We start from the raw sequence: 72,089 nt of genomic DNA on the forward strand, positions 1-72,089 counted from the left end.
GTTGCTACGTTGGCTTTGCCTGGATGGTGATGGATGTCTGTATCATAGTCTTTGTAACGCCCCAAAATAAATATGATAAACCCATCTCACGAGCAGAAATAAAGTTGAAACAAAGTACTTTCATTCATCAGAGTTAACATACAAACAGTGACACATGCGTTATACATTCATAAATAACTCATCATGAATCTACAACATGTGTTACAAAGAGTAAGAAGTATTGAAAGCTAAACAAATGTTCATATGCCCTAGTGGCTTACATCTTTCCAAGTCATTGCTTGGTTACAACAAAAATGAGTCTAACTCAATACAATTAAGCCCTTGGCTATATAGAGTAAATACAATCAAAAGGAAGCTCTTGCTACAAGTCTCCCCAAACTATTGTCTTGGCGGAGGCATATCTCCAACACCTGAAAATGGTTTTTCCCAAATATGGTGAGCCAAAGCCTAGTAGAAACAATCTAGCACAATATATGAATCTTAACAAAGATATAAGTATGATATGCATATACAATGCCCATGATAAAATCATTCGTATTGTTACAAGATCATAATATGCCAAGTTTCATATCTCAAGCCATTTTATCTTAATTCATTTCATGACAATTTATTTCATCTAAATCCGTAAGTCAAGTCCATTGTTATCCAGACAACCCAACTGAGGCTATAACTCAGTGGTTCTCTAACCAATACAATCATTACACAAACACTTCAATTTGTCATTTTATAAAAATTTCATCCGCGAGAATCGATACCCATGTATACGCGCGGTTTTCGGGACTTTCACCCTGGACACACAAGCCAACTTAATTCAATGGAGTCCATCCCCTTTCTTCTCCCAAACATAGAGTACATTCCCATTCTCCTCCCAAACATCATACATATAGAATGTATTAAAACACAGTCATATTCAATGACAACAAATAAGAGATTAGTTTCAATTCACCTAATCCTCATGTAATTTCTACAATAATCATAACTATCCTCCACTGATAGCCCAAAACAGATATTTCTAAATAGATATACAATCTTTAAAACAGATAAACTATTCAAATTTCCATATGTGAGAGATAACAAGTATCCAACTCCACCCTTTATATAAACATTTATCCAATTTCACATTCCCCATACCAATTCCATTATTTATACAAAATAATTATTTGAAACATTTTAGGACAAAACTTCATTTTCTTCCAAATCTAATCCATGTGTCAAAATCAACAAATTTAATACAACACATCCTCATATCTACATCCATAACCATTTTCAATACCTTCATTTGAAAACTCCTCTTTTGATTTTAAACCAAAACCCTAAGTTTGTCTAAAATCCTCCAAATCTCAACATTATTTACACAATCCCCACCTCAAAGTTAGAAGACGAGCAAAGCAAGGAGAAAACTTCAAAGATGCCGAAATTGACTTTTGTTCGAATCAAAATGAAGCTCTTGAGATGCTCTACCTTTTCCCTAAAGACACTAGGGTAGAGAAACCAATGGATCTAGGTGAAAATGTAGAGAGAAGTTGAGTTTTAGAGAAAGAGGCTCTAGATCTAGGGTTTTGGGAAGAAAAGAGATGAAAAAAAGAAGTGAAAGAAGGCTGTTGTGAACTGATATACGCACAGTTCGCTCGAGCACAAGACACAATAAGTTGTTTCGCTCGAGCGCAAGAAGTGACGCTCGAGCGCAGAATACACACATCCAGTAGTTTTACAAACAATAGACCAACGCTCAAGCGCAAGAAAGGCTACTTGAGCTGAGCGTGCTCGAGTGCAGAAAGAACCGCTCGAGCGTAGAATACACTCTCCCAATAGTTTTGCAAACTTGCAAAAGTACTGAGAGTTTGCAAAGCTCGCTCGAGCGCAAGAAATGTCGCTTGAGAGGAGGAGCAAAAATCTGGGTAACAAGAGTTTAGAAACTAAGCAACCAACTTGTCCCAAACGCAACCACAATAATCCAATAGCCAAATTTAAGGAGATACAAGGGAAGCAAGATGTGAACAACAATATGAAACCATGAAACCCGAGTCCGGGATACAACAAGGGTCGGGTCAAAACCGGAATCGCTATAGTCTTTCATAAATTCTATCAATCGTCATTGTCGCATATTCAGTTCCTTCTGTATAAACAAATATTTAAGACTCTTGTGATCAATGTAAATCTTGCAGGTTACTCCGTAGAGATAATGACGCCAGATTTTGAGAGCAAAGATTACTGCGACCAATTCCAGATCGTGGGTCGGGTAGTTCTTCTCGTGAGTCTTTAGTTGACACGAGGCATACGTAATGACTTTTCCATTTTACATAAGGATGCAACCCAAACCATTGTATGAGGCATCGCTATAAATTACGAGCCCTTCTATTCCCATAGGAAGTGCTAGTATAGGAGCTGTCACAAGTCTGTTTTTTAACTCTTGGAAGCAACGTTCCTGCTTGTCATTCCATTCAAAGGGTGTGTTATTCTGAGTTAGTTGAGTCAAGGGTGATGCTATCTTCGAGAAATCCAAAACCAAGCGTTGGTAATAGCCTGATAGACCCAAGAAACCTCTAATTTCAGACATGTTAGTAGGTCGTGGCCAATTTACAATTGCTGTAACATTTTGGGGTCGACTGAGATGCCATCTTTGTTAATGATGTGACTGAGGAAGTGTACACTAGTGATCCAAAATTCGCATTTCTTCAACTTGGCATAAAGTTTATGATCACGTAGTGTTTGCAGAACTGTTCGCAAGTGTTGCTTATGGTCCTCCAATGACTTGGAGTATATGAGAATGTCATCAATGAAAACGATGACGAACTCATCAAGGTACGGTTTGAACACTCGGTTCATGAGGTCCATGAAGCCGCTGGAGCATTTGTGACGCCAAATGGCATGACGAGAAACTCGTAGTGCCCATAACGTGTTCTGAAGGCAGTTTTTTTGATACTTTTCGTTTCAACTTTTAGTTGATGATAGCCGGAATGCAAGTCAATTTTCGAGAATACTTGGGCGCCTTGAAGTTGATCAAACAAGTCATCAATTTGTGGTAGGGGGTACCGATTCTTGATGGTGACGTTGTTCAGCTCCCGGTAATCGCTGCATAACCTTATCATGCCATCCTTTTCTTTATGAATAGTATTGGAGCTCCCCATAGTGAGGTACTTGGTCAAATGAAGCCTTTCTCCAGTAGTTCCTTGAGTTGGGTCTTCAGTTCTTTCAATTCCATCATTGACATGCGGTAAGGAGCTTTTGATATTTGTTGTGTACCAGGTTAGGTTTCAATAGTGAATTTGATTTATCAGTCAACTAGGGTACTAGGTAGGTTTTCAGGAAAGACATCAGGTAATTCTCTAACCACAGGGATTGCATCAAGTGTGGGGGCCTCTTATTGATTATCAATCACATAACAAATATAACCATAACAACCCTTTCTTAGAAGTCGTTGGGCTATCATGGAGGTTATAACACATGGAGGGGTGGACACTCCAGTTCCATCAAAGACAAGCTCAAGTTGGTTTGGTAACTAGAGAGAGACCTTTTTGGCTTTGCAATTGATAGAGGCGTGGTTGGCAGCTAGCCAATCCATTCCTATGATCACATCAAAGTTAGAAATGTGGAAGGGAATCGAGTTTACATACAAGGTTTTGCATTTTAAGGATATAGAACAAGATTTGTACACATCAGTACTAAGGGCAAAATTACCAGTAGGAAAGGACACAGATAGTATATATCCTAAGGGTTCGGGTGTTGATGCTAACTTGGAAGCAAAGTATGGTGTAACAAAAGAATGAGTTGAACTAAAGTCAAAGAGAACATGAGCTAAATGACCACAAATAGAAAGTGTACCTGATACCACGTTCTCTGTAACTTTTGGGTTTCCAAGCACTAAGGGAAAAGCTCTTCCTTGGCCTTTTTGGTCCTTCCTCACTCCTCCAGGTACCACGGGTTTTGGGGCTGGTTCAGAGGGGCTTGCTATAGGATTGGTAAGCTTTGGACAATCTCTCAATAAGTGGCCAATTTGTCCGCATTTAAAGCATGCTCCCATGTCTCGATGGCATTGTTCCCAATGAGTCCTTCCACAAGTAGGGCAATTTAGAATAATGCCACTTCTGGAGTTAGTAGGACCTTGATTGCCTGAACTAGTTAAGCCCATATTACCTTTTTTGGGGGCATAACACCAGATCTTCTGTTGTCTTTTTCCTAAAATCATTTTTTTTAGCTTGTTTCCTCGGAACACTAGGCTTTAATCCATTTTTCCGTGATGTATGCTTGATCCACCACTCCTACATAGGTTGGCATCTTTAGAACCTCAATCTTGTTTCTGATGTCATCATCTAAGCCAACTTCGAACTTCCTAGCTTTTTGAGTTTCGGTGGGAATGACATACGTCGCAAATCGAGGCAGTTGTGTGAACTTACTTTCGTATTCGGCCACTGTCATTGTTCTTTGCTTTAGGTGTGTCTTTTGTTCTTGTAGTGAATCCGGAAAGTATTTTTCCTAAAATACTTCCAAGAATCTTGCCCAGGTCACGATTTCTTCTTTTTCCAGGGTAAGAAGTCATCATTCCTATGCATCATCTTTGAAGGTGAACGTGGTGAAGGTTACCTTCTATCTTTCTATACAAGGAAGCATGCAAAAAATCTTCTCCATGTCTCTAACCCAAGCTTATGCTACTTGTGGGTTTTGATTGCTGATAAATGTGGTGGGTTTTAAATCCTAGAACTATTTTATTATAATTGTCTTTTCTTGCCGTTTGGGTATTCCATTATTTATGTTGGTTTGCAGAGCCTGCAAAAAACTAGTAACTGCTCTTTCTATGATTTGCTCCATTAGGTTGGCAACGTTGACCGACGATCCGATTCCATTTCCATCGTTAGCCATTACTACAAGGTTAAAACGATTAGCGGAATAGTCTAAATTTTTTTTTTGAACTAATTGTTGCATACTTAATTATCGCAATATTACTTCTATGATTCACAAAGATACTATAACAGCACATATATAATTTACACAACACTTGTCTTACTTATGCATAAGGTGTTAGTGCAACATACTATATGATAGTCAGAAGTTAGTGTCTAATCCTACTAATACAAAAGTAAGGATTAGACTAATCATGGTTAGTTTACAAAAGTCTCCTGGTCAAGGGTCTAAAATGGACCATTAAGTACCCACGAGAACTGACTCTAAAAGACTGGGCCATGAAACAGTCCTGCAAACTTCTATATAAGGGACTTAAACTCCCAACCATTATGCTCTATCCCAAAACAACACTATACAACCTGGACCATATAGACAGGTATGTCGTGATCATATCCCCAGAACTCCCGTCCAGCAATCCGTACAGGTACCTCCAAGTGTGTCGTATTATTAGTGAAATCCATAGCTGGAACATGGATAATGTGCAATGGGAAAGGTGTCGTAGTACGTATGTGGCTATTGGGGTACGCGTGCCCTCTCCTCTTAGCAAAGCCCGAGGGCAAAGGTGTAACCAAAAAGTGCGGATGTCCTAGATCTGGCGTAAGACCAATAACATGGGTCAACCCAATGTATCTCTTGTTTGTGTTGCCACGGCTAAGTCTCAAAAATCAAAAATCTGGGGGTTAGCCTATAAGTATACAGGTCTCCCCACGAGCCGGTCAAGTCCTGGATGGGCCTGTCTGATGATACTCTCTAAATCTTCCCACCCCTTTAGCAGATTTGGGACAAGGTGGGCTCCCGGGGGCTTGAATTAGAATAACCCTACCAGATTTTTCATTCCCTACAACACAGGAAAACTTAACTTTTTTTTTTTGTAAAAGCTCTGATACCACTTTTGTCACGACCCAACCTCGGTACCCAGGGATTAGGTGTTGCAACAATAAAAACATAATTCTAAAATTTTTGTATTAATAGCGCAAGCGGATAAAATAAATGGGTACCAAAAAAACAAATTTATTTAAAAGAAAGACATTCATTTGGGCCTTATTTAATTACAGGAGTTTGATCAGGATTACAGATAGTGAATAAAATAAGGAAAAAAAAACTGCGATTTATTCCCAATCTCGATCTCGCTAAATCTCATCACCTGAAAGGAGATAACAGTTATAAGCATACGGCAGAGTGAGAAATATTATACTAAGAGAATAAGGGCATAAAATTCACCATAGATAATTATTTAGGCTAAAATAGTGAACAATTCAGATTGAATAAATAAATTATTTAAACAGAAAAATTTTAATTCAAAAATCATATAAGCAAAATAATCATAACCACGGTACAAAACAAAACATGGGTCACCAAAGTGACAATCAAAATAGAGGTCAATGGATCTAGGACAAACAAAAGGCCACAAAGTGACCAATCAGAAGCCAGTGGTTTATTTAAGTCCCCCAAGGCATGGGACTCTCGTGGTGGTACTTACAAAAATAACTATTTATATAATCATTGACAAATAATTTTTAAAATTTAAACAATCATATCCATGGGTTTTAATTTAAGCAAATATAGTTCAGAAAATAATCAATATAATTCAAATATTAACATAACTTATAAAACATGAATTGTATAAAATAAATTATGGTAATTCGAGACATACATAAAATATGTTATGGTGACTCAAGGTATAATATAACTCACCTTAATGGTGACCCTTACTATTTTCTTCCTTTCTATTTTTTGATTCCTGCGATTTACGGACTTATTGTGTTGTTGCTGTTGTTGTTTTTTTCCTACTCACTAGTTACTGTCCCCTCTCCCCTTTATACTTGGCCCCAAGGAGGTGATTCACCTTTTAGCCCCATGGTGAATCACCACCTAGGCATTGTATTTCTTACAGGTGGCCAAACTAGAAATAGGTGGCCTAAGCTAGAAATGCCACCATTGTATACAGGTGGGTTAAGCTAGAAGTGCCACCATGATACCACCTTTCCCTTAATTCCATTATGGCCCCAAAGATTTTAATAATTTCATGGCTATTTTGATTAGGCCCCAAACAATATATTAATCACATTGTTATTTTTTTGGTAAAACTAATGCCTCTTAACTAGATTACATTTAACGCGTATAACTGTAAAATTTATGTTACTTAATTTTAATTATTTATTTATTTTTATTAAATTAATTAAACAATTGGGGTGTATAGACACCCCATTTTTGACCGACCTTAAGACTCAGACATTATCGTTTGAGCGCTCGATGATTGTGCATATTTGTGCTCGTTTCGAGTTTCTGGAGTTTTCGGCTGAGTGTCTTGCCTTCGGGCCTCTGAACTCTTTGTGTTTTGGCTTGGTTTGTAGACCATGCCTTGTTTTCCCTTGCCTGGAGGGAGAGAGAGGTCTGTAGACCGCTTTTTGTGGTCGTAGACCACTTTTCCCTCTTGTAGGCTAGTTTCCGATTTTCGGAGCCTTTGGCCGAGCGCCTTGTCTTGCTTCCTTTTTGGTTTGGTTTTGAACCAAACTTTGTTTTCCCTTCCCTGGAGGGAGAGAGAGGTCTTGTAGACCACTTTTTGTGGTCGTAGACCACTTTTCCCTCTTGTAGGCTAGTTTCCGATTTTCAGAGCCTTCGGCCGCGCGCCTTGTCTCGGGACTGCATACCGTTCTCCTTTTGGCCTGGTTTTCGAACCATGCCTTGTTGCCTTGGTCTAGAGGGACACAGAGGTCTTGGAGACCACTTTTCCCTAGTAGACCACTTTTGGTGCCCATAGACTAGTTTTCAAGGCTTCCGGCTGCGCGCCTCGACCCCCGGATTCTTGTCTTGCATCCTTTTTGGTTTGTTTTTGGCACAAACCTTGTTTTTCTTGCTTGGAGGGTGGAATGATGGTTGGAGACCAATTTCTCTCCCTGAAAACCACTTTTCTTCCCAACCAGCCACTTTTTTTGGTCTACCAGCCACATTTTTTGGTCTACAGCCATGCCACCACCTTTCTCTCTCTGTGCAGACCACCTTCCCCCCCTTGCCGACCATTTTTTGTCCTTACAGACCACTTTTTGTGGTTGGCCGACCAGTACAAGTAGCTGGCCGACCACTTTAATTGGTCGGCAGCTTTCCTGCACTTTCTGTAGATATTTTCCATGCCAGTTGTGCCAGTTGTTGGGCACAGAAAGCATCCTCCATACACGTGTATGGAGAGATTGATTTAAGCTCTTAGCTTGTTCAACAAACTTGATGCTTGTTTTTCTATATAAGGGAGCCTCCTCCCTCTTGATTTAGGTTCAGAATTTTGCCTTGGAGTTATACATACACTTCTATCTCTATATTGCTCCTTTCTCTTCATATTTGTGCTTGAAAGTGCCATTGCTTCACACTTTTGCACACAAACACATAGTGATACACCACACTCTTGTTGCTAAGGCACCTTGAAGCTGGTTTTGGAGTTTTTGGATTGCTTTTGGTCCAAAAAGGCTGCTGGAGTTACTGTCTTAAAGTGGTTCTTCAAGGTGAGTTTCTTACCTCTTTAAAGCTTTGTGTTCATAGCTTATTTGGTCCTATTTGCATGCTTCTTTAGGCTTAACTTTCTACTAAAAAAAGTTTTGGAGAAGTGGTTTTGGAAATACTCTTCAGATCCTGGGAGACGCTAGTGATCCTCAACTAGTCACCTAAAAAGACACAAACACTCCGGTCGGGGGTGCCGGAATTAGCACTCCGACGGACAAGTCAGTTCTTGAACTCAAAATAGCTTGTCTTCTAAGTTAATCAAAAAGTTATTGTTACATACCTTTCTAAATCTGTGGTTCTTGTATTTATACTTGCTTTTTAGGCCTCGGGCCTGAGCCTACTTTTATCCCATTCCCCATTTATTTATTCGGAACTACTGATCTCCAGCTATTCGGCCTTCCTAACGTATTCGGCATCCTAGTCACGCAATATGGAGCCGAATAATATCTGATTTCTGGGGTACGCACCTTCCGACTCTTCTATTTATTCGGCTCCCACAATTGCCCCCCAAGCACTTTACCAACGACAGTTGGCTGGAGTGCTTGGTTCCGAATTTCGAAAAGTCAGAGCCAAAATTCAGCGGTTGGCCTCATCCTCATGTGGATATCTAAGCGCACCCTTTTTGGTTGTCGTGTCGACTTCCCACCCCCTCGTACGTGTCTATTTATTGCGATTTAAAATTTTGACGTCCTTTCGAGTATGTATTTTATGACGCTCGTCGCTGGATTGCCTTTTGAATCGTCCCTACAACTCTCTTCTCCGATATCCTCTTCGTCCTTTATAAGTTCTCTCCTTCCTTGCTTCGAAGACTCTTTTTGGTTTATTCCTTCCTTGGCATATTCTTATAAACTGTTGGGTATGGCGAAACATTTAAAAGACCTTCTCTCGTCAGATCGAATTGCTGGCTTTAAACGCCATTTCTCAATTCCTGATGATGTCCGTCTGTTGTTTGTGGCAAACGACACTCTTGATATGGAGAGGGAGGACAAAACCACGATTGTCTTTCCTCTTTTGTCAATCACAGAGGGTGGAGTCTGTTTTCCCCTTCACCCGTTTCTTAGGGTTGTGCTTCGCCATTGGGGTTTAATCCCTTCCCAATTCAATGTGAATTTCTTTAGAATTATAATAGGGGTTATAGCGCTCAACCGTCGCCTTAGAGTTAACCTTGGCTTTCTAGCCATCCGGCATTGCTATGCCTTGGCTAAGTTTTCTAGTCGGCACGGGCGTTTCTTCCTTAGGGCCAAGGATATCGACCATCAGCTAATTACTATGCTTTCCAGTTCTGGGAAGTGAGTTGATGATGTTATAGTCGTTGTCCAGGGTAACTGGGAATTTGGCGAAAAGGAGGATCACGTCAACCCTATTCCTAGACGGAGGGGCGAGCCAAGTGGCCGATTGCCTTCTCGCTTTTATTATTTGTTCATTTTTGTTGTAAAGCCTCTTCTTTGAAATGTTACGGCTTGGCTTGTGCAGGGAACGATTTGAAGAAAGTCCTGTCTTCAACTGACGATGCCATTCTTTCGGATATCAAAGTCGCGCTCAAGTATTTCGGCCGTTGAAGTCTTCAGAAACAAGGGAGGGCGGCCCACGTTTTGCTTCGTTACGAGCTGATATATACGACCTTCTCGACGGCGGAAAATATCCCGGTTCCGGAGGGTGAAGATTCTCTTATCGCTCTTATTTTGTCCGATTTCAAAAACTTGAGGCAGGTTGGTTTTGAAGGGTCTGATTCGAAGCGGGATGTAGCTAATGTTACCGAATCAGATCAGTACGAAACTGAGTCTGACGAGGTATTGAATTCGGCAGATTCTCCATCCACTTCGGGCCGAGGGGATCTTTCACTTGATGGTATTTTTCACGGCTAAGAGGATCTTCCCGCCGCAGGCCCCGAAGACATGGCCAGGTTAAGCCTGACAAAACTTGCCAGGAAGGCAAATGCGGAAAGGTTGGCCGCGCGGCGAAGAGCGGAGGCCTTTCTGTCTGAAGTACCACCCGCCACTGAATCTCAACTCTCCCTGCCTGTTAGCGAATCAGAGTCCTTGCGCATTATTGAGGTAGAGACGGCAAAAAATTAGAATGCCGAATCTACTTTGATCGTGCAGGCCGGTCAAGAAGTTGAGGAAAAGGTAGAGAAACGCCTTGCCGAGTTTGAGGCCGGCTCAGAAGAACAAGGCGGCAAACGTCCTCGATTAGAGGGATCGAATGTGATCGTTCCTTTTGTCATTCAGTCGATGATAAAAAACATGCCAGTTTCTTTTGATGTTTCGGCGCTTAAAGATTAAGAAGTCGCATTCAGCTTGGCTACGTCCGTGTCGTTGCCGTCTGACAGGGAGGCTTTCCGGGTGGAACCAGATCTGAATGTGATAGCACTAGCCGCCCAATCGGCACTTTTGGTACATATTCAGACTTTGCTTCACTTAATCTAAATACTGTTGAAGTTATGGTTTTAAATTTTTGTTTTGCAGACCGTCGGAAGGATAGCCGATATGGGCCGTCGCCATCGCGACGCCGTCAAACAGATTGGTCGTTTACGAAAGAAAGTTGAGGGCCAGAGAAGAAGGGCCGAGGTCGAAGCTTTGAGGGCGAACAAGGAAGCAATGGTCAAGCCGAAGCCTCTAACAAATCACTATTCCCAAAACCAATACCAACACACTATTCCCAAAACCATCTTGATTCACCCCACCAATACCAATACCAACACACTATTCCCAAAACCAACTCATTACCTAGATTCATACGCTATTTACTTTCCCCTTTTATAACCATTCCAAACCTTCCAAAGGATTAATGAATTCATGGGATAGAATAGTGAAGCACATAATGTATGAATTAACACTTCCTGAAATAATTAAAATTCATTTAATTTGTGAGAATAAAGAGAAACAATAAATTATAATCGAGATAATCTCAAAAGCTTTCCAAATCCACAAGTTTCCACTCATCATACATCAACAAGGTAATCCAAATCTCATAATCCACTTCTTTATGTCTAACATCATCAAATTTCAAGATTTGAAAGTCAATTTCCAACAAAACATCATTTTTCCTCAAAACCTAAAACTAGGGTTTGGGCACATTTGGGGCTTTTACACCCTTTCTTAGTATGAGCTAATTCTCAACATCAATATTCACATTCCATAAGGGTTTATTTAAAATCTCAATAAAATTTCAGTAAAACTCCATATATTTTAAACATAATGATCAATTTGTGAACAAAATCATCTCACGAGGCATCATAGCCACAATAATACCACATAATCATTTCAAAATAAGAAGATACTAGGTTAAAGTAACCTTACCTCAAGGATGAGAGCAAAATGAGCAAAGTTTGAGGAGGGCTCTTCGTAAGAATGAAATCCAATCAGTGAGGATTGTTATCTCTACGTGGTCTTCGCTTTTTGCAAGGGGTTTAGACTTGGATCTAAGTGAAGAGTGAGATATTTAGAAAGAGAAGAGGAAGAGGAAAAGGAAAAAGAAAAAGTGAAGGAAATGATCCAAAAAATAACTTTTAAGTTGTTGATATCGCGCAAACCGCTCAAGCAATCGTTTCACCACTCAAGCTGTAAACTCAAATTCCCAGTATTTTCCAGCTGTAACCAAGATACTGGATACTCCCACCTCTACGCTCGATCAATAACTTGACCACTCAAGCAGTCCCTTTATTCTCTTAGTTTGTAAAACCAAATATTGAGAGTTCCTCATATCCGTTTGAGCGGTCTTTTCACTGCTTGAGCGATCAATTGGGAATAGGTTGTCACATCTGTCGCCTACGGTTAGGGTGCTGCATTACTGGTGAAGGCTCATTAGCAGTGGTTTCGAGAAGAATCCATTAAACGACATAAGGTTAATGAGCAATGTAAGAGTTCTCTCCAGATGTAGATGTGTATCAGGCAAGGAATGGTGATAAAAAAGTCAGTAAACCCTAGGATCTTATATATTATAGGGTAAGGTGGGCCTCGATTGAAACCTAGAGTTGGTATGTCTTACTCTTCTTCGTAATTTCGATCCCTTTTTGGCCAATTGTTGTTTAGCTTTTTGTTTCTCTAAGCAGGACTATGAAAGACATGATCGAGACTGGCTATGATGCTGGGGCCAGCAGCCTTGGCGCAAGACTCTTCAGGAGGGGAAGGACTTTCAACAGTCATGGAAATGACTTCTTTGCCCCTGAAGAGGATGAGGCCTAGGGTTCGGTCTTCTTGCCCTTGGTCGAAGGGAGTTCGCAGAACTTTTCACAACCAAAACCATTGTTGAAGAAACTGGTCTTGTAGAAGACATTTCTACTTTGTAGATGTATGTAGTGTAGAACATAGAGAAAAGAAAGGGGAAAGATTATTTGTGATGATGGTTAAGGTTAGGTTATGAATGTATGTATATATATGTGGGTTCTGATTTCTTGGTTTTTGGTAGTGGTTGTGGGGGTTGAGATTTAGGGTTTTGGATCTGAAAGAGAGAGCCCGAATTAGAGAGAGATAAATAGAGAGCTTGCCATTGTGTTCTTCATTTTTGACAGATACATTTAATTTGGTCTTTTGTTCTTCAATCAGTGAACAAATGAAAAAATTTGAGAGTGAATAGATGAAAAAATTTGAACAGATCATTCTCTCTCTCTCCTCTATGTATATATATATGTGTGTGTGTGTATATATCACAATTTAAATAGATAAAAATAAAAAATTAAACAAATAGGAAAAATAGGCTTGTGAAATTCAACAGATAGGGAAAAATAAACTTAAATTTTAATAAATAGGGAAAAAAATAATTGAACAGATAGAGAGAGAGAAAGTGAGTTTGTATGTGAATTTTCTATTTGAACAGATAAAGAGAGAAAGTGGGTTTGTGGAGATAGAGATAAAGAGTTGGGTTTTGAATAGAAAAAACAAAGATTTCAACATTTAGAATAAAATAAAATTTTCAACAGATAGAATAAAAAATTCAACAGATAGAAAAAAAATTCAATAAAAGTTGTTAATAAAAATTAAAAGGGTAAAATTGGAAATAAAATGTCTTAAAAAATGACAAAATGTACTTCTCACCATAATATTTCACAAAGAGCGTACTTTTGACCAAAATAAAACACCCTGCGGACTTAATACCTTTCATTCTCTTTAAATTGGATTTTTCACTAATTTACTCATTTTTTACTCTCTCTATATGTTCAATTATTTTTTGGACGTCTAAGATCTATGTTGACTATAAATTTCTTTTAAAACTAAAATTTTATTATTCAACAAAGTACAATTTTACCATTCAATTAACATTTAGATGGTAAAAATCTACTATGACTACCGTCACCATTGCAAATTACCATCACCATTGAAAATATTGAAAGAGAAATTTATTAAAATAATGATATTATATTTTTATAATGTAAAATTTTACTGTATAAGTTTAACATGTGAATGAATTATACACGGATGGTCGTAAACCATTAAATAATGACAAATCAGTCTCTGTGGAACAATTCTCTCTTTTGTTGTGTTTTTACCTAAAACTCGAAAGAGTGTATTATTCTTTCTAAATACCTCATCATCGTATTGGTATTTTTTCATAATAATATTAAAAAATTATAAACCAAACCAAACCAAGCCTTAAGTCCCATCAAATGGGGTTGGCTACATAAATCCTTATTCTCCACGCGGCCCTATCAAAGGCCATTTCATTAGTCAAATTAAATAAATTCATATCTCTATTTAAAACACTAGTCAACGTTAATCTAGGCCTACCCCGTCCCCTAACACTTCCATCTACCGTTACAGCATCGCATCTCTTCACTACTGCCTCTGTTGGTCTCCGTTGAATATGACCAAACCATCTCAAACGATTCTCTCTCAACTTATCTTCTATCGGTGCTACTCTTACCCATTCCCGAATACACTCATTCCTAATCCTGTCTTGTCTAGTCTTACCACACATTCACCTTAGCATCCTTATCTCAGCCACACTCATCTTATCTACATGTTGTTTTTTGATTGCCCAACACTCCGTCCCATACAACATAGCTGGTCTAATAGCCGTTCTATAAAACTTACCTTTTAGTCTAATGGGTATTCGTTTATCGCACAATACCCCAGACGCACTTCTCCACTTACACCATCCCGCCTTAATCCTATGGGCCACATCTGCATCAATCTCTCCCGCCGTTGTGATAATCGACCCTAAATAACGAAAATGTTCACTCTTAGGCAATTCTTGGTTCTCAATCTTCACTTCTCCTCTGCTTTCATTGCTACTGTTACTAAATTTACACTCCATGTATTCTGTCTTAGTTCTGCTTATCCGGAATCCTTTAGATTCAAGAGCTTTTCTCCAAATCTCTAACTTTGTGTTAACTCCTTCTCTAGTCTCATCCACTAGCACAATATCGTCTGCAAAAAGCATGCACCATGGCACGTCATCCTGAATATTTATCGTCAACTCGTCCATAACTAAAGCAAAAAGATAAGAACTTAAGGTAGATCCTTGGTGTAACCCTACAGTGATAGAAAATTCATTTGTCTCTCCAGCTAGCGATCTAATAGTGGTCACCACCCCTTCATACATGTCCCTAATCACGTCAATGTAACCTTTTGTCACCCATTTCTTCTCTAACACCCACCATATTATATCCCGGGGCACTCTGTCGTATGCTTTCTCAAGGTCGAATAAACACCATATGAATGTCTCTTTTCTTTTCTTTATACTTTTCTATTACTCTCCTCAAAAGATAGATCGCTTCCATTGTTAACCTACCAGGCATAAACCCAAATTGATTCTCTGACACCTCTGTTATATCTCGCAATCGGCGTTCCATCACCCTCTTCCACACTTTCATTATATGACACATTAGCTTGATTCCTCTATAATTGTTACAATTCTGGACATCACCTTTATTCTTATAGATTGGCACTAAAATACTCTTCCTCTACTCATCTGGCATGTTCCTAGTCAACAAAATTTTGCTAAACAACCTAGTCAACCAACCAACTCCCTTTTTACCCAAACACTTCCAAGCTTCAATAAGGATATCATCGGGTCCTAAAGCCTTATTTGATTTCATCTTCTGAAGTGCAATTTCCACTTCAAAGTTCCTAATCTTGCGATAGAACCTATAGTCTTGGTTTATCGTATTACTGGCTATTTCCTCCCTTATTATCGTACCTCCATGTTCCTCATTTAATAGTTTCTCAAAATAATTCTTCCATCTTTCCTTAATTTCATCATCCTTCACCAATACCTTAGAATCCTCACTCTTGATGCACTTTACTTGATTAAAATCTCTTGTTTTCCTCTCCCGTATCTTAGCAAGTTTGTATACCCTCTTCTCTCCCTCCTTACTATCTAGTCTAGTGTATAGGTCATCATATACTTTCAACTTGGCCTCTCTCACTACTTTCTTGACCTCCTTATTGGCCAATCTATAGCTCTTAAGGTTTTCCTCAGTTCTATCCTTCTGCCACTTTTTAAAGCACTCTTTTTTTGCCTTAACTACCGCTTGAACCTCTTCCCTCCACCACCAAGTTTCCCTAGAGCTGGGTCCCGTTCCTTTCGACTCTCCAAGCACTTCCCTTGAGATTCGCCTCATACAATTGGCCATCGAGTTCCACATAGTGTTAGCATCACCTTCTAAGTCCTAAGTACCTTCCTTATCCATTCGATTCTAAATAAAAAACATATGTACTTAGGACATATGTACCCAATAAAAAACATATTTCAATTATGGTGGTCGATTGTACTCCCTTTTTTTGACTAGTTCTATCCTTTAACGTAGGACAAGGCACTCTTTTTCCCCTGTTTCTTTCTTGAGTTTCATCGTCTATTTTCCTTTTATTTTTAGCAATATATTCCTTTTTGAGTTTTTTTTTTTTTTTTTTTTTTTTTCAATGGTGCTTATATATGGTATGATGTTCAGTTATTTTGCCCAAGCCCAAGCAAGCTGAGAATTCAAACCAAGCATGAAGAAGAGCTCTGTAGTGTTCAGTTTCAAAAGTGATGAACAAGCATAAAGGAGAAAAGTGGTAAGGAAGTTTGCTGATTTTATTAACTCTTTTGGTATTTGGAAAAATAAATGGTTAATTACACTAATAGTCCCTATAGTTTGGGCCTTGTGTCATTTTGGTCCACGACTTTTCAATTGTGACACATTTGACCCTGAATTTTGAATCTTGTTCCAAATAAGGACAATTGAAAATATTATTAAATTTTTCAAGGGTAAAATCGTCAATTTGATAAAATATAAATTAATTTAACAAAAATAAATGTCAAAAAAATATTTTTAATTTTTTAAAAATTATTTTTATCCACCAATGATAAAATTATGTAAAATTAATAAAAATTACATGATTAATTTTTTAAAATTAATTTTATATGATCATCATCCAAACACATAATAAAAATTAATTTGGCAAAAAAAAAATAAATGTCTAAAAGATTTATCAATTTTACATAATTTTATTTTTAGTGGGTAGAAATAATTTTTAAAAATTCAAAAATATTTGTTTGGCATTTATTTTTGTCAAATTAGTTTATATTTTATCAAATTGACAATTTTACCCTTGAAAAATCTAATGATATCTTCAATTGTCCTTATTTGGAACAAAATTCAAAATTCAGGGCCAAATGTGTCACAATTAAAAAGTTAGGGACCAAAGCGACACAAGTCCCAAACTATAGAGACTATTTGTGTAATTTGCCCAAAAATAAAATTAGAATTAGTGCTATGTGGCTTATGTATTTGTTCTTTCCTCCACATTCATGTCAGTTTACTTGAAGTTGGAGGAAAAAAGGCAAGCTAATGAGAGCACGCTGAAGCACACTAGTATACTTGTGTTTTTTTACACAAAAGCACACTGAAGTTTGATGGTATACTTGTGCTTTTTTGTTCGTTGACGTTAAAATTTTGAAACTGATCATGGAGAAATGGTTAGATTCAATTACTATATAATACAAAATCAAAATCATGTAAATTTTTAGCTTCTATACCCATATTCATCTCTTTATGTTAGCATATGAAGACTCCCATTTTGTTCTACCAGTTTGAGCAAAGCCTTGTTGAGTTGGTCTGTCATGCTATTCTTCTTATTTTTTGTATTTTTTTTTTTAACTTTATATAATTCCTTCGCTTTTGTCTCATCAAATGATTTCCCTTCCCTCTTCTGTTGTTTTGTCTCATCAAATGCAGGATCTATATGTAGCGTTAAGGTTTTGTGAATTAGTAGATTCTTCAATGGGTTTCCCCAGATTTTCAAATAATGATTAATGGTGTCATCAGAGTGTTTTTAAGTGATGCAGTTGTGTTCTTGGTTAATATATAACTCATTTGATTTGCCTTTCTGCTGGAGATGGTGGCACTCATTTTTGCCTTCATTTTCTGTTATTTTCCTATATTTTTTTGGCAAATACATGATACCAAGAAGACAATTCCAAAAGTACTCTTTCTACATGCAGAAAGAGGAAAGCTGAAGAGATGAGAGATTAAAATAGAATTGCAAGTGCCCTTTGAACAAATTTCTGATCTCCTTGATCCTTCATTCACAAATTAGCTAGTAAGCTTGGTTCTTCCTTGATTTTTGGAGTCTGGGAATAATCTTAATATTATTTTTGTTCAATTATGCTATTTCTTGTTATTTATAGCTGCAGAATTATGCTAAAAATATATTTTCATATTTTGTTGGGTAATCTTGCATTGGCTATTGCCTTGACTTGTAGTTCTATGACTGGGAAGCTTGGTTGGGTATTGAGTACATATGTTTTTTATTTAGATTATCATGCCATACAGGGAGTACAATCGACCACCACAATTGGGTTTTCTTTTTTTCCTTTGATTTGGGTTTAATGAGAAGAGGGGAGAAGTGATAAGACAGATGAGAGAAAGGAGAGAGAGGGAAAAAGGCGGTCAGTCAGTGGTATTTTTGTGGCCAATGACTAAGGAAAAATATAAAAGAGAATGAAGAGATACTAATCGCCGTGGAATGGGCTTTGACAGAGGTTTTAACAGAGTGAAGTTTGCTTTACTTAATGGACACGCGGTGGCTTTACGAAAACGGCACAGGGAGTTGGGACAGGGAATGTGGACAGAGAATCCCAACCGGGAAGTCAGCTACCACCAAGGGAGAAGAGACCCATCCAAACATAGAAATAGAAACATATTTCAAAATATAATCTATCGGACAAGATGAATTTCTGTTTTAATTTCTTTAAAAGTGGTCCATTGAAGATACTCTTACTCAGACAGCAGCATGGAGAATATGGCTAAAAATTGCGTTTATACAAGAATGGCAATACATAACATAATCTATCAGACAAGATGCATGCTATGCAGCTGAGATACCAATGCTTAAACACATGCATAATCTAACATTAACCACCAATGCTTCTTCCATTCACTTACATTGCAACAATACAAGCATATTTACAAAAACTTTTGGGGAGTTTACATGTATAGTAAATTAAGGTTATGATTAAAAAGCATTCCAGCCCACCTAGCTCGCTCAAAGTTGAATAATTTCACTGTATTGAGTGCGTAGTTTGCAACATGGAAATAAAGTGTGTGATTCCAAGCATTTTTTCCCATGTACTTGCTTTGAAGTGCAGTCTGAAACTCAAATTTCCTCATTCTTCACGGGAGTCCAATTATTTCCAGAGGCAGCTCCTCTCCTGGCATGTGATATGTATCCAATGACATATCCCACAAAAGCCCCGAGCACAAGTACACTTGCTCCTTTCACATACCATGAAAATGTTGACTCCATCATCGTACTACTAGCTGTAGAACCATCATCACTGCTTCCACCACCATTGAGAACATGTCCCGATGCCAGAATCTCCACCATATCATGTACCTCCCCATCATGGTTACCCACATAAGAAAATATGAGTTTCTCCTTGGTGGCAACCAGTCTAGTGTATCCAAACTCACCTCCTCGGTACAAAGACCGCCCCGGCTGTGGGAATATTGGGTCATTAGGGTGGTCTGCTCTTGGTTCCCAGATGGGTTGCCAGTCTTGTCCTGCCATTCCAATCACAATATGCACAGGAAATCCCTCTGAATCCTCCCCATTCAAGCCCATGCTCCCACAAGTGAAGTTATTTATAGGACAAAATCTCTCATATCTATGGACATGACCCCACAATGCAAGGGTCACCTTATTCTTCACAAACAGAGGTTCCAGGTGCTCTTGTAGTCTCTCCCTAAATGGGGCATCCCTGTTTTCATTGCTTGTTGTGTACATTGGCCTGTGCCCTTGGACAACCACAAAAGGGGTCTTTTTCCTATCAACTGACTCCAAATCATGCTTTATAAAGTTATATTGGCTGCTCCCAGCAAGAAAATTGGTTTCCGTTGATATATACACAAAATGCACTGACCCAAAATCAAATGAGTAGTAAAGGTTACGAGTGGCAGGGGCACGGGTTCCAGTCACTTCTGAAGAGTTCCCAGGCATGTTGAATCTGAGACTGTAGGGCACACCACATTCACCGCCACCATCTTTCCCATATACAGAGTAGGACCAGTCTGGTTTCCAAGGCTGGTGAGGCCAATCGTATTCATGATTACCGATGCAGACATGGTAGGGGACTTTCGAGGCAACAGGTTCAATCTGAGCGAAAAAGGTGTCCCACAGCCATGAATATCCTCTCGCATAGCTGATATCTCCAATATGTGAAACAAAAGATGGTTTGTCACCAAGAGCTTCAATGTCACGGCTGATCCACTTCATAGTTGATATACTTTCATCTTGTGTGCGAAGAAAGGTTGAGTATGGTGTTGCCGCTCCCATGTCTCCAAATAAAAAAGCTATTGTTTCGCCAGAGTCCTCATTCTGTGAGACAAAGCTGTTGGTGATGCTCCAACCTCCTGAATCACTTCCAACCTAACACATACAACTTTAATGAGTTTTCATTCAGAGAGTGGATATACATAAGAACTAACAACTACAATGAAATCAACTCACTGTGACATGGATTTCAACTGTGACATTAGGTTTATGGAAACAGAAGGATCATGCTTCCTATTCACTCAAGCATACCTTAGTACAAATTAATCAGAATAAATTCTCTAAACCACATGTAGTGTGCCATTCAGCAGGATCACGGGCGACACTATGTGGAATTAAGACGGTTCAACCGAACCCACTCAAGTTTGAAAATTCTTTATTATACAAATGAAATTTTTGCAGTACAGAATTATAGGTTCAATGAACCCACTCAGATTTTGCTTGAACCCTCACACTTGTGCTTATAATTCAAAGAATACACTATTTATTTTCACGAATATGCTTTTTGACTCCTAAAATATCATTCTTAAATTTATCCCAATAACTTAACTGATGGATGTCAATTGTTGACTTGTTTAAAAATCAACCAACTAAGACTCAACCCTATTTCACATCAATGTTAATAAATTTAAGTGTTATGTTTTAGAGTCTCTAGCATTAAATAATTTATTTATTTATTACAATATATATTAGTTACGATGAAGTAAAATGAATTATCAATTATAGTACAAACTACTATTACATATAAATTCTTAAAGTGGGAGAGGTTCCAAATAAGGGGATAAGCACCTCTTCATACATCATCTCTCCATACCTCTCTTGTGGGTGCCAACCCCACACTTATGATCTACCTCATTGGCTTCGTAGTAAAGGTTATCTATATCAAAAATCAATTTTATTGGACAACTATAAACATAAGAATACATTTATACAAAACTTCTAACTCGAGTACACACAATGGAACCGTAGACAATCAAGTGAAATCCTAAGAAGCATGAACACAGACATGCAACACGACACGAACATGCTGACACGCCAATTTTCAAAAAATGCAACACAAGACACGTGGCGGACATGCTCAAAATATATAATTTTATATATTTATTATATAGGGAAAATTATATTAAACCCCCTCAAACTATCGGCCATTTACACTTTACCCCCTTAATGTTTTAAACCCAACAATCACCCCTCTCAAACTATTTAAATTTGAACATTAAGTCCTTCTGTTAGTCAGATATTTGGATGAAAAATTGTCAAGTGCAATTCACGTGATGATTATGTCAAATTTTATGACCAAATTACCCTATTTTATCTTTTGTAAAAATTTAATATAATCATATCATGTGCACAACACTTGACAATTTTTTATCCAAATATCTAACAAATGATTAATAAAAGGACTTAATGTTCAAATTCAAATAGTTTGAAGGGGATAATTGTTAGGTTTAAAACATTAGGGGATAAAGTGTAAATCGCCGATAGTTTGAGGGGGTTTAATATAATTTTTCATTATATATATATAAATATATTATTCAAAGATATATTATAAATTTATATACATTTTTTCTTTTATTATTGTAACCTAAATTATTTAGTACAAACTTATAATTAGCTTCATGTGTGTCTAATTGGTGGACACGTGTGTTTAAGCAATAGACACAAATGTCTAAAGAGTGTCCGGATCTAAAAAAATCTTTAAAAAATAAGACACATTTTGACAAGTGTCAAACACATGTCAAGAAGTGTCCAATGAGTGTCGGTGTCCGACATGGACACGACACAGACACACCACTTTCTTAGAAATGTCCGTGCTTCTTAGGTGAAATGTAATCCACGAAAGAATTTGATCTATGGACATCATTGTTAAAAACAAAATCAAAGAAGAAAAAAAAGTTGTCAATAGGTATTCCATAGAATTTGTAAAAAAATTTGGAGTCGCCAGAGAAGGATCCTCAAAATCTAGATCAATTAACTTAGAAAGGAGTATTGTCTTTGAACAAAAACCAATTGGCATGAAAATCGTATAATAGGCTATATGGGCGGTGCAATACATGAAAGAAGGATTCTACAAGCCATGAAAACACTGAATCTTTTCATTCATGATAAAATCAAGAAGACATGGTCCCAGACAACTATCAACCATAACAATGAATCATTTCTCACTAAAACAAAAAAGGAATAGAAGGCGAATGAGAAACTACTTAATCAGCAAAAATCCTCGTTAGTGTTGAAAATATATCTCCATAAATGTTTACGTATATATGAATATATATTGGACACCACAAACCTTAATGCAACTACTAAAACAAACCTCTAATTTCCTGTAGGAGATGCCACCGACAAAGCCCATTGAAACTATAATGATTTGCAGAATTAACCGATATGAGAAAGGGAGTTTAGTAACAAAGAAGAGTAACACCTACATCTTCCACGCGCCTACAGAACCTAACAAATTGGATCATGTAACAAACTAGAAGTATTGAAGAATGCTCTATTTAAAAGGGATTACTGTATTCAAATAATGTCTGACTGAAGCTTGAGTAACCAGCTTAGGGTATGATGAGATATCATCCCTTATTTATAAATAAAGATTAGGGTTTACAAGGTAGACAATTACAAGATGATCCCTGAGTGCATAAAAAATGATTACAGACTCTTTCGGCTAATATAATATGCTAAGTGACTTTCGGTGATTATAATATGCCAACACTCCCCCTCAAGCTGGTGCGAAGATATCTCTCATGCCCAGCTTGCCTAATATGTCATGAAACGGTTTATTCCCAACTCCCTTGGTGAGAATGTCAGCAAGTTGGTCACCAGACTGAACAAAAGGAGTACAAATGGTACCATTAGTGAGTTTCTCCTTAATGAAGTGGCGATCAATCTCAACATGTTTTGTCCTGTCATGTTGAACTGGATTGTGAGCAATGTTGATGGTGGCCTTATTATCACAGTATAACCGCATGGAGTCCGTCTGAGCAATACCTAGATCACTTAACAATAATTTGATCCATAAAAGTTCACACACACCTTGTGCCATAGCTCTAAACTCAACTTCTGCACTTGACCTAGCAACCACATTCTGTTTCTTACTCGTCCAAGTAACTAGGTTGCCGCCGACAAATGTACAATACCCTGAAGTTGATCTCCTATCAGTTACTGACGCAGCCCAGTCAGCATCTGTATAGGCTTCTACACGAAGATGATCATACTTTGAAAAATACAGACCCTTACCAGGAGCAGACTTCAAATACCTCAAGATTCTCATGACAGCCTCAAGGTGAATCTGATGAGGAGCATGCATAAACTGACTAACTACACTGACAGCAACAGCAATATCAGGACGGGAGTGAGATAGGTAAATGAGCTTACCCACTAAACGTTGATAGCTCCCCCTATCCACAACTTCTCCTCCTTCATCATCCCCCAATTTCTGATTAGGTTCCAGTGGGGTGGCACATGCCTTGCAGCCAAGCATCCCAGTTTCCTTCAACAGGTCAAGCACATATTTTCTCTGTGAGATAAATATCCCATCCTTAGAGCGAGCAACTTCAATTCCCAGAAAATACTTCAAGCTTCCCAAGTCTTTGATTTCAAATTCTTTGGCTAAATATTTCTTCAACAGAGGTATTTCCCCACTATCATTGCCTGTAAGAACTATGTCATCTACATAAACAATAAGTGCTGTAGTCTTACCGCATGAGGAATGTTTCACAAATAATGTGTGATCTGCCTGACTTTGTTTGAAGCCATATTTAAACATAGCCTGAGTGAATCTCTCGAACCAAGCACTTGGAGACTGTTTGAGACCATATAATGACTTCCGAAGTTTGCATACTTTCCCTTCTGTTTGATGATCCTCAAAACCCGGAGGAATGTCCATATATACTTCTTCTTCGAGGTCACCATGGAGAAAAGCATTCTTGACATCAAACTGATAAAGCGGCCAATCTAGATTAGCTGCTAGAGAGAGAAGTACTCTGACTGAATTCATTTTAGCCACGGGTGCGAAGGTCTCCTGATAATCAATGCCATATGTCTGAGTAAACCCTTTTGCCACAAGTCTTGCCTTGTAACGCTCAATAGACCCATCTGCTTTGTGTTTCACAGTATATACCCATTTACAGCCCACAGGTCGTTTGCCCGTAGGTAACTCAATCAGTTCCCAAGTGCCATTCTTCCTAAGTGCTTTCATTTCCTCAATCATGGCTAGTTTCCACTCAGAGATAGCAAGAGCATCCTGAAAATGGTTAGGAATGCTAACAGAGGAAATATTGGACACAAACGCTCTATATGAGGATGACAAATGAGAGTATGATACAAACTGGGAGATAGGATGTTGAGTACAAGATCTCACACCCTTCCTTTTGGCAATAGGAACATCAAGATCAATGGACTCACGAGATTCAAAGTTACCTAGACTCTCATCAGAAGCAGGAGATGGCAGTGGAGTAGCAGAAATGGTCCCGTGTATCCAGTTAACTTGTTTTCTGTCGATGTCCCGGACATAAACATGGCCATCCTTATTCTTGGTGACAGTGGGTTCTATAGTTCCAGTAGAAGAGGGAGTTCCAGTAGAAGAGGGGGGTGCAAGAACAACTGGTTCTATCATAGGAGGCACAGGACTCACTTCTACCATAGGAGGCACAGGACTCACTTCACACCAAGGCTCCCCCGGAAATGAGGACGGTGACACCGGAGAGGACAAGAAATAGGACTGGGACTCAAAGAAAGTGACATCCATGGACACAAACCACTTACGAGAAGAAGGGTGGTAACATTTATACCCCTTTTGAGTAGGAGAATAACCAAGGAAAACACACTTGAGGGAGCGAGGGTCCAACTTACCACGAGAGGGAGAGTGATTATGGACAAAACAGACACAACCAAATATTTTGGGAGGAATAGAAAACAAGGACTGAGAACCGAGGAGGACGTGAAGTGGAGCCTGTTTGTCCAAGACCTGGGTAGGGAGACGATTAATAAGATGGGCAGCGGTGAGAACGGCATCGCCCCAATAGGGTCGAGGCACGTTCATAAAAAAACACATGCACCGAGCTATGTCAAGAAGATGCCGATTCTTGCGTTCAGTCACCCCATTTTGTTGAGGGGTATTGGTACAAGAGGTCTGATGGATAATGCCATGAGTAGAGAAATATTGCCCTAACCCAGAATCTATGTATTCCCCGCCATTATCAGAACGAAATATTTTGATAGTGGCCCCAAACTGAGTACAAATCATCTTATGAAAAGTGCGAAACACAGAGAAAACTTCACTCTTATCTTTCATGAGATACACCCAAGTAGCACGAGAAAAATCATCAATAAATGTAACAAACCAGCGATGACCTTTCACAGACAGAACACGAGAGGGACCCCAAACATCAGAATGTATTAATGAAAAAGGAACTAAGCTTTTATTCAAACTGGGAGCAAAAGAAGCTCTATGTTGTTTTCCAAGTTGACAAGACTCACAAAGAAAGTCAGACGCATGATGATTTGCGAAACTAGAAGGAAATAAATGCTTAAGTAAATGAAATGAGGGATGCCCAAGACGCCGATGCCACAACCATACATCAGCGGGGGTAGTAGAAGACGTGGTGGAAGAATAAGCAAGTTTGTCCGGTTGATCTAGGAAGTAGAGACCATTTTCTGCACTACCACTGCCAATCGTCCTCCCCGTGACAAGGTCCTGAAAAAGACAATGATCAAGAAAAAACGTCACACAACAATTCAAATCCTGGGTAAGACGACTTAAGGATAACAGATTAACAGAAAACTTGGGAACATGGAGAACAGAAGATAGATGCATGGTAGGAGTGACTTGGACTAAACCTTTTCCAGAAATGGAAGAAACAGTTCCATCGGCAATCCTAACTTTGTCCTGACCTGAAGAGGGCTTATAGGCAGAGAAAAGATCAGAGGAGCCAGACATATGATCTGAGGCACCAGAATCAATAATCCAAGGCAAAGATGTATGACACAGGAAAGTACAAGGAGAAGATGCTAAGTTACCTGAGCGGGCAAAGGACGAGGAAACGGTACTGAGAGTAGTAGAAGATCGGCGGTCCAACAATTGGCGCAAAGCATCCTCCAGCTCAGTATCAGAAGCCTGGGTAACAGAAGTGGAATTAGAATCAAGGGCATCAACGGCACTAGATTGATGAGCCCGGGAATAGGAACCACGTCCTCGAGAGTGGCCTGACCGACCTCCTCGAGAGCCAGACTGATCACCGCGACTCCCAGATGGAGTCCCATGAAGCTTCCAACATGTCTCACGAGTATGCCGCGGCTTCTTGCAATAATCACAGAATACAGACTCCTTAGCAGCAGATGGAGGAGGCAGGCTGAGGCCATCACGAGGAGTAGACAGTAATGCGGAACGGTCAGTAGAGACAGGGGACATCATAGCAGACCGACGACTCTCCTCATTTTGTACATAGGCAAATGCCTCCTGTAGTGAAGGAAGAGTGTCCATACTCAGAACTCGACCCCTAACTGGATCATACTCCATATTTAGGCCGGCCAAAAATTTAAAGACCCGTTCCCGTGCGATGAACTTCTTGTACCCGATAGAATCAGTAGGGCAAACGGGCTTATAGTCTTCCAGGTGGTCAAGGCGTTTCCAGCCATTGGTGAGGAAAGTGAAGTACTGAAGAACAGTCTGCTCCCCCTGAAGTGTGCTCTCAATAGAGCGACGCAACTCAAATGCCTGTGAAAAATTTCCTTTGCAGGAATAGGTAACAGCCACAGCCTCCCAAATGTCCTGGGCAGTCTCCATAGACAAGTAGCCCTCACCAAGTTCTGGAACCATCGAATGGATAAGCCAACTCATAATCAAAGAGTTAGTAATCTCCCATTGATCATAGCCTGAGTCAGTGGTACTAGGTGCCTGTATCCTGCCATCAACATACCCCATCTTCCCTCTGCTTTTCAAAAACAAAGTCAAACTTTGAGACCATGCTAGGTAGTTCTGACCATTAAATAGAGAGGTGGTGATTTTCAGACTAGGGTTGGAGTTCTCAGTCATGGTAGTAGGTAGAATGAGACTCACTTTTTGGTGTTTGAGACGAAGAGGACACACTAGTGGAATCTGTCATGGATACAATACTACCAAAGCCGCAACAAACTAGTGGAAATCACAAACCCAGAAGGTGGAAGTGAGATATTAGGTACAATGACCACTATAAAGACATAACAAAATTACGAAACCATTTAATTTTTGTTTTTTGTTTTTTTTTTTTTTTTTTGTTTTTTTTTTGTTTTTGTTTTTGTTTTTTTTTTTTTTTTGGAATTAATTAATTATTAATTAATTAATTATTTTTTTTTTTTTAAATTGAGTTATTTATGGATACATGTCTTTATATATATAAATATCTCTATATCAGGCTATATTTATATATATATTAGGATATATATGTATATATATATATATTTATATATACCACAGTGAGATCAGAGTCTGAGGAAGACGAGTGACGAGGAAGACGAGGGACGAAATGGGTGGAGGAGATCGCCGAGCTGAGGAGCTGACGGCTGAGTGATGATCGACAGAGGAAGGCGAGGAGGTCGACTGAGGAAGACGGCTGAGGAGATCGACTGAGTTGCGGAGATCGACTGAGGAAGACGGCTGAGGAAGACGATCCACCCAGGTAAGCTTCGAACCCTAGAGTGTTGTTGGTGAAGAAGGTCTACCAACGAGGGTGAACCGAAACCCTATAGGTTCAGCTCTGATACCATGAAGCTTGAGTAACCAGCTTAGGGTATGATGAGATATCATCCCTTATTTATAAATAAAGATTAGGGTTTACAAGGTAGACAATTACAAGATGATCCCTGAGTGCATAAAAAATAATTACAGACTCTTTCGGCTAATATAATATGCTAAGTGACTTTCGGTGATTATAATATGCCAACACTGACAACTTCCAAAAAGTGACAGTAAAATCCTAATAAAATAAATGAGGGTGAACCGATCTTGTTAGAGAGAGGTATGAGGATTGAACAGAAGATTATTATTATACACAAGGTTTTAAAAAGCGGCCGCAACCGTTACATAACGCCGTTACGTAACGGTTTTGGCGGTTACCGCCACCCGTTACGGCCGCTTTTGTAGTGTGATTGAGATTCACAGGTGTGTCGGCCGTAGCGGCTGCCGTAGCGGTCGTAGTGGCTGTCGTAGCGGTCGTAACGGCGCCGTAACAGCCGTAATGGCTTGTTATGCACCGTTACGTAACGGTTTCAAACTGTTTCTTTCGAAAAAACACACAAAAAAAAGTTAAAAACAGGGGAAGAGGGATAGAGAGAAGAGGGAAGATAAAGGAGTAAGAGATAGAGAGAGAAAAGAGAGAAGATGAAGAACATGTTATTGATTTGTTGAAGCTGTAAGGCCTATGCTATTCTATTCAGCTGCTATCACTCAACCATTTTGTTTCTGTGTGTCTATATATATATTATTTAAAAATAATAATAATAATAAGTGTGGTCATTATCTATTTAGCTTGGTTAAAATATGTATATATATATATATATATATATTTAGGCTCTTATTTATTCTCTTACTTTTATCATTGTTTATCTTATATATATATAATATAATAGTTAGTGATTGATTTTTTGTATAACATAAAATTATTAATTATTAAAATAAAATGTAAAAAACTCAATTTATAGTGATTTAAAAATATGAAATATATTGGATCATACTTAAAAATTTATAAAAATTGATCAATATTTATTTTTAACCCAATAAATATGATCATGGAAAAAAAAAATGTGTATCGGTAAGTTTTTTTCAAATTGTGCGAAAAATAAAAAAATTCACGGTTCCGGCTATCGCAACCGTTACACTACGACCTTTACACCCCGCAACCGCAACCGCGCCACCGCCACCGTTACGGCGACCGCAACCGCTTTTCAGAACCTTGATTATACAGCTTGATGAAAAATCTAGAGGGAGCATAGTGGAGATTATAGAGAGGATTAGAGTGCAAAGTTTTTCGTTGAAGATCGATTTGGGAGGAATGAGCTGGGTTGTCCAAGCGCTTCAGCAGTTGGGGTCATGCTACAGAGGAGGATCTTTTTTTAGTAAGTATCATAGCAGCTCCGCTGTTTTCTGTTTACAGAAGTATACGAATGATAGGGGTGTCTTTGTTGAGATGTTGAAGTGGGAGGGAGGTGTTAAAAAAGGCAACATCATTTTTCCAGCGGGGTATAATGGTCGTGGGTGGCTAGATATTGCTACAATGCTTCGTAAAGTCATTCGCAATGATGCCAGGGCAAATTTCAAAGGCATGGAAGCCAAGGCTAACTTCATAGAAGAAGTACAGAGCAAGGACACAAAGGAGAGGTTTATGGATAGGAAAACATGGGAGAATAGAGGTAAGAGGTTTGTTGATTTGTTCACTGAGAATCGGCTGAGTAGTTTAAAGAGTGATTTGGAGAGGGCTGTTGTATGCACACGATGTGACTTTTCAAGTAGCTAGGATCAAATTGAAAAGAATTTGAGTAAGTATTTAAAGATGACTATTGCTCTACGGCCCTTCCAACTCAATTGTGCTTTGTTCTGGGCTAGTAAATGTGAGGAGACGAGCCTTCTAGGAGCAAAGGGTCTGAGATTCTTTGATAAAGGTGTGGCAGTTAGATTGGAGAAGTGGTCTGAGGAGATGCATGTTAAACCAGAGGTCATCGTCTCTTATGGAGGGTGGATTGCAGTGTGTGATCTGCCTTTTACCCTTTGGAATGATCAGGTTTTCCAGGACATAGGAGAGAGATGTGGTGGTTTGTTGGAAGTTGATCGAAGAACCATAGCTCTGGATAATCTTTTTGAGGCTAGGTTGAAAGTTAGAGGCTTTGACTCTGGTTTTCTGCCGGCGTTCATGGAGGTGAAGATGGAAGGACAATCGTCAATGGTGTGTTTGAAATCTTTGTCCAAGACAGTGCGTCGCCAAGTGGAAGCGTGGCCAAAGGTTTTCTGACTAGCATCTTCAGGCGATCCTATCGCTGCCGAGAGGGAAGCCGATGGGGCGGAAAGATCAGGGAGGACACGTGGAAGCTTGGAAAGGAGAAGTCAAAGGGGCGAAGGAGTTGAAGGGTCTGGGGACAACTTTGGTGCTGTAGTGGAGGTGGGGGGAAGACCAAGAGATAGGGGGATTAAAATGTTATTGAATGGGCCACAGAAGGGGCATGATGGGTCGAGTAATATTTTGGGCTCAATTGATTTACTAAGTATGGGCCGAGAGATTCATTATCAGAAGCCCAATTCTATTTTTCCAAGGGACGGGCCATTTTCTAAACAATATAAGGAATATAATGTTGGGCCTCAAAGAAGTGATGAGTTCAATCCAACTGAATTGGGCCTAGTGGGTTATATGAATGGGGCTCATATCTTGGAGGAGGGAATCCAGGCTGAATTTCAACCACTGGGAGCTGAAGTTCGACCCGATTTGTTTGATGATGAAGGACGACCACTTGGAGAGAGAGAGGTCCAACGACGGCTGTCGTCTGGGACAAAAGGAGGTGTCGATGGTGAAGGTGATGGGTATTTACAGAGGGTGGATGACTCTGTTGAAGGAGAGCAGAGATTAGCGGCGGAAGTGGATGAATGGGCCGATGAAAGGATCGAAGAAGAGAATGAGGCTGAATTGTTGAGTCAAAAGGTGGATGAAGGGTGTTTCGAACCTATTGAAGTGTTGCCAACCCTGAATATTTATGGGTCTGGGTCTAATGAGAGTTCAAAGTATGACACTGGTTCAGGCCGTGAAGAAGAGGATCAAGAAGAGTCTGACTTTGAGCTTATTAATCTTTTTCTAAGAAGGGCACTATTAAGGAGGACGAAACTGAGAAGGGCTTTGTCAAGGAGGATGAAACTGAGGAGGTCTCCGAAACAATGGATCATGTCAGTGACTCTGTTAATCATGGCTCTCCAGAACTGTCATCACAGAGGGGTCACATTTTTATTCCTGATTCTTTTTCTCTTGGGGATGGGATAGGGGTTTCTCAGTGTCTTGGTCTCAAGTGTTCTGTCAGGGGAATGACTGATAAAGGAGTCACTCCAGATATCTCGGGAGCCATGAGGGATGTTTCTACCATTAACCTTGTGTCCTATAATGCAAATATAAATGTAGGCCAAGTAAATGATGCTCAAGAGGGAGCTTCTGTAATGCATTTGCACAACAGAGGCTGTGTTTTTAGTAGTTTGAGGGATAGTGAGACAGAGACAGAGCACTGGTTGATGGAGTTAAGCAAGTATGCATCATGTCCAATTGAGGAAAATGAAGTACCCCATTTCAAACATTTGCTTCAAGTTATGGGGTTGTCCCTAGTAAGTTTAAATGGGAAGGGTGATGTTAGTGGAGTGGATAATAGTGTCACTAGGGGGGAGAGTACTAGACGAGGAGGGGTTTTGGTTAGAAAGGGGGCCAGGGAGTTAAGGAATTTGGTGAGTAGAATTAATTACGACAGAAGACATGTGGAGGTTAGGGGTGACAATGATTATCAATGAAGATTGTTAGTTGGAATGTGAGGGGTTTGGGATCCCAGAAGAAGAGCGGGATCATTAGGGGTTTTTTGAGGAAACATCAACTTGACATAGTCATTTTTCAAGAAACTAAAGTAGAGGTTTGTGATAGGACTTTTATTAAAAGTATTTGGGGAGCTAGGCATAAAAGGTCAGCTTTTGTATCATCAGTGGGAAGGTCAGGAGCTATTTTAAGTATTTGGGATGAGAGGGTGGTGTCAGAGTGTGAATCAGTAGTTGGTGAGTTTTCACTATCAATTAGGTTTAGGAATCTAGACCTCAGTGAGTGGTGGTTGTCGGGGGTATATGGTCCAAATTGCTCTTCTAGGAGAAAGGAAAAGTGGGATGAGTTATATGGTTTATTTGGGTTATGTTCTCCTAACTGGTGTTTGCGGGGATTTTAATGTGATTAGGAAGGTTTCGGAAAAGCTTAATGGGAACAGAATAAATAGGAGTATGAGAGATTTTGATGGTTTTATTAGAGGGTGTGAGTTGGTTGACCCTTCTCTATTTAATGCCAGATTCACATGGTCTAATTTAAGGGAAAGGCGGGTATGTTGTCGACTGGACAGATTTTTATTTTCTTTGGGGTGGGAGGGGGTTTTCCCCATTGTCAGGCAGGAGGCATTACCAAGACTGGTATTTGATCATTGTAAAATGATGTTTGAGAGTTGTCCTTTTAGGTGGGGTCCGGCTCCATTTACATTTGAGAATGTGATTGGAACATTATTCATTTAAAGAGGCCTTTGAGGAGTGGTGGAATATTGCTACATGTCAGGGGTGGGAGGGTTATAGATTCATGAGAAAGTTGAAGGTGATTAAAGAGAATGTGAAACGGTGGAATAGGGAGGTTTTCGGGAACTTGGAATCAGCTAAATGTCAAGTTTTGAGAAGGATTGAGGAGATAGATACTTTGGAGATGCAAGGGAGTGAGATTGAGGCATTGAGGGGAGAGAGGAGGGAGTTAGGTTTGAAATTGGAAGAGTTGACTCTTAGGGAGCAGATTTTTTGGGGACAAAAAACAAAGGTGAAATGGCTAAAGGAAGGGGATGTTAGTTCAAAAAAATTTCATAGAATTGCGGATGGGAAAAGGAAGAAGTTCATTAAGCGATTGGAAGTAAGGCCACGTGTAGTGGTAGATAGAGAGGAGCAAATAGTTCAGGGGATTTTTTATTTTTATTCTAATTTGTTTTCGACGGATGATATTGCCTGGGATAGATGGGCTTGAGTGGCAGCCTATTGATCAGGAAAGTGCGACGTGGTTAGAGCGACCTTTTGAGGAAAACGAGATTAGGGAAGCAGTTTTTGAGTGCGAAAGGGACAAAGCTCCAGGTCCAGACGGTTTTTCCATGGCTGTTTTTCAAGATTGCTGGGAGGTGGTGAAGGGGGATTTGGTAAGAGTTTTCATGGAATTTTACGAGACAGGGGTGGTTAATTTATGTACAAATGCCACTTTTATCTGTTTGATTCCTAAGAGGGATGAAGCCATTAGAATGGGAGAATTTAGACCCATTAGTTTGATTACATCACTCTACAAGATTTTGGGTAAGGTATTGTCAAAAAGGTTGAGATGTTCTTTAGGGGATACAATTTCTCAGACACAAGGGGCTTTTATGCAAGGTAGACAGATTCTAGATGTGGTTCTAGTGACAAACGAGGTGGTAGAGGAGTGTTGGAAGTCGGGGAAGGTAGGCATTGTGTTTAAGGCAGTTTTGAGAAAGCGTATGATCATGTAGATTGGCGTTTTTTGGATTTCGTGATGAACAAGAAAGGGTACGGTGCGAGATGGAGATCTTGGATTAGGGGTTGTTTGGTGCCTTGTAATATGTCGGTGATAGTTAATGGTAAGCTAGGGAAGTGTTTTAAGGCCTCGCGAGGGTTGAGATCGGGAGACCCTTTATCTCCTTTTCTATTCATTTTGGTAGTGGATGTGTTACGTAGGATGGTTGACAGAGCTAAAGAGGTAGGCCTGTTTCAGGGCTTACAGGTTGGTAGAGATAGAATTAGTGTGTCGCATCTGCAATTTGCGAATGACACTATTTTCTTCTTTAGGGGGGACGAGTGCCAAATGGCAAACTTTTTTTCAGTGGTTAGGCTCTTTGGGGCGATTTCAGGGCTTAAGGTTAATTTCGAAAAGAGTAGCGTAGCGGGTATTAATGCCAATTCAAGACTGATTCAAAGTGTGGCCGATTTGCTTGGTTGCGGGACAGAGACATTTCCTATGAAGTATTTAGGCCTCCGACTATGAGGTAACCCAAGAGGTGAAATGTTTTGGAATCCAGTGGTGGAAAGGATAGGTAAGAGGTTAGAAGGGTGGAGTAGGGCCTTATTGTCCCGTGTGGGTAGGTACACTTTGGTTAAGACAGTGCTAAGTGGGATTCCTATTTATTTCATGTCTTTGTTCAAGATTCCGATCAAGGTAGCAAAATCCATAGAAAAGCTAATGAGGGATTTTCTGTGGGAAGGGAAGGATGAAGGAAGGAATGATCATTTGGTGAAATGGGAAACGGTGTCATTATCAAAGGAGAAGGGGGGCTTGGCAGCTAGAAACATGGCTTTGTTGGGCAAGTGGTTATGGAGATTCCCAATTGAGCGTGTTTCATTATGGCATGTAGTTCTCAAAAGTAAATATGGGTTGCATGTTAATGGTAGGGACTCTCAAGTGGTTTCTAGGGGTAATGGGTGTGCTCCGTGGAAGTCTATTTCTCATATTTATCCAATTTGATCTCAATTCATTTCTGTGAGGGTGGGTAAGGGGGACACGGTAAGATTTTGGGAGGATGTTTGGGTGGATTCTTTGTCCTTTGTTGAGTCCTATCCACTTTTGTATAGACTTTCTCAAGCTCATAATTGTTTTGTTGCGTCCGTGGCTGTTTCTTCGTTGGCTCCTTGTTCGTGAAATTTTAATTTTTTCCGTAACCTTCATGATAGGGAAGTTCCCGAGTTGACATCTTTATTGGCCCTGTTTGGTTGAGCTGTGAGAAAGTTATTATAGATTATAGTTTACAGCTGTGAGTATAAGTTGGTAACCTGTTTAGTGTAGCTGTGGGATTATAGATTTAAGTTGCCGAATAGTGTTTGGTAAATAAGTTGTAAAATAGCTTTTTCTGTATAATTGACTTTTTTGCCCTTTTATGACATAAAAATGATAATTGTCATTTTTTTTTCAATTTTAATTTAAAAAAATTATTTCATTAATAAAAGTTAATATAATTCGTATTAACTAGTATCAACTAATATAAAAATTGATACACTTGATAAAATATTATTTGATACTAATTATTATTATTTTTTAATATAATTCTTTTTAATACTAATTACAATTAAATTGTTATAATGTTAATGTTAATATAATTCTTTTAATATTAATATAATTATTATAATGTTAATATAATTCTTTTTTTAATTTATTATTCTTTTTCATTACAATTAAATTGTGTAATTTTTTTAATGGATATGAATTGCACAATTTATTTCAATATTAATAAATTATTTTTATCACTATTTTGATTAATTTATTTTTTTATTTTTATTTCAATTTATTTTGTTTAATTTATTTTGTTCAATATTATTTTTATTATTTTGTTTTTAATTATTATTTTTGTTTAATTTATTTAATTTTTTTTTCCTTCTCTTCCTTCCTGAGCCATCCGTATGCCGCAACCCAAGCCGAGATCGACTCGTTGCCGGTGGTCTGCACAGAGAGAGAGTGAGATTGCAGATCGCGAGAGAGAGAGAGATAGAGAGAGAGAGCTTCTAGGGTTTCCTTTGGTTTCGAGAGCTTCTAGAGCTTCGAGAGCAGATCGCGACGGGAAAGATCGAGATGACGACGACGCTAGGGTTTCCACTCGATCGCGCGAGAGAGAGCAGATGTCGTGACGATGGATGTTGTGCTGTGTTGAGGGAGAAAATGAGTGTCGGATGCCTTGAGATCGCAATGACGAAGATTACCTCGACACGCCGGAAATCGCCTCCACACTGCCGGAAATCGCCTTCATCGAGAGAGAGAGAGAGTGAACAGTGTTTTCAGATGGATATATATAATGGCATTTTCATAAATAATGGAGATTAGGAGGGGCATTTAAGTCATTTTGCCCCTCCCAAAACAGCTGTGCGCATAAGTTGTAAAAATAAGCACCCCAATAGCAACTTTCCATTTAAGCCAAAATTTGGCTTAAATTAAGCCATAATCTATCCTCATAAGTTGTACCAAACACACCAATATAGCTTAATTTAAGCCAAAAGCTGATTTAAGTTGAAAATAAGTTTTACCAAACGCCACCGTTGTCAAGGCTTGAAAATGTTTCTCTGTCTCCAATTTTGGAGGATCGATAGTTTTGGAATATTCATTTGTCAAGATCTTTTACTTGTAAATCCTTTCTGGACAAAATCATTGATATTCCGCATGTACCTCAGTTTTTGTTTCACAAAAAGATTTAGAAGGCATGTGCTCCTCTTAAGGTGAAAGTGTTCATGTGGATCTTGGTTCATGAGGGCACTTTGACAAATGATTCATTGCAAAAGAGGAGACCTTCATGGTATCTTAATCCTCAATGGTGCATAATCTGTTGCAAAAGTGGAGAATCTTTGGATCATCTTTTTTTGCATTGTTCAGTGGCAGGGCTCTTGTGGAATAGGATGTTTGGTTTGGGCAATGTACAATGGGTGGCTCCTAAAGGAGTTGCTCAAATGCTATTATTTGATTTTCAAGTTTTTGGAAGATCGAAGAGGGCTAAAGTTCTATGGAGTTGTGTACTCTTTGCAATCTCCTAGGTCATTTGGTTGGAGAGGAATGGGCATATCTTCGAAGGAGGAACTAGGGATATAGATTATTTATAGGATAGAGTGAGATAATTGGCGTCTTTTTGGGCTTCGGCAAGTCCTGTATTTCGTGGGATCCCTCTTTTTTTGATTGCTTCAGATTGGGTGTTGGTTTGTTTTGTATAGTTTGTAATTGGTTGTCTTTGGGTTTGGTTGTCTTTTTGGATGTATTTTTTTCTTTTTTCTTTGTTGAGGATGCCTTATCCTCTCTTCTTTATGGCCATGAGCCTTAATAAAATTTAACTTTTCTGTTGCTGATCAAAAAAAAAAAAAAAAAAAAAAAAAAGAAGAAGATCGCATCCTAATGAATCTCTACTATTATGAATATAAAAGAATTAGGGGAAAAAAAGGTACCAAATGCTGAAACAAAGTAGATGTCATCGTTATTAGTTAAATGTAATTAAATAAAGACATTTTGATCATTAAACAAAACCCATATTCACTGAGCCACCAAAGAATGCACTATTTATTTAAGGACAATGTTTTTTGACTCCTAAAATATCATTCTTAAATTTATCCCATTGATTAACTGATAGATGTCAATTGTTGACTTGTTTAAAAATCAACCAACGAAGACTCAACCAGTGTTGTGAAAAGCGCGCCTAGGCGCATCGAGGCGCAGGCTGTGCGCCTAAACTGGTCCCAGACGAGGCGTTTTGAAGAAGTCGCGCACCTTAGTCGCCACTTGAAGCAAGCGAGAGAGGCGCAAGGCTCGCGCCTAGGCACGATTGATGGTTTATGCCCTAATTCTGATCTAACGGCAGTGGTGTGTGTTCGAATGCCTCTAACCACATAGGATTACAACTTATATACAATACAACCCCAATACGACTGAAACGAAATCCCTAATCTATGTCGTCTCTTCCTCTCTCAACTTCGATTCGACTTGGACTTGGACTGGGCTACAACTTCGACATTCCAGGTGCGCTACGACTTCTTATTATTCTTCTTCCCCTAATCCGTGTCGTCAGTGTTTTTTTTTTTTTTTTCCTTTCGGCTTCTTCTTCTTCTTCTTCCTCGACTTCGACTCTCTCTCTCTCTCTCCCCCCTTCTTCTTCTTTTACCTTAATCTGTGTCGTCTGTTTGTTTTTTTTTTGTTTTTCTGGCTTCTTCGATTTCGATCGTCTCACCCTCTTTCTCTCTCTCCTCCTTCAACATTTCATGTCTTTTTTTTTCTCCTTCTCTCCTTCTCTCTTCTTCACTGATTCAGTCTCTTCTGCGCTGCTCTATTGTGTTTTTTTCTTCTTTTTTTTTCAATTATTCCTTTGAGTCTGTTAAAAATAAATAAATAAATAGAAATACAAGATAAGACTTATTGATTGATTAACTAAAAAAATACACTAAATTTTTTTTTACAAATAATTAATTAATGCACTGCTATTGGTCTCTGTTTTTTTTACATTACATTATTTTCTAAATTGACACATTACATTACATTATTTTCCATTCCATTGAGTGTAATTTTCCATTACATTATTTTCCATTACATTGTATCAATTAATTTTCCATTAATTAATACACTGTCCTAATGTGTAATTTTCCATTACACATTATTTTCCATTACATTACACAATTAATCACACTTACATTACATTAAAATTATTTTCCATTTATTAAATTTGTTGTGTAGAAAATAACATCAGAAAGTAATAGAAAAGATCCGGCATGGCAACATGCCCATTTGGTAGAGGAGAATAATTTAAACAAGTTTGAGTGTAATTTTTGTGGTAAAGTATCAAATGGAGGTGTTTATCGGGTGAAACACCTCCTCGCGGGAGATTATAGGAATGTCACTGATTGCCTGAAGTGTCCAGCTCATGTACGAGAAGAGATTAGAGAGTTCATGTCAAAAAAGAAGACACAAAAAGAAGAAATGAACATGTTGCCTGATTTTGATGACATGGACATGGAAGATGAAGATGAAGATGTTGAAATCAATGTCAATCAACGTCGTAAGTTGACAAGTAGCAGCCAAGGTTCATCCAAATCCAAAACCAATTTAAAAATGCCAAAGAGAAAAGGGCCTATGGATGTTTACTTCACACCCAATCCTGAATCAGTGGTGAAAAATCGAAGAGACCAAGCAAAAGGGAAGCAAACCAAAATTGATGCGAATGACCCTTACAAAAAAGAAATGAGAGCTCGGGCAGTGCAAAGATTTGCAAGGTGGACGTATGATGCTGGTATCCCTTTTAATGCAGTAAATTATGAGAGTTTTGGATCAATGATTGAAGCCATTAGGCAATATGGTCCCGGTATGAAGCCACCAACTTACCATGAAGTGCGGGTTACCCAACTCAAAAAAGAGGCGAAACATACTGAAGATTTGATGAAGAATCATAAAGAAGATCGTGCAAAATACGGGTATTCCATAATGGCTGATGGCTAGATTGATAAGAGAGGAAGGACATTGATTAACTTTTTAGTTAATTGTCCAAGAGGAACCATGTTTGTTGAGTCAGTTGATACTTCTAGCTATTCAAAGGATGGGCAGAAGCTATTTGAATTACTAGGCAAGTTTGTAGAGAAAGTTGGAAAAGAGAATGTGGTGCAAGTTATCACTGATAGTGCTGCAGCTAATGTGTTGGCGGGTAAGAATATTTCCTCCTTCCTTACATCAAAATTGTTTACTCGTAGTTTGTCTTGTATTTAAAATTTAAAAACTTGAAAATAATAATTTTTCGTAATTGTTACATTATAGGGAGGTTTTTGGAAGCCAAGTATGAACACTTGTATTGGACACCATGTGCTGCTCATTACTTGGACTTGATGTTAAAAGACATTTTCAAGATACCTAGACTAACAAAGACATTTGAAAGGGGTATTGTAGTACATGGCTACATTTACAACCGGCCTACGTTGGTAAACATGATGAGGCGCTATACAAATCTGAAGAATTTGATCAAGCCTGCAAAAACTAGATTTGCAATCGCCTTTCTGACTTTGTCTAGGATGCATCAACAAAAAAACAATTCGAGAAAGATGGTCACCTTCGAAGACTGGACCTCAAGCAAATGGGCAAAGGAGCCACAAGGTAAAAGAATGGCACAAACTTTGTTGATGCCTTCATTTTGGAATACTATTGTGTTTGCCCTTAAGGTCTGGGGTCCTCTCGTCAAAGTGCTTAGATTGAGAAGAAACCTCCCATGGGATACATTTATCAAGCAATGGATGGGGCAAAAGAATGCATTGCAAGTTCATTTGATCATAAAGAAGACAAGTATAATGAAATCTTCGAAATCATCGACAAAAGATGGGATGTCCAATTGCATCGGCCTTTACACGCAGCTGCACATTTTCTTAACCTAGAATTCTTTTACCCAAAAGCGTTAGAGGTGCAAAAAGATCATGAAGTGATGAATGGGTTTTATGAATGCATGTAAAGGTTGGTCCCGGATGTCACTGTTCAAGATTTGATCACTAATGAGATGAATATTTATATGAAGGCTAAGAGTCTTTTTGGCAAATCTGTTGCGATTAGGCAAAGAAAAACAAGGGCACCAGATAATATATTATAGACTAATAGAGTTTATTTTTAGTAATACTTTTAGTAAAATTCAATACTTGGTAACAATTATTTCTAACTAGTGGATTATCGCAGCTGATTGGTGGGGCATCATATGGTTCTAAAACTCCAAACTTGCAAACTTTTGCCATAAAACTTCTTAGCCTAACATGTAGTTCATCGGGTTGTGAACGAAATTGGAGTGTATTTGAACATGTGAGTATTTAACATTCTAACTAATTTTTTGTTCAATTCAAATATTTTTTATTCTCATTATATAGAATTTAATATCTTTTTAATACTTGCAACTTCATAGCAAGAAAAGAAATAGATTGGAACAATAACGTCTCAATGATTTAGTGTTTTGTCAAATAGAATAGAACATTTGAGATTTAGGTATGACATACGCAACACTCTTAATCCCATATCTTTGCAAAATATTGATGAAAGCAATGAGTGGTTGCTTGGGAGGATGGATGGAGAATCAGATGAAGATAATGAGCCTATGTTTGATGATGATGATGGCTTGACGTGGGCCACTGTTGCTAGAGCTTCTGGAGTAGAAGAAAGTAGCCATGCAAGTAGAGCAACAAGTTCACACTCAAAGGCACAACTGAGGATATCTAAATCATCAAGATTAACTCTACTTCAATTAATAGATGAAGAGAAAGTGGGCTCAAATGACATAGAGGAGGAAGATGTTGAGGGATACAAATCAATTGATGGAGAAGAAGATAATAGTTTGCTTGCCATTGATGTTGAGAATGATGATTGGCTGACCGACCTAACCTACCCTTTCTTTTGATATTGATGTTTTTAAGTGTTAAGACATATATTAATATTTGTTGGATATTTATGTTTTGGATGTTTAGTATTTATGTTTTTATTTTTATTTTTATTTTATTGAATGTGGATTATTTTATCTTTGAAAATTGAAATGTTATGTAATATTCACTTTCATGGCTTTGAGAATTATTCTATATTTTGTCTTGAATCTTGATTACTTTTTATTTTTAAAAAAATTGTCTTAGTACTATGAATGATTAGTCTATGTTAATTTTTCTATTTTTTACTAAGACTGTGCGCCTTATTTCAATAAAGCCCGCACCTCGCCTTGTGCCTTGCACCTAGGCCCCGAGAGACCTTCAGCAGCTTAGTGTGCCTTGGGTCTTTAAAAACACTGGACTCAACCCTATTTCACGTCAATGTTAATAAATTTAGGGGTTATATTTTAGAGTCTCTAGCATTAATTTATTTATTACAATATATCTTAGTTACGATGAAGTAAAATGGTAACTCCTTAATCTGTATTCTAAATTCTTCCATATCTGCTGGCGTATGATCTATTTGTGATGATGTAATCCTATAATCTTTATTTCTTATATCTAAGCTAGCTAAAACTTTATTTCTTTCCCAGTATTTCATGGACTGTTCTCTTAAAATTTTTGTTGTTTCAGCTAATCTTATTATTTCATCTAGATCGTTTTTTGTTCTTCTATATACCAATTTTCGCTTTAGCTTTCCTATTTTTGCGAAAATTAATTTTAAATTAACAATTTGTTGAAAGTCCTTTAGGTTCCAATAGTCACATTTTTCTTCGAATTCAAAATCTTCTATGTTTAAATTTTCTAAAGAAGTATTTTCTATCTCTTCATTTGGTATATACTTTTGGGCTAGCTCAGGAAAAATGTTTCTACTAGGGAATAAAAAACTAGCGGGAACTGAATCTACTCCTATGGAACTACCACGCTTCGCGTGCAACTTTGATGAATGGGCAATGGTGCTAAGGGCATACACTGTTGGTGTATGTACTGTGCGTTTGAAGAAACTAACGCTATGATGGCTGATAAACATGCCTACTTGTAAACTATTAGGCCTTGTTTGGGAAGACTAAATAAGTCCACACTTTCTATGTTGTTTGGCTAGCATTTCCAATCCAAAATTGGAGTAAAGGGAACCATTCTATATGTTGAGTTTGAGAACCTATATGATGAAAACTAATTTGTGCTCTATTGATGCAATGTGTATATGTTTGTCTAGTGCCATCGGCTATACGGACTAAAGTGGGGGAGTTTTTTTAAAGGTGAACTAAAGGTGAACTCCATCTTGGTGGAACTATATGTTGTTAAATATATGACTTACTAGCTCCGGTATCTATCATGGCATCTATACTCGGAGTTTTTTTCGCAAATTTTATGAAACAAGAGATCTCAACTAAATTTAGCTTAGGTATGACAGGGTAATTAAATGGTAAATATGCATTGTCAGACTGTGTTTGGAAATATTGACTAAAGGGTTGAGAATCAACTAAGTTGACTAATTCTAATGAGTGCATATGTTCTTCAATAAGTTTATTTTTTAATGGGTATTTAGTATGAAATTGTTCTAACTGCTATTTAAGCTGTTTATTTTCTAATTCTAATCATTCTATGTCAAAACTAGCCTTAGTTTCTGTCTCTCGTATTTGTAGTCTAAGTCTCTTGCTTGTATCACTAATTCTCTAATTGTTAGGTGTAATTCTTTATTTTCTAGACTATAATCTTCTCGTATCTCTTCGTTATTTTCTATCGTTATCTTGTGTGTAATATTTAATTTTTCTAGACAAACTATACAATAGGTTATACTGCATAATAAACATTGAGCTCTCTTACTCTTAGCGGGAAACCAATTACAATAACTACATCTGGTGATATCAAATTTTAGTCCTATTCTAAAATTATGCTGACATTCAGTATCTGCATAGCATTCATCATAAAGAAATTATCATGGGAAGAGGGTATTCCTATTTCTTAGTTAAGTTGTCCTAAAAGATAGTCTATGTCTGTATCACTTTCTGAATTACTATTTGAAATTATAGCTTCTATTTGGTATTCATAATCACTTACTATGCTATAGACTTTTGAATCATCACTGTTCATACTAACTATATCTTCTTTTAAATCTTCTATAATACTTAGTCTTTCTATCTGTTTATTAGTATTAGGCTTATCTCTTTTTGGGCAATTTTTTGTAAAATGATTGGGTTCTTTACATATAAAACAATTGCATTTTTTACTACTAGGTTTCCTAACATACCTTTGTTTTCTTTTATCTTTTTCTTCTTTAGATAGTCGCTTATAATTTATTCTGTTAAAAGTTCTACTTTTTCTAATGAATTTTTGCTTTCTCCACGGTTTTCTATAATTTTTCTTCCAATATTTTTCCTTTCTATTCCATATTTTTTCTTATTATATTTATCTTCATATTGCTGAGGAGTATATATTATGCTACTACAAAAATAATAGTTTTGTTTTTTCAAATCTTTCTGTATTTTAACTTCTATACATTTTTCCCTAAGCCTTTGAAATATAAAAACTATTCTAGGTCCTACCCCTAAAGCTCTTCTTATATTTACTTCTCCTGATGCTATTCTTGCTGGTAAGTTGGCATAATAAATTGGCCATTTATTTTCTATCTCTCTTCCTAGTTCTCTTGGTAATTTCATAAAATATTTATTTCCTATTTCTTCATCAAAACTTTTTCCAATTCTGACTGCCATGGCTAAATATTCTTTGCTAATGGGTACAACATATTTCCAACTTCCTAATGTTATCTGATCTAATTCGGTTAATGCTATACAAGTATAATCATTTCTTCTAGAAGGATCGTATCCTATAAACATTTCTTTTATAAAACTAGTAAAACTCCATGGGTTATCTCCTAATCCTTTAAGCTGTCTAATTGTTTCCTTGTATTTTCCTTTAAAAGTTAAATATATACTAAAAGCTAAATCTCCTAAAAGTGTTTCCATATATTCCCACATATCAGTTGATTCAAAGGGATTATTCATTCATGCCTTTACTGCGTCTTTTTCCCATCTATCTATTACTTCTTGCCATATCTGTGAGTCGAATTTAGCTAAGTCTAAAAGGGTTCCTTGATTGATTGCTGACTGTAATTGTATGCTCATATCTGATTGTCTTCGCTTTCCATGAAACTTATACTTTTTATTAGGATTTGCTTTACTACATCCTGTATTGGTTAATGGTCTTCTTCCTCTTACTTCATAATGCATTGGTTCTACTGGATCTTCTACCATATGCTGTGGGTTGCTAGTTCCTGTGCTTTTTGTTGTTTGAGTGTTTATATAAAAAGTGTCTTCTAAGTTAAACTGTTCAAGTATTTTAAATATTTTACTTGGATGTATTTTATCTTCTAAAACATCATCAACATATTCAGTATGAAATTCTTAGTCTAAAAATGACACTGCTTCAGCATGAGTATTGCCCCTAGCTATATATTCATAGTATCTGATATCTAATATTTTATTCATAGTATCTGATATCTGATATCCAAATCTATCTCATCGATATTATATATCTTATTTTGTGATATTGTTTTTTCTTCTATCATTACATAAAGTTGATTTATGTCACTATGATTATCTTGATTTTCTTTCCTATCTACACTACTAAATTCATCATCTTCGGATTTTTCTGGTGCTACATATGTATATTGAGTAAATCTTATTGCATAGCTTCCATCTGCTTTTTGATATAATAAATTATCTTGAGGGGCTAACCTCTTTTGTCCTAGGAAATCTCCTAAATTCCAATCTAGTGCTGCATTATCTTCATAATTATATTTTTTTAGCTGGTAGTGCCTTCATTCCTTTTGCGCCTAATATTTTAACTGTTTGATCATTTGTAAGTCTATAATGGGTATTGCTTTCTGAATCTGCTAAGCCTAAAAATCCTATGAAAATTAATAAATTATTTTCCCCTTTTTTCATTTTATATCCTCTTCCTTTTATTCCTATTTTTATCTTTTTATGAAAAGTCAATGTTGGTAAAAGGAAATCTGGTGTAAAATAAATTATTCCTCCTTTAGAATTCATATCTAATTCATAGCTACCTAAAATACTTTGTCCTACATCATTGAACCTATCATCCTAAAGACATACAACAATTTTAGCTCCTAAATTTTCTCTAGTTAAACCCTCAACTCCTATCACAACTAATCCTAAGTGAATCATTTTGAGGTGTTCATTTACAACATATTTATGACTTTCTCTATTTATTAAATTTAGCTCTATTTTTTCATCTTCTTGAGTTACACTAATCATTTGTTCACCATAGTGTTTAAATAAATATTGTTTTTTTATGAATTTTTCCTAACTTATATACATATTTAGCTAGAATTAACTCTAGTTTTTCCTTTTTAAAACTTTCTATTTGTTGTTTTACATCTATAAATTCTCCTACTTTAACATCTTCATCCTCATTACGCTTTTTACTGCTACTTCCTTTTACTAACTGTTTAAACATTTTTATTTTCTATAAGTTCTACAAATAGGTTTCTTTTGCAATTTAAGCTTTTCAAAATATTTAGCTATATCTTCTTTATTTATTTGAGATTGGACTTTCCTTGCTTGTCCTTCTACTCCTTTTCCTTTTTGAAGTATTAATTTTTCCAACGAAGCTAAACGATTTTCTAAACTATGTAATTGTTCTGATAATTCTTCAAAATTTTCACACAACCGGATGAGAAATAAAATTTCTATATTATTGTCTTACAAACATTTTATCTGACTGATTTATTCCTTGATAGCTACTAGTTCCTTCTGGGTTATTATGAAAGTCTTCTGCTTGTTTTAAAACAATTTGATAATCTCTATTAGCTTTTTTATCACTACTCATAAATTAAGATCTTATTAATTGTTCTAAAATTTCTATTTTTGTTTTAAATTATCTTGAATTTGATTGATCTATTCTATTTGTCTAGCTATTTGATTTATCTGATTATGAATTTCTTCAATTAGTTGCTTAAATTCTAACTCTATTTGCTTCGAGCTACTAATATTTATGGTTGAAATTAGAGTTTCTATTTATAGCTTGCTGGGGAATTTTTCTAAATTTAAATCTATTCGTTTTTGTAGGATTGAACTACACTGATCTTGGATATAATCTAATTTTTTATCTTGATATTTAATTATACTGCGAATATTACGAAGATGGTCTATAGATGAAGTAAAAAGATTACTGATTTTTTCTACGTCCTTTTTAATATTTTCTGTAAAATTAATCTGATGATCTATAATACTATTTAGCTGAGAATTATGTTCGCTATAGAGCTGATGTGTAAAAGTTTCTTCAAAATTACAACGAAATTTATTTTTATCTATATATTAAGGCGATGGTTATAATTACTGAGTTCTAAATCTAAGTATTCTATTCTTTTCATACACAAAATTAAATCCTACTTTAAAATTATTAAAAGCTATTATAATATGAAATTTATAACTAAATTATCCAATAATAAAAACTACTCTATTTCCGTAAGCAAACTGCATAAACTGTCCTAAAATCGAACACTGCCCTGATACCAATTTTTGGAATGAGTTAGTGGTTTACCACTATTTTGAAGTTGGGCTGAGAATTATCTAATTAATTCTACAGTTATGCTAATAAATCCTCAAGCTGTTGTATGGCTAGCTATAAGGCTTCTTGTTTTATAATTATCTGTCTATTTATTTGTGTGATTTTCAAACTATAATGTACTAGAGATCTACCGGAGGCTAATGATAACAGAAATTGATATCTTAGTTTTTGATCTTCTAATTCTTATATAAGCTCAGTACTAGATTTGATTTTAATTCTAAGTTCTTCTTCTAAAAGCATAAAATTTTGATTTTAAAATTATTATATGAAAAATATTTCCTTCATATTTCTACTTAGGTTGCTCTCCTTATATTCTAAAATTCTTTTCCTTATTTGGAAAAATTATTTTTAAGCAATGTTTGCTTTCATTACATGTACTCTCATCTTGAAGCTAAGTCTCGTTTAACATAGTATATTTTTATTTTCTATTTCTTACCTTTCCCTTTCTGCCTACAATTTACCCTCAATGCCTAACCACGACTTACACGGGCTCTTCAGCTAAGGTCACTCAATAATGAAATAGAAAACAATAGATACTATGAAAGTGCAAAGTATGTAATATTAATGAGCAAACAAGCATTTCATAAACTTAGTTTTTCCAAAAAGAAAATAAATTTTAGAACAGAAGAGTTACCCTTTTGAAATATCTAAGGAAAATGAGAGACTACTCACACTTCATATTAATATGTAGTATACTTACAAAGATTATGTTACAGACTTTGAGATTCTGAAAAACTTTGAAAGATTTGAACACTTAGAATTTTTTAGACAAACTAGAGTAGGGGAGTTGGGAGAAAAATTTTGCAACGAAGAGCGTGGAGAATTTTTTCATTGTTTCATCCGTTGGCATGAATGCCAATTTATACAATACATTTGACTATGAAGCACGGATATTTCAAAAAGGGAGACGTATCCGTATCGGATACGGATACCGATACTCCTTGGATACTCGCGGATACGTATCGGATACTTCTTAAATGTATCGAATACTTCTTTATTAATTTTTTATTAATTTTGAAGTATCGGATACTTATTTTGACGTATCGAATACTCGAAGTTACATATTATTTATAATATTTTGTTTAGTTCTTTGACAAGAGAAATATAGTGAGAGTTAAAATAATAGAATTTGTCAAATTGATGTATCCTTATTGTCTCTCTCACTTCTCTCTCGCTTTCTCATTCTCACATTTCTTCTCTCTACTCTTTCTTTTTTTGGTGTTGGTATGTAAGGATGATGTTTAATTTGCATTTGCTTTTGCTTTTGCTTTTGCTTTTGCTTTTGCTTTTGCTTTTAGTTTTGGATGTTTTACGAACGTTTGAAGACTTTTAGGTTAATAGGAATCCCTCTCTTTATTTATTAATTTACTTTAAGTTTTATTTTCAATCATATTACATTATTGAAAATATAGAAATATTTTTTTTTTACGAACGTATCCCTACCGTACCCGTATCATACTTTTTCAAATTTTGACATATCGCCATCTCCATATCGCCATATCCGTATCTGTATCCGCGCTTCCTAGGTTATCATTGATGACTTAAAAAAGTATATTTGCTGAAATTTTTATTTAAGAATGATTTTTTAGCTTTAGCTAAGAGTCCTATGATATTCACTGATGAAGGGGAATAAGTTGAAGCTATTGATCTTGAAGACTCTCAATTTTATAGGAATCTTTCTTCTTTATCAAGTTGTGCTTTGCTTTAGGTTTTATTTTTATGCATACTGCATTACTAAAAATTATAAAAATAATATTTTTTACAAACGTATCTCCGTTGTACCCGTATCCTAGTTTTTCAAATTTTTCCATATTGCCGTATCCGTATCATATCGTATCCCATATCTGTATCCGTGCTTCCTAGACATTTGATAGATACAAACAAAAACTAAAGACTTACTACGTCTAATTTTGAACAAAAAATCCAAAAGCCTCGTCAAGCCTAGTTATAGGCTTTACAAAATTTCTATATAATAAATATAAGGACTTTGACACATTTTATGACCAACTTCCTATTACTCTAGACACAATTATATCAATAAAGGGCTAAGATAATGATGTCGGGTACTGCTTTGGGCCCCATCGCATGTCATTCAATCCTCCCATATTTTTGTCAGCCTTAACTGTCTTAGTATATATTTTTCAAAAATCCAGAACAAACCTTTTTCTAAAAGTTTTTTTTTTTCTATTTAGTAGCTAAAGGAACCAAGCTTGGTATTTACCATGATTGTATAGAAGTTTAACCTCTAGTTAAAAAATTTCCTGTACCTCAAGTTTAAAGAATTTTATGATTACATATGCTTGTAGACAAATAAGAACCAGTTACTTTATTAGCCAAATAGCTAAAGATTATCTGGACACATTGAGCAAGATGCAGTCAACTATTCTTGCTACTAGTGGAATTCCAGTTAGCCAGATAATAGGAAGCAGTAGTACTAACCCTCAGCTAGATTTTCAAAATCCTCTTCAAATGTGCAGACATTGTAAAGGCCTTATCAGAAATTTCAAGAAAATTATGGATGAAGGCAAAAAGGTCAGTGAAGAGCTAGACTAGCTCTGAGGCGAAGAAAAACAATTGAGAGCAACCATTCGAACCCTAATCAGCCAACTTAAAAAGCTAACTCCAGATAAAGCACTCACTCCCGTTCTAAACGTAGAAATCAGACAACTCACCAGTGTGGAATTCGAACAATTGAGTGCTAGAATGTATTTCTTCAGGCATTCTATCATTCAATCTTTTTGTGAGAAAAGCCGAGAAATAGAAGACCGTAAACCCTATATATACACCCTCCCTAGCCGAAGATAGCAGAAATAGTGAATTAGTCACTATATAGCAGTTTCTTTAAGACCTCTCCATAACAGGAGTTGAGTGCCCTAGTATGGCATATCAATGGACTTATCTCTACGAGGATGAAGAACAACCCTATTTACAAGAAGAAAAATGTATAGCTAGGCCAGAATATTTTGGAAGATGTCAGTGTAATCTAGATTTCAGTATCTGCCTTTGCCAGATAAATCTAACAACTTTTGAGCCATTAGAGATAGAGATTAGAGGCAAAATGCGTCATCTAACAGCCGCACAATTGTTAGATTACGGCTTTGTTTCTAGAATAATTTTTTCAGATCCAGGTCAGATAGATAATTTTGGAAATAAACTTGCTCATTCAGTACTTTGTGTAATGGAAGAGCATCATCCATTTGTAGAAGCATTGATTGATAGCAAGCTACTAGAATGGAAAGGAATAAGGTGCATTCCAACTAAGCATAAAATGTACCTCAGAGGAAGTTCGACATTTCTAAGATACCCAGGACTTCTCACTCGAAGACCCTGGCCATGCAGAAAATTTTCACTAGATTAACTCAACAAATGGAAGAAATTTGCTAGTAATCCTCTATTAGCATATAATGGAAACTATGGTAATCTCGTCTGCGAAGATAAAAATCAGAAGATATGCTGTAACTTAGCCATTCCAGGTTTTCCCTTCAGCAAAGAAACATTTCTCGATGAAAGCCGATACCCCAACTATCAGCATAGTGTCTCTCATGATTCACCAGTAATGGAAGAAAATGGTAACCAATGGAAGAATGAACCAGATAATGGGAAAGATTTTTACAATCAACTCTCAGCAGCAGATCTTGAAGATAGAATGTATGGGTGAAAAAAAAAAAAAAAAAAAAAAAAAGAAAAAAAAAAGTGCACTCCATAAACTCTTTAGAGATCTTGGAAGTATTATAGTCACAAAGTCCATATTTCATTTACTATTTTGGAGTTTTAGTTTCATAGGATTTAGACTTTTTGACACTTTGAATTTTTGTATCTTTTTGTATCCACGGAAGATTTGCCTTGAAGATTCAATTCATCATCCAAGTATCCATATGCCCACATCAATTATTGGCATCAAGATACTCGGAAGAAAAAAGACAAGAGTCTGTAGAAGATAAGGCCTCTCTCGAGCCACAAAATTGTAAATTATGTGTCTGTAATTTTTGCGTCTGTCAAGGCTTCTCCTTCACTCACTACTTTAATAGAGCAGATAACCCCTACCCTGCTTCATTAAAGAAAAGCTGTGAGAATCCTTACACGTGTTTTGTAATAAATTATGATGTCGAAATTTTATCAAGATAGGAGGATTAAATGATGTGCAATGGGGCCCAAAGCAGTACCCGACATCATTGTCCTAACCCTTTATTGATATAATTGTGTCTAGAGTAATAGGTGGTCATAAAAGGTGTCAAAGTCCTTGTATTTATTACATATAAATTTTGTAAAGCTTATAACTAGGCTTGACTAGTCTTTTAGACTTTTTGTTCAAAAATTAGACGTAGTAAGTCTTTGATTTTTGTTTGTATCTATCAAATGTATTGTATAAATTGGCATTCATGCCAACGGATGAAACAATGAAAAAATTCTCGCCACTCTTCGTTGCAAAAATTTTCTCCAACTCCCCTACTCTAGTCTTTGTCTAAAAAATTCCAAGTGTTCAAATCTTTCAAGGTTTCCCAGAATCTCAAAGTCTGTAATATAATCTTTGTAAGTATACTACATATTAATATGAAGTGTGAGTAATCTCTCTTTTTCCTTAGATATTTCAAAAGGGTAACTCTTATGTTTTAAAATTTATTTTCTTTTTAGAAAAACTAAGTTTATGAAATGCTTGTTTGCTCATTAATATTGCATGCTTTGCACATTCATAGTATCTATTGTTTTCTATTTTATTATTGAGTGACCTTAGTTGAAGAGCCCGTGTGAGCCGTGATTAGGCATTGAAGGTAAATTGTAGGCAAAAAGGGAAAGGTAAGAAATAGAAAATAAAAATATACTACGTTAAACAAGGCTTAGTTTCAAGGTGGGAGTATATATAATGAAAGCAAACATTGCTTAAAAATAGTATTACCAAATAAAAAAAAGAATTTTAGAATATAAGGAGAGCAACCTGAGTAGAAATATCAAGGAAATATTTTTCATATAATAATTTTAAAATCAAAATTTTATGCTTTTAGAAGAACTTTTAGAATTAAAATCAGATCCAGTACTGAGCTTATACAAGAATTCGAATATCAAAAACTAAAATATCAATTTCTGTTATCATTAGCCTCCGTAGATCTCTAGTACATTATAGTTTGAAAATCACACAAATAAATAGACAAATAACTATAAAACAAAAAGCCTTACAGCTAGCCATACAACAGCTTGAGGATTTATTAGCATAACTGTAGAATTAATTAGATAATTCTCAGCCCAACTTCAAAATTACATATAAATTCTTAAGGGGGGAGAGAGGCTTCAAATAAGGGATGAGCACCTCTCCATCATCTCTCCATACCTCTCTCGTGAGTCCCAACTCCACACTGATGATCTGAACTGTCTACGTTGTTGGTTAAATTAGCTTCATGTAGTGTTTTAAAAAGATCTAGGCATATTGAGGCGCTAAGATCTCCAGGAGCTTAAGCGTAAGGCGCAAGGCGAGGCGCGCCTCACCAAAATGAGACGCAAGTTGGTGAAGATAACCAAAATATTAATATAGGCGAAAATTTTAACATAAAACAAGTATTCTTCTTAGAATTTCAAAAAAAAAAAAAAAAAAAAAACAGAACGACATTCAATATTTCAAAAATCATGAAAAATAACATTCAACGTTTCAAATTTTCTAAAAAATAACATTCAATCTTACTTTGCCCTACACTATTTATCTTTCTTTATCAATTTATTAACGTGATTCATACTTTTTTTTTTAGATAAAGAATTTACACCATATAATACCTTAGTGGTTTTAATTTTAAATTGGAACCAAATTGCCTGATAGGTTCAATCATTGGCCCTATTGGTATTTAACTACGTTGAAAGGAATCCCAAAGCCATATATTCATCTTGCAATCCCACAGCTTTTGCTTAATGCCTAGAGCTTTTTTTAATATGAAAATTGGGGATCAAAGCATGTGTACATTTTATATTAAAGGGGTTGTAATTCCATATGGTTACACACACAAAGAATAAGGATGGAGGAAAAAAATTAAATGAAGTGCACAAGGCGTGCGCCTCGCACCTAAGTCTAAAGCGCGCGCCTCAAATGCGCCTTCCCTACTGAGCCTCGCCTCAAGCTGTCTGATGCGCCTCATGCCCAAGCGAGCGCTTAGGCGCGCCTTTTAAAACACTATGTGTGTCTAATCGGTGAACAAGTGTGTTTAAGCAATGGACATGAGTGTCCGAAGAGTGTTCAGATCTAAAAAAAAAAATTGAAAAGTAGGACACATTTTGACAAAGTGTCAAACACTTGTCAAGAAGTGTCCAATGAGTGTCGATGTCCAACATGGACACGATATGGATACACTACTTTCTTAGAAGTATCCGTACTTCTTAGGTGAAATCTAATCTAAGAAATAATTTGATCTATGGACATCATTGTTGTGGTAAAAGTCGTTAGTTTTTTTTTTTTTTTTTTTTTTTTTTTTTTTTTTTTTTTTTTTTCAAAACTCCCTGAACAAGGAAGAAGAAGATGGGAATAAGAGTAAAAACAAAATCAAAGGAGAAAAAAAGTTGCCAATTAGTATTTTATAGAATTTGTAAAAAATTTTGGAGTCGCCACTGAGCAAGATCCTCAAAATCCAGATCAATTAACTCAAAAAGGAGTATTGTCTTTCAACTACAAACAGTTGGCATGAAAATCGTACAGCACTATAGGTAATATGGGTGATGCAATACATGAAAGAAGGATTCTACAAGCCATGAAAACATTGAATCTTTTTATTCATGATAAAATCAAGAAGACATGGTCCCAGACAACTATCAACCATAACAATGAATCATTTCTCACTAAATAAAAAAGGAATAGAAGGCGAATGAGAAACTACTTAATCAGCAAAACTCATCATTGAAGTGTTTAAAATATATCTCCATAAATGTGTGCCTATATATATTCATATAATGGACACCACAAGCCTTAACACAACTGCTAAACAAACCTCTAATTTCCTGTAGGAGATACCAAAGACAAAGCCAATTGATATGAGAAAGGGAGTTTGGTAACAAAGAAGAGTAACACCCACATCTTCCATGCACCTATAGAACCTAACAAATTGGACCGTGTAACAAACCAGAAGTATTGAAGAATGCCCTATTTAAAAGAGATTACTGTATTCAAATAATAATGTCTGATAACTTCCAAAAAGTGACAGTAAAATTGCATCCTAATCAAACTCTAATATTATGAGTATAAACGAATTGGGGGAAAAAAAGGTACCAAATGCTGAAACAAAGTAGATGTCATTGTTATTAGTTAAATGTAATTAAATAAAGACATTTTGATCATTAAACAAAACCCATATTCACTGAGCCACCAAAAAAAAAGACGTGGTTAATCATTAATTATTAAGGAAAAAATTGGAAAAGGAAGCAACAAAAAGCAATTGAACAAAAAATGTATATTAAGAAAAAGGGAAATTCTACAGTACAAACTCCTACCATATGCACTCCTAAGTTAAGCTATTTAGCTCTTTAGTTATAACCGATTTTTCTTCTTTAATTATGATCTTATTTTAGTTACGACTCCTGAGATCTTTGGTAATGCCTCTGGTTATAACTTTTTTTTTTTAGTTACGACCATTGTTATTAAAAGAGTGCCTAGGCGCAAAGCCCAGCCATGCCCACCCTCTGCGCCTTGCAGTGGTCAAGGCGAGGGGACTTCACTAAGGCACGATTAAAGCGCACGACTCGAGCAAGGCGCATTTAAGCCCAAAGCGCAGGCCTTGAGAGGTTTTTTTTATTTTTAATTCGAATTGGACCACCAAGATTTCATGGATCAGCTACAGCAGATCATTTCTTTCAAATATACTTGTCAATTTAGCCCCAAATCAGACGACAGAAGAAACACCAAGCCCTAATCCAAATCTCCAAGGAAATTCTTCTCTTCCAGTCGTCTTCCAGTGCAGACGTCGGTCGTCTTCTAGCCCAGGATGTGCAGGTATGTTCTTCTCTTTGTTTCTTCATCTCTTCTTCCCCTTCTCTCCGTCTGTTCTCTTCGTATGTTTGTTTGCCAGTCTTCTTCTTCTTCGTCTTCTTCTTCTTCATCTATTCTTCTCCTCGTCACTCTTCTTCTTCTTCGTCCCTTCTTTTCTGCTTATACCTATATGCCGCCGCCTTCTTTTTCTTTTATTTTCTGCTCTTTTGCTTTTCTTCTTCTCTCTCTCTCCTTTTTTTTTCTTTTTTCTTTTTTTGCCTTCTCTGGTCTGCTATCAAATATTTATTATGAATTGCTCTATTTCTTCTCTACTCTTATGATTTAGATGGCATCTAAAAGTACAAGAAAAGATCCTGCATAGAAATATGCACATCAATTAGATCCTAAGAACCTAAATCAATTCAAGTGTAATTTTTGTAGTAAAGTATCTAATGGGGGGGTTTATAGAGTCAAACATCTTGTTGGAAGTTCAAGGTATGTCACAGCTTGTCAAAAATGTCCACCTGATGTACGGGAAGAGATAAAAGAGTACATGGGAAACAAGAAAACACAAAAAGTGCAAATCAACTTGTTGCCTCATTTTGATGAGATGAACAATGATCTTGAAGAGGATGAAGATAACATTGCTTTTGAGATTCATCGGCCTTGTGGACCAAGTGGTAAATCATTGCCAAGCAATCAAAATAGTTCTTTTGCTGGATCAAAAAGGTTGAAGACAAAGGGGCCCATGGATGTATTCTACACTCCCAATCCTGATTTTGTGGTGCAAAATAGAAAAGGAAAACAAAAAACAATTGATCACAATGATCCTTACAAGAAAGAATTAAGAGACCGAGCAATGATAAGAATCACAAGGTGGATGTATGATGCAAGTATGGCTTCTAATGCAGTCAGTTATGACAGCTTTGGACCAATGATTGAAGTTATTGGACAGTATGGTCCTAGTATGAAACCTCCTAGTTTCCATGAAGTGCGGGTTCCATATCTGAAGAAAGAGTTGAATCATACAAATGAGTTGATGAAGATTCATAAAGAGGAATGGGTGCAATATGGGTGTTCCTTGATGTCAGATGGATGGACTTCGCAAAATGGGAGGACTTTGATTAAGTTTTTAGTCAATTGTCCTAGAGAAACTATGTTTGTTGAGTCCATCGATGCTTCACGCTATTCAAAGGATGGGCAAAAACTCTTCGAACTACTTGATAAGTTTGTGGATGATGTTGGAGAAGTTAATGTAGTCCAAATTATCACAAGTAGTGCCTCAGCTAATGTGTTGGCTGGTAAGAATCTTGTCTTGATTCTTATAAAATATGTACTTACTAGTTAGTTAGTTAGTTAGTTAGTTAGTTAGTTTAGTTGTCATTAAATAATCTTCTGTGTTTTGTTTCTATAATTTTAATAGGTAAGTTTTTGGAGGCAAAGAGACCACACCTCTTTTGGATACCATGTGCTCACTGCTTGGATTTGATACTGGAAGATATTTTCAAATTGCCACACATGAAGAAGACATTTGACAGCACTATTCGGGTACACGGTTATATTTATAACCATCTAGGTGTGTTGAATATGATGAGGGTGTTTACACAGTTAAAGAATTTGGTCAAGCCTACAAAGACAAGATTTGCAACAGCCTTTCTCACTCTATCTAGGATTCATCAACCAAAAAACAACTTGAGAAAGATGTTCACTTCGGAGGACTGGACAAGCTCCAAATGGGCAAACAAGCCAAAGGGTAAACAAGCAACACAGATTATGTTGATGCCATCATCTTGGAATATGCTCTTAAGGTCCACTTGTGCACGTGCTCAGGTTGGTTGATTCTGAGAAAAGCCTGCTATGGGATACATTTATGAGGCTATGAATCGGGCTAAAGAAAGTATTGCAAAGTCATTTAATGAAAAAGAAAAATACAAAAACATCTTTGAAATCATTGACAATAGGTGGAATATCCAATTACATCAACCTCTTCATGCAGCTGGCCATTTTTTTAATCCGGAGTTCTTCTATGCTAATCCAAGTATTGAGCATGATACTGAAATCACGTCAGGGTTGTATAAGCGTGTGTCAAGGTTGGTTCGAGGCACTGACATTCAAGATAAAATCACTCAAGAGATGAGCATTTATACAAAATCTGAAGGTCTCTTTGCGATGCCACTAGCAATTAGGCAGAGAATGGCAAGGGCACTAGGTAATCCATTTTACACCATTAACTTTTCCATGCCTCTAGATTAAATCAAAAGTTTCTAGTTGTGCTAAAATTAGTTGCAATTCACAGCTGATTGGTAGTCTGCATATGGTTCTTCAGCCCCAAATTTGCAAAAGTTTGCCATAAAAATTCTTAGCTTAACCTGTAGTGCACCTGGTTGTGAAAGAAATTGGAGTGTATTTGAGCATGTGAGCATCTACCTCAAGTTTGGTGAATTCCTTCACTTTTTCTTTTTTTCTTTTTTTCCTTTTTTTCTTCTCATATAGTAAATTTGAATGCATTCTCTTATTCTTGTAGCTGCACAACAAAAAAAAAAAAATAGGTTGGAACAACGACGTCTCACTGATTTGGCATTTATTAAGTACAATAGACAATTAAGACGTCGATACGATATGCGTGACACACTTGATCCCATCACTTTAACAAATATTGATGAAAGCAATGAGTGGTTGGTTGGGAGGATGGATGGAGAAGAGGATGAAGATAACGCTAACGATAATGTGTTTGATGATGAAAGTTTGATGTAGGGTGATGTTGCTAGAGCTTCTAGAGTTCGGGAAAGAAATAAGCGAACTAGATGAACAACTTCAAAGACACCATCGGCGTCGAGGGCAAGGCCAGGGGTTCTAGATCATCAAATGCACATCAATTGATAGATGAGGAAGAGGCAGATTCAGAGGAGACAAAAGGAAAAAGTAGAAGGATACAAATCCAATGACGAAGAAGAAGATTATGAGTTGCGGGCTATTGATATTGAGGATGATGATGATTGTTAGATCCTCATTGGATAAATGGAAGCAAAGACTTTATGTTTTATTGGTTTAATTTGTTGATGTTTTGAAATGCATGCTTAAACTTGAAATATTGTTATTAGTTGACCTTTAGATCATGGATAGTCGTGTTTTATGTTTTGAAATGCATGCTTATACTCATTTACCTATGTTAAAATAGCGATATTTGTTGGTATTTATTTTTTAAAACATTCAATATTTCATTTTGTTTATGTTATACCAGTTAGTTATTTGCTTATATGTCTCATATTAAATTATATTATTTCAACTTGCCATGGTGCGCCTTACTTCAATGAAGCTAGCACTTCGCCTTGCGCCTAAGGCCTCAGGAGACCTTGGCGCCTTGGTGCGCTTATCGCTTTTAATGGTTACAACTCAGAAAGTTCAGAAAGTATGAAGTTACGCAATTTTCTTTAGTTATAAAGTGCACATAGTCTTTCCCTAAGAAAAAAATAAAAACTTCACAAGCTACTGATTTGATCTGATAACCAACCTAATGTTGAGTGATCCAAGATGTGACAAATGAACAAAGATTAATTAAAATAAAACATAAAAAATAGCTAACAAGTAGGATTTTCATGGGAAGAATTCACCAACCCAAATTGCCTTGCAATTGTTAAACCAATAAACAAGATTTCAATGGAATCATCAATCCAAATACTTCAACAACACTAGTAATAATAAGTAATAAATACATACCTACCAATAGATCAAATTAATGCAACAACAATAAATTACCTTGTAATAATACCTCTTTCCTTTCTTCAAATTGGTGATGACCCCATCATGAATGTACCCAGGATCTCTCCACCCAACACTCTGATTGGCAGGTGCATCACACATGTCCTCTCTCTCATACCGACCCACCCGCGTTCCCACACTTTGATCCATCGCATCAGCCCTCAACCCATACTTCACCAACATCTCCTTCCCATCTTGGCTCACAAACATCACCCTCATCTCATCCTCGCGACCCGTGAAAGCCAAATGGACCTGTTCGGGCCCCCGACCCGGTTCGAACCCGAGCTCGGCGGACTGTGCCAGGAGGTGCTTGGTGCCAGGCAAGGGGTTGTTGTCGTGGTCCCGGCGCTTGGGGTTGATCTCCGACTCGGTCCATCGGAAGATCCGGAAGTGGTAGTTGGATCGGAGGTTGACTAAGGGGATGGTGGTGGAACCCGACCCGGATTGCCAGGTTGGGGATGTGGAGAGGAAGAGGTAGCCGATGAAGTCGGAGGAGGAGGAGTTGGGGGGTGAGTAGATGCCGAGCCAGTCGAGCTTTGAGGGAGAATCAACGCCGGACCATTGGATTTTGACTGGGTCGCCTGATTTGGAGAGGGTTTGTGGTGATACAGAAATGGAAACCTCGGAGGCCGAAGGGGTGAAGAGTAGAGAGAGGAGAAGAGAGAGAATGATTGAGGAGGTTACAGGGATCATTTTTTTTTTCTTTTTTCCTTTTTGTTTTTGGGGATAAATTTAGAGGTGGTTCGACGTTGGTGACCAGACTCTAGAGGTGGTGGCAAGGGCCTCTGTAATTGTAGATGAGATGATAGATAGGAACTCTACACCTTTTATCTTTATTTTTTTTATTACAATAAATTATAAATATATTCTTAAATTTTATTTAAAATATAAATAATATTATTAAAAATAATTTTAAAATTATAAAAAATAATTTATAATTTAAGGTCAAGTTTGACAACTCAAAAATAATTCATCTTTTTATCTTTTTTTTGATCACATCACTTCTCTACTTTTCTGTATATCTTTTCGTAAAAAGATAAAAAACACACTTATTTAGAACATTCTAAACAACTCCTAAATAAATCTGGGAAAAATGCGGGTGTAATTTACCTTTTTTATTAACATAGGAGCTCTACACCTTTATCAGATTAGATTGCTTTGAACGGAAGGATTCCCACGCAACAAATGAAAAATTAATTAGTTGGCCTAGACGAATGACGTGTTATGTCTCTAGATAATTATAAATTTTTATATTTCTTCCTGTTTAAAAAATTAGTCAAATTTTTTTTATAATAAAATTTTAATATATTAAAGATATATAAATAATTGGACGAATGATATGTCTCTAGATAATTATAAATTTTTATATTTCTTCGTGTTTAAAAAATTAGTCAAAATTTTTTTATAATAAAATTTTAATATATTAAAGATATATAAATAATTGGCCTAGACGAATGACGTGTTATGTCTCTAGATAATTATAAATTTTTATATTTCTTCGTGTTTAAAAAATTAGTCAAAATTTTTTTATAATAAAATTTTAATATATTAAGGATATATATTTAAAAAAATTGTTAAAAAGCCTAACACATATTATTATTATTATTAAAATATTAAATTTTAAAATAATACAACTTTTGATCGTTTTTAATCAAATTAGTATTCTTAGAATTCTTTTATCAAAATTTATAAAATAAGATGCATATTGATTATAAAAATCTTAAAAAAAGAATTATTGTTATGGTTGAAATTGATGTAAACAGTAACATGTTATTTTATTTGACAGTAATATGTTATCTACTTCATAATAACATGTTACTTTGCAAATATTATCCAAGAAAAAATAAAAAAAGATATTTTACTTTATCTTTACTCAATTATGTGTCTTACTTAGGAGTTTATGAAGCAAAATAAATTGGACTTGTTATTTTCACCAAACAAGGGTCCAATTGAGGGGTTTTGGCTAAATTTGTCTTCATATTTTCTAATCACCAAATACAAAATCATGAGTTTTATCCTCATTACCAATGAGAACACATACGGAGCACCCCGTGACGGTACTTGAAGGCCAACCAATAACTTCTCCAACAAATGGCATATTCCTATTCAAATGCTAAATCTATTATATATTAAGAATTTAAATTAGGAAGAATATCAAAAAAGTAGAGGGTGGAAAAATAAAGACTAAAGAGTGAAAGAATATCCAAATTGTTAATTGAAATATATTTATGATATCATTAAAAATTATTAATTGACTTAATAATTTTTTTAATAAAAAATTCATTTGTTATGATATTAGAAATTTGAAGGGGCGAGATGTAATTTTTAGAAGCACAAAGGGCAATTTACATTTTAAATAATATCAGGAGGTGTATTTGTAATTTATTCAAAATATTTTAAAATTACACTCAGCTTAGTTTGGATTTTCAAAACTAGATTTTAAAATTTTTAATTCATAACTTTTATTTTTGTATTTTGTAAATGCTTTTGGACCATTTTTCAATAAGTCATATTTCTAAATGTTATGTTCCATTTAACTCATCTTGTTTTTTAATATTCCATTAGGTCCTGTTTAAGGTAATGTAAAAGGTAGAAATTTTCTCCACAGGAAAAGCGAGATGAAGTACCCATTCATTTACTTTGCAAAGAGAAACCAATTCATCAGTGATCACTCCTGACCAAAGATGGTCGGAAGGACTCCTCGACAATCAAATCAAAATTCTGATCGACCATATAGTATTTTGTTCAAGAGGGAGTTTTAGTTACCTTTTGTTCTTTCTTATTCCTTCTTTTATAATATTGTTATCTTGGGTTTCGGCTGTTGGATTGATATCTTGATCTAAGGGCTCTGCTTGTCCCTGGACGTTGGTCGGGCAAGTGGCTAGGTTGTCTTGATCCTTTGTCGTTGGATGATCTTGCCGTGGGCGGCTTAGATTATGTTAGGTGTTAGTGGCCAACTTACCGAACGCTTCATCTGTCTGATTAAGATCATCGGACGGTTGTGTCGTTTGGATAGGCTAGACTTATGTCCTTATCTCTGACAATTGTTGTCCTTACTGTTGATTAAGAATGGATCTAAGGGCTTCCCTGCTATAACATCACCTGGGAGGTACCCGTGCGTGTTAAATAGTTCGGACCCTCGATTGCTTCGATTTAGTCTCACGAGTGCAATGTGAAACATAGTTAAAAGTCCAGATTTGGCAACTTTTATAGAAAATCCATTTTATTACAAATTCTTTGTCAAAAATGGACTACATCACCAGATCTTAGAGTCACCATCTAATATTTTAGGAAAATTAGGAAACCCATAACTCATTTCAAGGCCACTGTTCGTCGTAACTAAAGATGATTGGCTCGGAACCTTAAGTATGAGGGAGGGAAAGTCATTAATTGAACACCCTCACTCACCCAATCAAAGATTGGTCTCTACTAAATCATGATATAAGTTTTATTGACTTTATATGTTCATATTCCGGTTATTTAATAAATCCTAAAATTTGCTATGTGAAGCATACAAGTATAGACTATGCCATTTATTTTGGAACAACTTGATTTCATGTGTTTTGAAAGAGTTTTGAAAATGTACAACCTAAAGAAATTGAGTTTACAAATATGAAAAATCAACATCATTCCAAATTAAGCGACATAACCTCCATCCACCGGCATTCATACAGTTATATCAAGTAAGCAAGTAGTCTCGTGGTAAGATGCAGAACATAGTAAAAAAAAACACGCACACAAGCAGGATGCTAAAGTATAAAAACTTACATATTTACCGACGCCCCGTAAACAGTTACAAAACAAAGTGAGCAAAATATGCATATCTTATATACAAAATCTTAATGCAATTCACACATGAGATGCAACTAAAGATTCGGCTTATAAGATATGACATGCGAATCATCTCAAGAACATGAGATAGCGCACATAATCACATAGAAATTAATTAAATCCATAAATGCAAACTTAGCCGAATGAAGATGCATGAAACATGGATGCAAAGTATGGATATGATGACAAAACAAAATATTCAGCATATGTATAGATTATAGAAAGCACATAAAAGAACGGGATAGAAAAGAAGCAGGGTTGGGGAATTATTACATCGTTTTGAAATATTACAAATCCGAATAGGGGGAAAAGAGAAAAATATGTTACAACAATTTAAATCCTCACAAACACTCTCTAATTAAACAAAAACAACAAATATAGGAGCTTCGAGGGGTCTTAGAGACCATCAGAGACAAGTCTACACAACATTGGAAAGTTGCCAAATTTTGTCCAAGAGAGGGGTGGCCGACTAGCCACAAAACCTGCCAGCCACCTACTTAAGTGGCTGGCCAGCCACTCAGGCTAGGCCAAATGCTCTGTTTTTGTTCCGAAAACTAGAAAAACAAATGGGAAGTGTGCAAGTGGCTCAACTAACCACTTCCAATTAGCTTACAACAAGTTTATAACATGAAATTGAAGCAAGAAAAAACAATACAAGAAAGAAAATGCAAGAAATGCTAGAAAACAAAGAAAGTGCAAAGTCTACATTCCAAGGAAGGATTCAATTTTCAAAATTCCTCTTGATCACCTTCAAGTGTAGGGAGTGTGTTCTCAATTCTCATGTTGAAAATTCAAAAATGTTGTTCGAATGGTGTTTTTGGTTATTTAGCTGTGTTTGTGTGTGGGGGGGGGGGGAGTTGCCTTAACTCTCTGTTCTTCTCTCAAATTGAACAACACTCACTCTCTTTTGATTCAAGGCTCTTGAATATGGCTATATCTGAATTCTTTGAGATGGTTTTGGTGTGTGGAAGAAGAAATATCAGTGTATGTTTTTGGAGTTTTGGAAGTTTTGGCTCAAAGCTCTCTCTCTCTCTCTCTCTCTCTCTCTCTCTCTCTCTTTCTTTCTCTCTCTCTATATATATATATATATATATATATATCTCAATTCAATTCTCTTTTTCCTCTTTAATCTGATCCTATCTCTTTCTCCATATAGAATATCAACAATCAATGGAATGCCTAGCCAATGAGGTGGTTGAAGACAAAGTTGATGGTGACAAGGGTGGTTAAAAGGAATCCACCCTTATGGAAGAAAACAAACCTACTTTTGACAATAGAGGCCAAAGAAGGATCATGGAGGGGTCCTTGATACACCTCGTGTATGTATGAATGAAGAAAATATCTAAAATGGACTTTCATCAAGAATTCTGCCAAAATTGCCATGCTTCTGGGAAAAGTAGCCGGCCGACCACTTTTTTGGCTGACCGGCCAAAAGACGATCTACCCCGCAAAAACACTGGCCGGTTGGCCAAAATTGGCCAAAACACCTGCCGGCCAGCCTATTTTGGCCGGCCGGCCATGAATAGCGCTGATCGGCATTATTTACCGGCATTATTCACTGAAATATTTTTCTTTTTTTTAGGGAAAACAGGGTTTTCCAGCAGAATTCTTGTTCTTTCCTCCTATTTTCATATTGTTCATTGCTTAAATTCCTTAGAAAAAAGTTTCATTTTGAAGTCTAAAAGCGAGCCTCGGAACACTACGAAAATATTTGGAAAATAGGGCAGAAAGAAAGTTTCGAAAGAGAGTTTTGAACATGATTTATACACTTGGCCAAAACAAGCTTGGGGTTAGAATTGAAGCACAAATTCCATCATTCTTACTAGGAATTATTCGAGAAACACATTCTTATTTTCATTATCGGGCAATCAAAAGAAAACGCCCAAGTCTTAAGACCGGTCAAAATGGGGTGTTTACAGTTGCCCCTCTTTGACATAACTCGAAGTCATTTCTTGACGTGAGTGAATGTCAAAACTAGAAGCAGACCTATTTGACAAGGCCGTAAGATTTGGGCAAACAAACAAAATGCAATGCAGGTTGGTTGAACCCGAATGTTTCCTATGTATCTCTTTGCAAGGAATCAAACCAACATAGTTCAAGGACAAAATGTAAATGATATGCAATTGAAATAAAATTTTGAAAGCTGAACTTACACGATTTACGAAGGCATTTTTGTTTCAAAAATTCACGATCTACAATGCATTGCAACAGGTAATATGAAGCATAACAAAAGATACATTCCAAACACATTCACATAAGAGAATGAGATGTAGCCGAGGAATAATTTCAACCTATATCCCAAAACGGGGGAGGTATTAACCAATGATAGTCTCAACTAAGAAAAGGGAGGTATTAACCAATGGTGGTCAAGATTGTTAATCCGAGAAACTGATGGTTTCATCATCCCGAAAAAGGGCTAGTACAAAATTGAGTGGTTTGATTCTATAACTCGAAAGAAGGGGGCTAGCATAAACTGATGAAAAATTGGTTGTAATCAAATGTTGATGTAAATGAATTATAGCCAAGTGATACGACGGTGATAGTTGTAACCATGCAAATGATATATTAATGCAATTGAAAATTGAATTTATTTTCTTGTTTTTTTTTTTTTTTTTTCATGACTTATGTTATGCAATGCAACAGTGGTAAGGCAAACCTCATGCAAATGAAACAAACAAAGGGATACAATCTAAACACGCTCACATGAGAGGAAGGAACAAAAGGGTTTTAATTAAACAACGAGACCTAGATCGTACCTTAATACGAAATAGGAGATTGAATTCAACCGGGTAAAAGGAAAATGAAATGGGTCTTAACCAACAAGTGAGACCCAGACCATACCACAATACGAAATACGGAGATGGTTTTCAACCAGGTAAATAAATGGGGTTTTAAGCAGCAAGCGACACCTAGACCGTACCTCAATACGAAATAGGGGCTGGTTGCAACCAGGATAAAGGATGAAAGGGTAAAACCAAAAGGATTGAGGTGATGTGAATGGATTGTAACCATGCATAACAAATGTAATAGACAGTGCAAGTGTGATGGTGATTGCGAAAACACGAAGGGGCAATGTGAGACATACAATATGCAATGATGAATGCAAAATAATAACATGATAGATGCACAACAAATGAACACAAAATTTTATTTGTTTTCAAAATTTTCTTCTTTTTTTTCTTTAGATTTTTTTGAAAATTTCCTTTTACATTTTTTTTTTATTTTCTTTTATTTTTGATTTTTTTTTTTGAATTTTTATTTCAAGCTTTCTTTTTGAATTTTTTTTTTAACAATTTCTTTTTGAATTTATTTTCGATTTTTCTTTTGAAATTTTTTTCAAAATTTATACATATCATATATATACATATATGGATACAAAAATACAGAATACCTATATACAGATATGTGGGGAAGTGGTTTGGAAATACTCTTCTGATCCCGGGGAACACTCGTGATCCTTTTCTGGTCACCTGAAAAAGAATAAACACTCCGGTCGGGGGTACCGGAATTAGCACTCCGACGGGCAAGTTAGTATCTACACTCGAGGAAGCTTGTATTTTAATTTAAGCACAGTAATTCTCACATACCTCTTTAGGACTAAAGATCTTGTATTTATAGTATTCTCTTGCGGCCCTGGGGCCTGGCCCACTCCTAGTCCTTGCCATGTACTTCTACACGACCCTTGTTTTACTAGTAGGAACGTTGGCCCTTTTATTCGGCCCCTCAATTGGATAGGGTCAATACCGAATAGAAGTTATGTTCTGGACCGAATTGGTCCGCTCCTGTTGATCCAAAATTATTCGGCTCCCACAATTGCCCCCCAAACACCTCACTAGCACCAGTTAGTCGGCGTGTTTGGCTTCTAGTCTGGAGGTTAGAAATCCGGCGGTTATTCATCTTCCTGATACGTGTCAGAACGCGCACATGCTTCTTGGTCATTATAACGCTTTTTCGCCTTTTCGTACGCTGCCTCCATTTAATGCGATTTGAATTTGTCTCTTCAAATGTATGCTCTGAATACTCGAAGATATCTGGCTCGTCTTCTAGTGGGACTCCTGCATTCTGTGGCTTCTGTAACCCCTTGTTTCTCGATCTTTCCTTCGCCTCCTGTAAGTTTTCTTCTCCTACATTTTTTGATCCCCCCTCTTTATCTGATTTTAGTTTTTCGTAATCCTTGAGTCGGCAAGAATGGCGAAACATTTGAAGGAGCTCCTTTCTGCGGATCGAATCTCCGGCTTTCGACGCCACTTCTTCATCCCTGACGACGTCCATCCGTCACTTTTGGCAGACAGCACTACTGATATAGTGAGGGAAGATGAGAACACAATCGTCTTTCCTCTCCTATCAATTGCTGAGGGTGGCGTCCGTTTTCCTCTTCACCCACTTTTGAGGGTCGTTCTTCGGTACTGGGGTCTCATTCCTTCCCAGCCCAATGTGAACTTCTTCCGCATCATAATGGGCATTGTAGAGATAAATCGGCGTCTTAGAGTTAATTTAGGTATTCCCGCCATTCGGCACTGTTATGTCCTAGCCAAGTCTACTAGCCGTCTGGGACGCTACTTCCTTAGAGCCAAGGACACTGACCATCACTTAGTGACCATGCTTGCTAGCTCTGGCAAGCGTGTCAATGACGTGATGGTCGTAGTCCATGGTAATTGGGAATTCCGCGAAGGGGAAGATCGCCTAGATCCTGTGCCAAGGCAAAAAGGCGAACCAGGTGGCCGACCAAATCACTGTTTCTGTTACTTACATATGCATGTATTCGGCACTTTTGCTCACCTAATCCTTTTGTCTACGCAGGCAGCGACTTGAAGAGAGTGTTGACTTCAGACGACGAAGTTGTGCTTGCAGAAATTAAAATCGCGCTACAGTTCGTCGGCTGTCCAGACCTTCAAAAACAAGGGAGGGCAGCCCACATTATCCTATGGCACGAGCCAACCTATACGACGTTCTCGGCGGCAGATAATATTCCCATCACGCGAGGCGATAACCAACTGACGGCCCTCATCTTCCCCAGCTTCAAAAACTTGAGGCAGATTGGCCTCGAATCGTCTGATTCTAAGCACGTGGAAGGACAAGTTGCCGAACCGATCGTCGAGGACCCGGAGGAGTTGGCCGTGGATAATCTTATGCAGATGGCACGAAAAAGGAATGCCGAACGCATGGCCGCCTAACAAAAGGCCGTAGCCATCTGTTCCGGACTTGTCCCGACTGAATCTATTGCTTCCGTTGTCGTACAAGAAACGGCTCACGTTGTCGTGGCCGAGACGGAAAAGGAGGTCGAGCGTCCGATTATGGAAATTCGGCCGATTTCAGAGGATCGGGGCGAAAAACGAGGTGCTGAGGGTGAGGACGGCTCCGAAGGGGGCCCCTTGGAAAAACGGCCACACTTGGTGGAGTCGGCTGTGGTTGTTCCTTTTGTTATTGAGCCAAAGATAAAAAAATATACCGATCTCCTCCGATGCGTTGGCTTTGAAAGATGCAGCTGTGGCACTAAGCCTGGCTGCCTCGGTCTCCTTGCCAGCTGACAAGGCGACCTTTCGTGCCAAGCCGGATTTGGCGACAATAGCATTAGCCGCCCAGTCGGTTTTTCTAGTACGTGACTAAATCTTTGGTTTGGTTTGCATTTGATGTTTCTTAGCACATGACGATCCTTTGTTTTGCAGACGGTTGGAAGGACCACAGAATTGGGCCGTCGCCAGCATGACACTGTTGAAAGGATTGGCCGTTTGCAATCTGAAGTTGAGGGTCAAAGGAGCAAGGCGGAGTTCGAGGCAATGAGAGCCGCGATGGAAAGTGCGCGAGCCGAGGCTGAGAAGGAAAGGGCCAAAACTGCTGATCAACTCAGGGTTGATGCCGAGGAGAGGGAAAATGCGAGCGAAGAGTCGCTCAAGTTAGCCAAGGAGGCACTTGCCAAGCTGGAGGCCGAGTTTGGAGAGTTGAAGCAGGCTAAGGAGAAATCCGACTCTGAGTCCTCGGCGGCGTTCGAGGTTGGGAAGAGCTCCGCCTTTAAGGACTATGTAGAAGAAGTCCCTAAATTCGAGAATCGGGGGTTCAAACACGGCTGGCTCACAGCCCTTGTCGCCGTTGGAGTTACATTGGCCACGCCAATTCCCTACGAGCAAGTGGACGTTGAGCTGCTTGAGTCTGACCCTGAGACTTGATTTGGGAGACATTCTAGTTTTGTTAGATTTTTCTCGATTTCAATGTCTGTTTTTGTTTAGTAGATTTTCATCTGTGTTGGATTTTTATATGTAAAATGTCTGCTGTTAGCGCCCAATTTATGAATGAAAATTTCATATGCTTTCAAGATATTTCTCGTATTGTTTATTGTATGAGTAGACAATTAGGAGAATCAGTGGTTAGGAAAAAATTCAAAGACTATGTGAGACGACAGACTTACAAACCGACTAAGCTTAGCGATCTGATTAAAACAATGAATCTGCCCTTGCCCCAGTGAGTTCATGATCGTAGAACGCCGAATAACACGTCCCATAAGAATCTTGTGTTGAGGCATCGATTCGGGGAACGGCTGAGGCACTTAAGCCGACTACATTGATGAATCTGCCTTTGCCACAGTAGGTCCGCAATCGTAGAACGCCGAATAACATGTCCATAAGAACCTTGTGTTGAGGCATCGATTTGGGAAACGGCTGGGGCACTTAAGCCAAATAGATTGATGAATCTGCCCTTGCCCTAGCGGGTCCGCAATCGTAGAACGTTGAATAACACGTCCATAAGAACCTTGTGTTGAGGCATCGATTCGGGGAACGGCTGGGGCACTTAAACCGACTAAATTGATGAATCTGCCCTTGCCCCAGCGGGTCCGCGATCGTAGAACGCCGAATAACACGTCCATAAGAACCTTGTGTTGAGGCATCGATTCGGGCAATGGCTGGGGCACTTAAGCCGACTAGATTGATGAATCTGCCCTTGCCCCAGCGGGTTCGCGATTGTAGAACGCCGAATAGATACGATTGGGGCATATGATTCATTCGGTGCCGGGTAGTTGGCGCTTTAACATTGAGGGGATTGCCTCGGAGGTGCTGCCCCCGTAGGGAATAAATGGGCGTGTACTTCGTGAATGAAGGTCCTATTTATGTACTCATTCAGCATTTCAGTCCAGCTGTTTGAGGAAGATTAAACAAGCACAAATGTCAAATAAACTTTTCTTCAACAACAGAGGTGAAGCGAAGGCTCTAGCTGAGCTGGGAGGAGCTATGAGTCGAAGCGGTGAACCTTCACGCACGGGTAGTAGGACTTCGAGGAATCGGGAGAGGCGCCAATCTCCTCGTCGTCGGAGTAGGTCGCCTAGGAGGGACAAGCAGCCACAACGTAAGTCTCCTCAGCTTGGTTCCGGCAGGCAACCTGACGCGACTCCTCGCCCATTGAGTTTTGCAGTCTTCGTGGGTAATAGACCAATAATAGAGGCGGACTCGATCATTCGAGATCCGAATGTGGCAGTCGAGTTTGCTCGACAGATTTTCCTGGCCGAAGTTCAGTAGTCGATGGTAGGTCGACAGGATTTCGAAGTGTTTCGTGAAGGCGTTCACGGGGCGGTGAGGGGACTGTACACGGCTTATGAGACCGGCATGCGTTTCCACGCCGCTCGCCGCGACATAGAACAGAGAGATGAACGCATTCAGAAGTTAGAAGCTCACGCCGAGAAGGCCGAGCGCAAGCTAAGGAAAATCAAGTCTGTCGGGCCCCAATCAACTAGCCACCCCAATCCGGTTGTTGAAGAGAGGGTTACTCAGAGGCTGATTAGCGATGCGATCGTTGATCGTAATACAGCTAGCATGTTCGCGATCGAGACTGCGAGGGGTACGGCCTATGAAAAAGGCTTCCATAACGGCCGAAAGGTCAGAAGACCAAGGAGAAACTCGCCGAAGAAGTTTGCCAATGTGAAAATCGTGGATTTAGGCACGGTTGGATCAGGGTGCTTCGGCAAGCTGCGAGTCTCCAATCGGGAGGGTTGGATACGGCATTTTCTGTTGTATCAACAGAATGATTTTCCCTTCTCCGCATTCGAAATTGAGAAGAGCGATGATGAAGAAGCCGCTAAACCCAAGAAATCCTTGTAATGCTTACGTAGATTGAAAGTGAAATTATGTATTTATTCGCCGAATTTAATAAAATGCTTAGTTCTCAATTTGTAGCGCGCTTGTTATTTATATCAGTACTCATTTTACTCCAACTTTGCTTCGTTGAAAATTTTATTCAGCACACGCGCATTTTCTGCGGAGGCCTTTTCGGCCTGAAGGCGTCATGCGCCGATGGGGCTCCGAATCCGGAGGCTTTTTCGGCCTAAAGACATCATGCGCCGATGGGGCTCTGACTCCGAAGACAGTCGGCCCATCTATAATTTCTGTTTATATAATTAGGCCATTTTAATAAGGCAGAAATTAGTGCATGAAGTGGCTGTGGCACGTATCGATTGGCATGGGGCCAAGATGCTCGGCCGGTTAGATTAATAAATCTGCCCTTGCCCCAGCCAGTACATGGACCTCAAGGCATTCGCCCATAATTGCCGTTTATATAATTTAGGCCGTTTTAACAAGGCAAAAATTAGTGCATGAAGTGGTTGCGGCAAATGTCGCTCGGCGTCCGTCGTTTGGAGTTCAGTGTTAATGAAATCGCCTCGGGGCCACTACAAAGATTTTAGAAATAAAATGCCTCGGATTTGTCGCTCTAATGACTTTGCTTTCTGTGCACAGACTCGTTTTAAAACGATTTTGTTGCGTGGGGTTACGTAAGTGTGATCGTCGAATGGAGCTTTTCTTCAGCAAAGAAGAAGCTCGGACTCTGGTTGAGTCTGATATTGCAATGAATCGCAGCGGGGAAAACACTCGCACAGGAGGCAGGGCGCTCAGGAAACATCAGCCTTTAAGTCGTCAAAGCAGATCACCTCGAAAGGAGAAACAGTGATGGCGAAGCTGTCCGCAACCGCGGCCGAGAAAGGGGCCGACGTAGCTCCACGGCCGTTGAGTATTACTGTTTTCGTGGCGAATTCCTTTCTTGTCTTGGATCTTGGCCTTGACATTGTCTATGGTGCCAAAGGTTTCCGCCTCAAGGGCGATTATCTCGTTGGTGTGAATCGTGGACTTAAGCGCGATCAGATCAAAGCATTTTCAAGTTACGGGTGCCCTCTGATCAGCGGGCATTGGTTTGGTGCTGCTGCTTGTACAGCGCAATGTCGTACGAGAATAGATGTTGTAATGCTTCGAATGCGGATGGCGTTTTTTGTAATTACTGTTTAATTTAATAAAATGTTTCATTCTAAAAGTTTATCTCGTTCTGAACTTTTAGATGTTTAATTTGAGCATCTTACTTTGAATGCTGGCACGTTTTGTCTTGTTCATTCGATTGTACTGGTTTCAGCCTACATATCCCTGCTTAGATGTGTAAATGTTTTCATTTTAGAAGGGCGCTCCGAATCGGGAGACTTTATCGGCCCAAAGATGCCTTGCGTCGATGGGGTGCCAAATCCGGAGACTTGATTTGGCCAATCGTGACATCCACGAAGGGCGCTCCAAATCCGGAGACTTTATCGGCCCGAAGATGTCACGCGCCGATGGGGCTCCGAATTCGGAGAACTTTTTTTTTTTTTGGCCAATCGTGACATCCACGAAGGGCGCTCCAAATCTGAAGGTTTTATCGGCCCAAGGACGTCATGCGCCAATGGGGCTCCGAATCCGGAGGCTTTATTTGGCCAATCGTGACATCCATGAAGAGCGCTCCGAATCCGGAGGCTTTATCGGCCCAAAGACGTCATGCGCCGATAGGGCTCCGAATCCGGAGGCTTGATTTGGCCAATTGTGACATCCATGAAGGGCGCTCCGAATCCGGAGGCTTTATCGACCCAAGGACGTCATGCGCCAATGGGGCTCTAAATCCGGAGGCTTGATTTGGCCAATCGTGACATCCACGAAGGGCGCTCCGAATCCGGAGGCTTTATCGGCCCAAGGACGTCATGCGCCGATGGGGCTCCGAATCTGGAGACTTGATTTGGCCAATCATGGCATCCACGAAAGGCACTCCGAATTCGGAGGCTTTATCGATCCAAGGACGTCATGCGCCGATGGGGCTCCAAATCCGGAGACTTGATTTGGCCAATCGTGACATCCACGAAGGGCGCTCCGAATCCGGAGGCATT

General features: G+C 37.7%; 1 protein-coding gene across 1 annotated transcript; it reads right to left on the reverse strand.

Annotated features, from left to right (window-relative positions):
- Positions 1 to 18,721: 18,721 nt before the first annotated feature.
- Positions 18,722 to 58,950, reverse strand: LOC114277841 (putative inactive purple acid phosphatase 2). Its single transcript, XM_082894308.1, has 2 exons — positions 58,100 to 58,950; positions 18,722 to 20,240 (listed from the first exon to the last, which is right to left on the reverse strand). The coding sequence occupies exons 1-2, from the start codon at positions 58,793 to 58,795 to the stop codon at positions 18,969 to 18,971; spliced, it is 1,968 nt and encodes a 655-aa protein (XP_082750434.1). The 5' UTR covers positions 58,796 to 58,950; the 3' UTR covers positions 18,722 to 18,968.
- Between the last annotated feature and the right edge of the window lie 13,139 nt (positions 58,951 to 72,089).

This window comes from Camellia sinensis, chromosome 11 (assembly GCF_055761805.1).
Source record: "Camellia sinensis isolate YWXY chromosome 11, ASM5576180v1, whole genome shotgun sequence".
NCBI classification, from domain to species: domain Eukaryota; kingdom Viridiplantae; phylum Streptophyta; class Magnoliopsida; order Ericales; family Theaceae; genus Camellia; species Camellia sinensis.

What these genes read in the sequence shown, in the direction of transcription:
- LOC114277841 (XM_082894308.1), bottom strand. Translation starts at nt 58,795, where the DNA reads ATGATCCCTGTAACCTCCTCAATCATTCTCTCTCTTCTCCTCTCTCTA. An exon ending in GAAAGAGGTATTATTACAAG is followed by an intron (nt 20,241 to 58,099) that starts GTAATTTATTGT and finishes TGTATGTGTTAG; the next exon opens with GTTGGAAGTGATTCAGGAGG.